Genomic DNA, 56,504 nt, shown 5'->3' with positions numbered 1-56,504 from the left:
AGGGGTACAAAAGTAGTGACCCCCCCTAGGAATCAAACTGGCTACCTTTACTGAGCCCTGCTCCTTTCCACTACACTACATTGCTGCCCTACAAACCGACCTATAGATACCACAGTACAGTATGGTATTAGAACTGTAGAAAGCCTCAACTGTAGTTATACTGTAATAATGCTGATATGTGCAGTATTCAGAAGGTTTCCTCTGCATAGAAAAACAAAGGCATCTAGTCACATAGTTCTAATTCTTTCTCTTTAAAAGCAACTACTGTGAACACTTGAAACAGAGGCACACATAGTCTGGGGACTAGCTGGGGCATTAAAACGTCACACAACATAACAGATAAAACAAACCAAAACCTTATGTTTCATATGCCTCGTTAACAGCCTGGTCACTCTTTTACTCTAATTTTTTTTTTGCTTGTTGTGTTGTATTTTGTAAATTGTATTTCTCTGTTTTAACTTCATACATTAACGCTTCATATTAAACAGACTTTTAGGTAAGGAAAAGAGGGACATTAGAACACCTGTCTGATTTGTTGGGATGACATTTTCCAGTCCGCAGAAGTGATGTCTACTGAGAGGATGGTTTTATTGCTGATTTTCTGATTTTTATGCTGTTTCTATCGCAAAATCTATCACAATTAACGCAAAGCCAGTCATACTCCACTAAATAGCCACTGTTATGCACATCACCTCATATAAGCTGCAGACATGTACCTGTTTTACATTACTTGCATGCAACTCATGGTAAAGTTGAACAATAAAACATAGCATGTGAAATGTGGTGTTCATGGTTACCTTGTTTTGCCATATTGTGGGAGACACTCTCTTGGTGCTTTGACTTCTAAACAATTACCATGACCAGGGTCATGTACGAATACAAATCAATGTACAAATAGAATTCAATAAACTACATTTCCAAAGCTGCTGGTTTGTTAAGTGTTTGAAAAATGCATTCTTGCAGACAGCACAATGGATGTAACCCAATCAAGTCATATTCAATCCAAGCAGACACATCAAGGCCTTCACATAACTGGCATTCCACATGGATTTGCGTCAATATTGAATCATAAATATTGCACCCACATATGAGAGCAAGTTTGGATGCTGAAGAGCAATCTGTGTTAACAATCAGACTTGATCTCTCACTGGAAGTTAGAACAGCAGCATCTATAATATTACTATATAAGTTTATAATATATTTCTTATCATATCTGGGGTGAAATTAAGAACTGGCCACTTCAACATCAATTCAAAGATCTACCCGCTACAGTGTAGTGTCTAACGGTCAAAAGTCAGTTTAAGAATTTCAAAAGTGAGCATTCCAGATTTTTAATATTTCCCACAATGCAAGCCAAGAGCGCTGTCCGTGGTCAAGCTTATAACCAAAAGGTTTCTGATTCGATCCCCTGCTAGGGCACTGCTGTTGTACCCTTGGGCAAGGTACTTAACCCACAATTGCCTCAGTAAATATACAGCTGCATAAATGGATTACATGTAAAAATTGTAACATACATAAGTTGCTATGGATAAGAGCATCTGCTAAATGAATGTAATGTAATGTAACACACATGCTTCCGTGCGGCTGTTGATACCAGGCGTATAATGCACAGCCTCTCTCATTTAGACTGAGTAAATCAGTAGGAAGAGGGATGAGGTGAAGTAGAAGGCTGGAGTGTGCTACAGCGAGCCTGGAGGTCCAGCCTGCCTGCCATTGGTGCTGCATTGAGACGGGGCTAGTAAATCTCTGGATCTGACACCAGGCCGTGCTTTTCTATCAGCTGGGTCTTGAATCACACCCGTCCTCCCCACCCCCAGAGCCTGGACAGGAGAGGAACCCTGCTCAGGCATTCCTTCCAATGCAAGAAAAGAAAAACATGGGCAAAATGGGGCCTGCTGTCTCTAATGCGTCTGAATCTGACACATTGATGCGTGATGTAACGCAGTGAGGTCATGGCGGCTAGGTCGTCCAAATGGGTCCTTAAGATTCTGACGGCAGAAACTCCACTCCATGCACCAGAACACGGGGAAGATTCCAGACCTTTTACCCGATAAATATCGAAACTCCACAGCTAAAGGTGGAACAAAAAGGCACATTGTGTGGAAAGAGGCCACCTGTTAACACCAGTCGAGGGCAGGGAAAAAGTCTTGGACTGAATCCAGTCCATTATGTAAGCAAAGCCATTTTTCACTAGGATAATGTCCAAGAGTTAATAGTACCAAAATTGCTCCCTTTCAAAAGTCCTCACACCACACCCCTGTGGTGCCTGGTGTCATCTCAGGAAAGGCTTGCAAATTTGTAGAAGACACAAAGTGTATCAGACAGCACATAGCATACAGGTGAAAAACAGATGAGAAGAAAAAAACAAATGTGACCAATCACAAAGACAAGAAAAATGTGTGTAACTGTGTCCTTCCTGGTCATTATCAGTTAGGACTTGTACGGTCCTTCCCCCTAAATGTTAGCAATCCACACTTCACCAAGTGTTGTTATAAAACTTCACATTCACTGTGTGAGCATTCAAAGCATTCAATGTGTTTTATTGTTAGAAACCACAGGGCGATTTTCACCACTTTCAAATCACGCAAGTCACATCCTCCTCTTCCGGTCAGATTTTTATGTTTGCTATGCTTTCATATTTGTCATTTTACAGATAATCTTAACCAGAGCAACTAAAAAAGAACAAGTGCAAGTTGCATTTAAAGGTTGCATGAGAGATGGTACATACAGGGCACAACCAACCACATCTGAGCATTCTTCAACCTCTTACAGAGTGCTATGGTTACTGGTGCCACACATAAGCGTAATATCGGTGTGATAAGTGAGAAAGTGACTAAGCCTAGTGTCTACACAATAAATAACTTGAAAAATCAGCATCCTTTTTTCCAACTTTGAAAGTGTTTAATAAAGAATTAATAAATGTTTATTAAGCGTTCAGCTGCTCCCTGCTTCTCCATATGTTTTCTGTCTCTTGCTGAGACGCTACCCAGCCGAGGGCCAGATGTTCCTGCTTTTTGCGGTGATTCAGCTGCCTGGCGCAGAGCTACACTGACACAGCCGAATATTAAACCAGCGCGAGAGGCCCTCTTCTCCACAGAGAAATCACCCCCCCCACCCCCCCAACCCCTCCACCCACTAGGACCGCCACCTCTCCCTAAATCTTATTCTCTCTGCATCTGCAATGCAGGAAGAGGCTGCATTCTTCAGCGGGACGTGTCTGAGCATTTCACTTTGTCCTGTCCTCCATCAGACAAAAAGACACAGAGAGAGAGAGAGAGAGAGAGAGAGAGAGAGAGAGAGAGGGAGAGAGAGAGAGAGAGAGAGAGAGAGTGGCCCCTGGGCACCGGTCTCGGATGAAGTGAGTAAAATCCATCCACAGGCGCCGGCAGTCCGATGATGAGAAGCCCTGGTGTCCAGCGGCCACTAAACGGTTAACCATCTCCAGGCCACCTGTCAGCACACACACCCCAAGCACAAAGGCAGGACTCTTAAAAAAAAAAAGAGGTCTTCAAGGAGGGTTTCAAGAAAAATGAGAAAAGAGGAGTGTAGATCCATGGGCTGGCAAACTGCAGCCAATACAAGCTCACGAAAGATAACCCCCCCCTCTCCCTCCACCACCATCACCACAACCACCACCACCACCACCACCAGTCAATGTCAAAGATACAGGCTGGAAGAAATTACACTAACAACAATACAAATCTAATAAGGCTGGCCCTGAACTTGTGGGAGCCACTGCAAGCTCTGCCCTCAGTGAAGCAGCTCCTCTGTGCATCTCGAACCTCCAGCCGGTCTCGGGGGAGGGGGAGCGTCACACCCAGACCCTTCTCTTCTTGTGCGCCTCACCTGACCTCAGGCAACTGGGCTCCAGAAAAACAGGTACCTTTTTTTATCTTCTTTCGAATGGTGGGGGCTCCTTCACCTGCGTTGTATTACGTGTCCCTCTGAGGACAGAATATCAATACAAATGCACATTTTTTTTTATTGCTGCTCGCTTTCTTTTCCGCATTAGTTTAACAGCCGTTCAGGCTCGCCAGCTGTGCGGGCACCGCTGAGGGTGAGCCAACAGCGCACGCCGTCCTGCAGATGTGGGAGCGTTAGCGCCGGCGTGTCCTGACGAGGACGCCATTAAGAGCACATGCGGCGGCTAACGAGCGGCGTGAGATTTTGTTGTGATAAATGAACAGTGGGTGGGGGGGGTTTCACAACCCTCGGCGGCTCTTTCAGTCTCTCTTTAATCGTGCCTCAGCGTGATGCTGATTGCTCCAAGCGTGATGTGAGTCTATTACTCTCACATGTTTGACCTCCTTTGGTTTACTGACTTGTGTTCAAAAGTGTTTGGGAGTGTGTATGTGTGTGCACGTGTGTGTGTGTGTGTATTTTCTGAGAATTATAACCTTGTATTTTGTGTAATAATTCCAACAAAAACACTGACCACCAAATATATGTTGCGGTTGCAACACACAGTTGTTGAGTTTGCATTAGTTTGTATCTAAAGTGTAATTCATAAACATTACCTCCAGAATATTTAATCCATCATATTTTTTCCAAAAATGGAATGTAATGCCTATTTATTATACTTATAGGAAAGAAAAAAGAAAACCTTCATTAGGTATTTGCTTCTCTTTTTGCCTTTTTGCATTTCCTAATGACTTTGTGTTTCTAGTGTTCCAGATGAATTATGTATCTGTAGAGTCACAATACAGAAATTTCCTAATGCTTGCACAGCCGCTCTTAATGTCATGGTAATACTTGGTATTTTCCAAATATTTTTTTCATATTCTTGCATCCAATCATGCACTCATCCAAATGTAAATGTAATTATAAATTCTATGGTGATTGTGATCTACAACTGCATTGCATTTTTATTTCTGCATATTACCTTTGTGGATACATTTATGGATATTGAACACAGTCCGGTCTTTTTGTGTGACAAGCAGCAGATATTTTATGGTATATTTTCCAATGATATCATCTATGCTTATAAAGAATAAGTCAAAAAGGAGAAAGCTGCTGTATCATTGGACAGATGACTTGTCCATCGGGGTGTCTGTCCTTCCAAAACTATCTGTCATATGAAAAACATTCTTAAAATCAGCAATATAGCTGAAAATAAATGTCAATCAAGTGCGGAAGCCACTTTGTTTTAGGAAATAGTATCATTCCTCCAGTGTAACTGGACGAAATTCCTGTCAATCTACTGTTTTCCAGTCAAGCAAAGCTCAGAGCTATAAATGTTGCTAAGCAACAGACATTTTGGAAGTTAACATTTTGTATTTGCATATCAGTTACTTGTTACTTACATTTTAAAGCAATTTTTGTGCTGGTTGTGAAAGAAAAAACAACATTTTTTAGGATTTTTGATCCAGTCCCATGGTTTTCTCTCTTTTGTTTTTTTTTTTTCTTGCTCCAGGCAGAAGTTACTCATAAGTGCAAATCTAGGAACAGTTTTGCTGTTTAGCTTATAATGTGAAAAGCTGGAATTGTGTTTTGGAAGTCTGATCCAAAATCAGCACTTATGGGCAAATCTTGCCTCAAGCCATTTTCTCTGTTTCACTGCATGAGAGGGAGGAGACCTTCCTCAGCTTTCAGCTCACTAGCTAAATGTTTCCACATTGAGCTGGCTTTGCAAAAAAAAGCTAATATAGTCTAAACACATTTTTTATTCTTTATGATGAAGATATTGAAAGCAAAAAGCTACACACATCTTAATCATATTAAGAAACTGTCGGGGTACTGTGAAGAGTAAACAAAAGTAAGTAACAGCAACATTACACTTCTAAACTGAGAAGATTTGTTGAACTTCTTTGCAGTGGTTAATAATATGCTTCAAAGGCAAGCATAATCTACTGCCTTTCAGTGGGTGTAATTTCCACACTAATATGAGGTTTGCACAATTGTCATGAAATTTCAACAGATTGTTGAATAAACCTTGCTTGTAAAAATCGTCTCACAGTCTAGGTACATTCTTGGCAAGAATTTTTTTTTTTGCAAACAAATTCTGTAACAAACCCACTCTAAACAGGAAGTGGTCTACGGGAAGTAGTCTATACTTGTTGCAGCAGTGTTATATCCGCAGTTCCTGCAACAGTGTAGTCTGTATGCAAAGCTTGGTTTTGAATGTGGCCCCTTCATTTTGAGGGTTGTTAGTAATAATCCCCCTAGATTTGGTGGTTTATTTTTATGGGCATTTGAACCTCATAAACCCTCAAAAAAGCAAACAGATATCACTTAACACAAACCAAATGAATTTCTTATAGGTAATCCACCTGCTCTCCGTGAGATTGTCTCAAATGGAAAGAAGAGATATTTCATGTTTGGAATTCTGAGTGGCTTATTTGCATGCTGGGAAATGTAGTTTCAATGCAGAAGTTACATCATCTTATATACCTCTGGGGGTGCGAAACTGTAGCATTTAACTTAAGTCAGACCAAAAGAATTTCTCTCACCTTGTTCTTTGAGGTGACAGATGAGAGGGTAAAAAAGCCTTTTAAGGTAAAAATGTGGAAGGTCTATAAAGGCATAACTCAAAGCTGAAACCTGCATGTTCTTCAAAGGGGATTCAGATGACCACAGGGAACCTTGTGTGGCCTGATCCTGCCTGCACAGGGGAGGAAGAGAGGTTTCATCCCCCAGATGAATTATATCTCTTTGTGACAGGTGCTCCACCTGACTTATGCCAGAACTGTTAATAATAATGTCTGGGTCACAGTCTCTTCATGACTTGCGTTCAACATCATAGAAATGGACAGGAGGAAGGTGCCATAAACGGACTGTCAATTGGCGTGGTTCTTTGTGTTGACCAAGCTTTGATGAGCTCATGAGCATGGGGTTATCAAGAACTAACATGAGGGCTGACATACAGACATGTCTCAATATTCCTGAGATCTGCTTCCCTTCAGCATTGGATAACTCCTAAACTCTCCAAACCCATGCCTGCATCCTGAGCCTAGATTTATCAAGATCATCTTTCAAAAATCAATCTCAGAACATAATTTGTGTGCTGTGTGTAAATGTGAACGCACGGGCTGACCCTGCACACACGTCAGGGACAGATGGAAGACAATCAGGATACTCCACACAAGAGCTAAGCACATAGTCAGCAAGCAGTTGCTCTAAAGTGCTCATATTGGTCCACACACGTTTTCTGCACAGGTGACTTTGGAGCTGAACGTCAGATCCACAGCAATGAATGGATTCCCCGTCTCATTTGTTTAAACTTTCAATCTGATCCAGCTGAGGTGTGAGGAAGGCACGACAGTAAGCTGATCTGTGCTGGAATGCCATGGAGGATTTTCCCAGGATTAGTTATAGGAAGTTTATTCAGTACCTGCCATTGGTCAGTATTTACACTCTGTGAACAGGTGACACTTTTGTGTACATTCTTGCCTTTGCATGCAAGGTCCCCCTACAAAAGGCCAAACAGATTAGGAATTACAGTTCCCTTTTATTTTGAGAAGCCAATTAAACTGGATTATGGGGCATTACAGTGTTTTGTCAGTATCAAGGGGAATGAGAACACACAAATTAAGAAAGAAGCCATCCTCTGTCCAAAAATCCACTTCATATTATATCTATCACAGTCAGACATCTACTAATCTGTTTTGATGTACTGTACTTTTCAGCAGTTTTGTATTTTTTTCTTAATTGACATTTTCCTCCCTTTTTTACTGAAAGCAAATCTTATCCGGGGAGACCACAAATCCAAAATATCTTCCAGAAAAAGTGGGTTTTCATGTAGACCCAGTTGCCTCTCTTTTCCAAAAGGCTAATTAGGTTATGTCCTTGAAAGACCCCTCTGTGTGAGAACTGGTGCGAAAACTGCTTTTCGAAGCTTGACTAAGTGGCCATGGTCCTGGAAAAAAGGCAAACAAAGATCAACACTAAGTACTAATCCTGAGTTTGGGTAGTGGCACTCAGATTTTAACTTTTAGGTTATCAGAGAAGTGGTTGATGTTCCTCAAGACTCATCACAGTCTAATAGGATCTATATACATCTTCTTCCAGTTCAGTTGAATTTTTACTTAAATGGGGGGATTATGTGAATGAAAATTAGAAGGACTCAGAGTGACCATAAAAAAAGAAAAAAAAATAATAAGCCTGGCTTTCGCAAAGAAATTCAGCTTGAACCGATCCAAACCCGAGGATTTGGGACATGAGTATTCATGATCTCATACCAATGTCAAGTTACACCATGGCCACAATTCTGATTACCGTGGAAATAAGATGAAACAAAAAATTATGAATACCACATGGATTGTCAGCGTCAGTCATGGAAAAATGGTGTGAGAGAGAGAAAGAGAGGGGGAGAGAGAGAAAGAGAGAGGGTAGACATCGAAAAAGGAATTGTGGGGACAGAAATAGCCAGGATAACAGTGAGGTGTGGAGTGAGAGGTCAGGGGATAATACAGCCTGTATTAACCTCATTGCAAACAGGCCAATTCCACCGTCTTCTGGCGGTCTTAAGAGGGATGAGCTACGACACTCTGATTATGACCCTTGATCTGTGGTGATTGTGATTGGCTGAGAGGACTTCTGTTGTCCCCAAATTAACCGATCCTGTGTCGGCACCCACTACAAATACAGGGAGAGGCGAACTCGTTTTCTCCTGTCAGGGACGCCCACTTGCAGAGTGCCATGGTGACAGAGGACCAGAGGACATACACAAAGTTCCAAAGGTGGGTCTGCAACCGGTGGGTGTGTGTCTGATGGCTTTGAGAGAGGGTGATGAACGGGACTGACCATCACCTCAGAATCATTCAAAACTCTCATCTACTTGGGATTTATTTCTAATGTGCGGTCAGCTCTTCTTTGTGGTATTCAGTAAAACGTTAAGATGAAGTACATCCTTCATAGAAATGTAGGACTCTCTACAGAAAAATCCTGCATGTTCTCATAGAAAATTGGTATTATTTCATTGGTTTGGCAATTTAACACAGCAATAAAGTGTGTATGCCTGTGGGAAATAGACTGATGTGCTTTCATGTTGAGCAAAGGTTTGGCATACAGATATTTCAGATTTTGGTAGAAATTTCAAGTAAAACATTACAAACATGTACGTAATTTCCATTAAAAGAAAGGTATGTAAACTACATAAAATTAAGCACCCACTCCATATCTGTACATACAGTACAGTATCACTGTTTTCACTGAGTGAAACCAGTGATACTCAGTCTATATAAACATATGAGACATAAGTAAACTGTGTTTGTCAGTGATCTGATCCCTCTGCAGTGAGCCAGTGATGCTTCAGGGATCAGATCTCTCTTTAATGAACTCAATGCCACAAGGGTCCACTTCTGTGAAGTGAGCCAGTTGCTTCAGGAATCTGATCTCTCTGAACTGAGGGTTTCGGGGATCTTATCTTCTAATAAATCAGTATTTCAGGGATCTGAGTACTCTGCAGTGAACCAGATGATTCACAAATCTGATCTCTCTTTAATGAACTGAATGCTTCAGAGATCTGATCTCTGTAGAGTGAACCAGTACTTCAGGAATCTGATCTCTTTTGAACAACCTCAGTACTTCAGGGATCCCATCTTCCTTTAATGACCTCAGTGCTTCAGAGATCTGATCTCTCTACAATAAACCAGTACTTCAGGGATCTGATCTCTGTTTGGTGAACTCAGTGCTTCAGAGATCTAATCTCTCTTTAATTAACTGAGTGTTTTAGAGATTCAGTGATCTCATCTCCCTGTAGTATACCAGATGCTTCAGAATCTCTCTGATTAAATAGATCTGTCTTTAATGAATGTCTCAGAGGTCAGATTTTTCTGTAGTGAACGAAGCATGTCAGAGATCTGAGCTCTCTGCAGTGAACCAGATGCTTCTGTGGTCTGATCTCTCTGTGGTGATCTGGGTGTGTCAGAGGTCGGATCTCTGTTGGGCATGAGCCGGAGGCCCAGCCTGGCTAACAGCTGTCCAGGTCGCTTTTTGATCTCTGTCTGTCCATGGAAAACTCAGACCCAGAGAAAATCAGCTCCAGGTGCAAGAAGGAAGCACATACCATGACTCTAAACCAGGATCAGATGACGGCCCAAAGAAATCCAACGACTGATGACAGGGTCTGGGGTTCTGCCAGTAACATGTAGTACAACACCTCTGACTTTCCACTTATTGTAGGAAAATGCAGCCAAACCAATATTTAATCAAGATCCTCACATTTAAAAAAGACTACATCAAACTTTGTATTTGGGCAGCAGTGTAGCGTAGTGGTGCAGAGCAGGGATCATTACTCAAAGGTTGCTGGTCAAACTACCTGCAGGGGCACAGCTGTTGTACCCTTGGTACTTAACCCATAGGCACTTAACCCATAATTGCTTCAGTAAACATCCAGCTGTATAAATGGAAAAAAAACTGTAACCTATGTAAATAATTCAGGATAAGAGCATCTGCTAAATGACAATAATGTAATGTAATTTAAAGAGGGGAAAGGTCTTGAAGAGCTGTACAAGGTGTGTCTGTATTCTGGCTTCTGAGGTAGATGCATTTTATTCTGTTTGACCTGGTCAGGTGTCAAGTTCAGCTGGCTCAGGTGTACATGGCTATGTTAGGATTTGGCTGAGACAACTGTGCTTAGCCCTGATGCGGGTACATGCACCTAGTAATCAGCTTGTGGAGTCTGAATGAAGCATATTAATGTCAGATCTTGCGTAAGACAATCAAGGTTGACCTCACTGAATACCATGAGATTAAGGTGTTTGTTAGTCTATTATCTTATTTTTCTATAAACCTTTCTATTAACTTGTGTATTTGATTCTTTAGTGAGCTTACACACAGGGTACAAGTCCTGGAGGATTATGGGTAGATCTGTAGTTATTGTTAGTGTGAAACTCTGTGTTTGGTGGCCTTGACTATGTTTGGACTGGAAGTGTCAATGTGATGTCATAAAGCCAGTCCACCAGATTCTATGACTCTTGACTAAGACATTGAACAAGAAGGGAAACTGAATGAGGAGGGGGTCAGAACAGCTCCACTATGCTCCCATCCATCCTTCTCATGGCTGTTTTTGACTCATGTCCTGTGTTCATGCCAGTGTCTTAACAGGTTGAGTGCTAAGTTGGAGGTGTTCCTGCTTTTGCTTTAACAGGATAAGTGCCAAGATGGAGGTATTCCTGGTCCTCTCTGCTCTGCTGCTGGCCAGCTCCGTCAGCTCCCAGGACGTCCCATACGAGAACACCCTGGCTCAGCTCCAGGCGTGCCCCAAGGAGTGCCGCTGCGCCCCCAGCTTCCCCCACGCCGTGTACTGCGACAACAGGGGCCTGAAACGCATCCCCGCAATCCCGCCGTACACCTGGTACCTTTACCTCCAGAACAACTTGATCGATGTGCTCTCCGAGGAGGCCCTGCGGAACGCCACCCAGCTCAGGTGGCTGAACGTCAACCGGAACAAAATCACCAGTGAGGGCGTGGAGGAAGGAGCACTGCGGGCAATGTCCAGCCTCATCCACCTCCACATGGAGGACAACCTGCTGACCGCCGTGCCCACCCCACTCCCTGCCTCCCTAGAGCAGCTCCGGCTAGCCAGGAACAAGATCTCCAAAATCCCCTCAGGGGCCTTCTCTGGGATGGGCCGCCTGGCCCTGCTGGACCTGCAGGGGAACAAGCTAGGCGACGAGGCTGTGAACGAGCAGAGCCTGAAGGGCCTGACCGCGCTGGTCCAGCTCAACCTGGCCAAGAACAGCCTGAAGACCATGCCTGTGGGCCTGCCCGCCACCACCACCCAGCTCTTCCTGGACAGCAACGCCATCGAGAAGATCCCCGAGGGCTACTTCAAGAGCCTGCCCAAGGTGGCCTTCATCCGCCTCAACTACAACAAGCTAGAGAACGGGGGCCTCCCCAAGAACGTCTTCAACCTCACCGGCATCCTGGACCTGCAGCTGTCCCACAACCAGCTGACGGAGGTTCCCAACGTCCCCCCGAGCCTGGAGCACCTCCACCTGGACCACAACAAAATCAAAAGTGAGTGTTAGAGAGAGACAAGTTTGTATGATGGTGTCCTAGCAACATGTCACTCATGTTAGAGAATGCAGGTAAGTGAAACATGCTTCGGAATAATTTCATCTTGTTTTCTGAAGGAAGAACTGCTGAACACATACATACAGCCATCTCACTTGCAAGATGAGCAGATGAGACACATGGCGTGAAGGGAATTATCCAATAGGGACAGCTTCAAAGAATAAAGCTACAAATAAATCTTACTTGGGTTTACCAAGCTTTCAGTCATGGGAGTGTGCAGATGAGGACTTAGTAAATGATGACCTTCTCTGTTTAGGACCTGGTGTAGAATTTCACGCTTGTGTAGGCGAGGGTCGTGTTGTTGACAGGTGTTAATCTCGTTACTGCAGGTGTGAATGCAAGCGACATCTGCCCTGTGCCCATCAGTGAGTTTGACGAACGCCCCAACGAGACCGGGCCCCGACTACGCTACCTTCGCCTCGACGGCAACGAGATCAAGCCTCCCATCTCCAGGGACCTCATGGTCTGCTTCCGGCTCCTCAGAGCAGTTGTGATATAAGGTCCCCATCCTCTTCATCATCACTGCCACACTGCGTCACACGGGGGCAGATCGGACCACGGCCAAATTCTCCTTCTGAATCTTCCAAGCCGAAGATCACAAATGGCACAGATGACACAGTAGACAATGAATGAGACAATGAGGTCATTTGTCATTGTTTTTTTCTTGTGAGTTCCATCTGCATTCAGTGGACTGCAGGACTGTTTATTGACCGGCCATTGTGCCTGCTCATTCAGCTTTATTTCAGAGGTACTTCATGACATTTGAACTTGACTTCACGCAATATTGGGTTTTTAGAAACTGAACTTGTACTCCCTGAAAATAGCCATTGGGCCAAAACGACAAGCAAATGGAAAAGATTCTGTGCATTGTACCAAAGAAAGGGTTTAAAAGTTCAAAAGTTTGAGAGGTACAGCTTACCAAATGAATGCATTCCTTTAACATCTGAGCATTAACTTGATTTTTCCAACTATTTTTCTAACTATTCTTGGCATTCTTCTGCTCTCAATTGTATGACCATGAGTAAAGACACAGGGGACACAGTAAATTTTACTGAAATTTGGGGGTATATTGGATTTAGGTGGATGCACCATTTGCATTGAGCACACAAGCTGAGATTCTTTTCCATTGATGTAATTTTATTCAAAGTTTATTTAAAGTGACCTCTGTATTTTGAAGCTTTCAACTCGGCAGACTGTTCAAGCAACTCTGGGTTACAGTTTCACAAAAGAGATGACTGTCATTTCATGCCTGTTCAGAAAGGTCTAGTAGTTTATATACCAGCTCAGTTGTGAGCTAGAACTGCTTATGTGCAACTGAAGAAGCCCCGTTTACTGATAACTTTGCAACTTTAGTGTTGCCGTTTGTTGTTGTTAGCATGTTATGTGCCTGTAACTGGTGAAGACAACGTGTTCAGAAGTGATCAGAATCTATGAACATTAAGTAGTATTTGCACCCACACTCTTATCTTACAGCAACAAATGTTAACAGAAGATATTGTGTTTGCTAGGATTGTACTTTTTGTTTTCTGATAGTGCTGACAGTAATGTTTTCAGCAGGTCCAGCTGTATTTTGCTGATTGTAAATGTTCAGAATATATGGAATGTTAAAATTTGCTTTTGTAATAAGTCAGACAAAAAAAAAAATAAAAAACCCTCAGTCCTTTGGCTTGACTCCTCTTGGACTCCGTCATTAGACTCTTTGATGTTTGATTCTTCTCAGTGACTCTTGGGGATGACATCATGATGTGAAGCCTACAGGGCCCGCAGTAAATCATGACTTCACTATTTGCCAGTGAAGAAACATGGTGGATATTTTGCTGAAGGTCTCATTGTAGGACACCGACATTGACGAATAATGATATAATTGTCACTGAGATGAACTGCGAGCGAAATAACGTGGTCCCATTAAGTCATGCACAGTTGATAACGGCAATATGATCGTGAGGGGTGCCGACTTCGAGATGTAAGACGTCCAGCTGAGTTTACAATAAAAGCTCCTTCAAGCTCCACTTTGCTTGTCCTTGCATCTAAAGTACCCACTCCTTGGCTCTTCAAAGCTGTAATGAACAGCTGTCAGGTCCCATAAATTCTCAAAGTACTGACAAAAGAAAACACTTAGCTTACAGACTGAGCATTCGGCACACACACACACACTGGCACAACAAAATTTCAAAAGATTGTGCTCAGCACTTCTAGCACTTATTCACTTTCCCCTCACTGTCCACACGGATTCAACCAATCGTTCGGTCACGGACCCGGTTCCATGGCTGCTGGGTAATTTACATTCATTTCTGGCATACACTGTCTCTGAGCTTGTTCTAATTTATGACACAGCAAGCTAGCATCCTGGTGCACTGTTCAGCCGATGTGGCCCACAGGGCTCACACAGATGTGTGTGCACCATGAAGGTCAGTGCAGTAACTGTAACTGGAGTAACTGCTCCACAGCAGGTGGAATGTGGAAATGGAGGTGGAGATGAACAACAGCGGGTTTGCTAGGATACCTTACACTGATTTTGAGAGCAATGTGCAGACACATGCATACACACGAAGCACATTCTCTCCATTTCAAAAGCCACAGCACCTGCACCAGCTGACTGGTGCTCACCTGCACTGACCCATCCATCCGAGTTACAGCACAGTTAGAACTCACCCAACATGACCACCTTCCTTACACGAACTTCTGGCAACTCTCACGGAAGCTGGGACCATGTAAAACCCCATATCACACTCTGTCTGTGTAAACAAAAATCACAGCAGCATAACACCCTCAACTAAACAGGTGTAAAACATATGGATATTCCTTTTTTCTGTTGTTTTCAGATTTTTCACCCCATATGAATCCACCCCATATGAAAAAAATACATTGGGAATATATTTTAGGGAATATATTTTTGTAAATTGTTTCTCTTTTAGTATTTGAAATGTATTTCTGGTTTACATTAATATATTTTAATTATATGTTACATGTTTCTCAAATTACTACAATATATTTCATTTAATTTCTTTATTAGGCTGTATATATAAAACTACCCCTTTCACCTGGTTAATTACAGCCTCCAGGCAGGGAAATGAGTTCATTGTGCATCTAGGTTGAATGTGAACTTTGTTGTCTCCACAGGACTATGTAAGTACAACTTTTTTTGAACTTGTTGCTTAAACTGTGTTACGCTTAACAGTGTGTTGCTTAGCATTAGAGCTAATTGTGTGTTTGTTATTGTTCTGTGTTTGTTAGGCTGTCAATCAGGTGTTTTGCTTTTGCCTTGGTTACGTTCCAGGGTGCATTTCACTGCTAATTGGTCAGTGGTTTCGTTTCCCACCCTTAGTTAATTGCTTAGCTTCTCATTATCTGAGCGGGGTATTTTTTGGGTATGGTTGTGCGGAAGTGGCAGCCTCATTTCCAAAGATTCTGTCATACAAAGGCGAGGGAGTCTATGTATGGGAGCTCATCTAGGGAGTCCACTGGTAATGTATGTTTTACCATTTTACATTACTCATCACACTAACATTAACCCAGGGAGGGCATGTGCTGGCATTGTATTGGAACAGTACACTCCTTTTGGGTATATTGTGTTGCTCTTGCTTGCTGGGCCAGGTGTGCATTTGTGATCTTGGTCTTGTGTGTTTGACACTGGCTCTTGTTTGTGTGTGGAAGATGGTTTCCTTGTTAGTGTAGCCTTTGTGTCGGTTTGCTGGATTCTCTTTGTGCTTGACTTCTGGGGTAACTCTGGATAATAGTGTCTACTTGATGTCAATGTTATAAGTACCTGTCTGGATACGTCACTCTGGTGCATCTGCTAAGTGACAAAATGTAATGTAATGTCATGTAAATACAATATGTGTGTGTGTGTGTGTGTGAGAGAGAGAGAGAGAGAGGGAGAGAGAGAGAGAAAGAGAGAGAGTCATAACAACACTAAATCTAATCTACAGTGCTTATGGCCTTACAAGGAAAGCTTCCTGCTCCAAGATCTATATCTGTATAATCTCTCCCAGTGTCATTTCACCATCTTTCACCTCTCAGTTCCCTCCACCGTTCACTGGGTTCAAAACTGAGCGGAGATGCAAAGAAACAACAGCATCCTTTTTGGTGGCCATTTTGGAAATCGTCAGACAGCTGAAGCGCCTGACGTCTGAAGCACGGGAATATTGAAGGGGTAACGCTGAAGTATTTGAGGGCCGACGGTCCTTCTGCATACTCACTCCGGTCTGCTCCGGAGTCTCACCTCAGTATTTCAGGAGGAGGGGAGATGTGTCTCAGGGCCGAGACTGACTTCCCACCAAACGCCAGCTGAGGCTCCGCATAGAGGCCCCATTGTTCAGGAGGCCCCGGCAGACCTGCACATGAAAGCGGCGCACGCCGGCCGTTCGCCTCAGGAAAAGGAAGACAAATATTTCATACTTAGGGCTGATTAAGCCATGCCCTCCTTAAATAAAGCTGATCCCGTCGGGATTAAAATCGGCATTACCGCAGTGGGGTGTGGTTGGGAAGGGGGGGGGTCTATGTATTGAATTACACCAGCTTTGTGTGTGTGGGAAACGTACAGAATGACCAAAAGCAAGCATTCCCCTGTCAGTACCCACTTACACACACACACACGCACGAGTGGGCACCCGGTCTGGTGGAGAAGACGCACACACAGACGCACACACCACCAACCTACCTCTCAGCCCTATCCCAAGCGACCCCTCGCCATTGGCCAGGCCCCCCATACCCTCAGCGCTGCCACCTTTCTAACCGGGACCATTTGGGAAAGCAGGAGAGAGAGGTAAGCTGTTTGGGATTCCCCCTCATTTTGTGTGCCACAGTTGGAGAAGTTTGGTGGCGGTTAGCTTAGACCCTCAGAGATCTTCATTGCTCTGCAGTAGTTTGCCTTTGTTGTGCACTAGCTTATTACTATGTACCAAACTGTTCATTACTGTTCTCTATATGTCTATATTCTCTATATGGTCATTATTGTTCTTCTTCACATTCTTGTTCTAATTTGAGGATTGTGAGTGCCATTTATTTTATGATCCTAAGCTATTTTATCATGTCATGTTGTTAGATAATGTGTCTGTGTAATTCAGGTCTGTGCAGTTTGCTGCATACCTGATGCTACAGGTGACCTATGGAATCATGGCGGCAATATTTATCCCAGTTCATTGTGTTGCTGTTGTGCAAAGTAATAGTGCAGCTTGATTAAGTAATAATGTTAATAAGCTTGGGCTGTGCTGGTTTTACCTTCCTCTGGATGGGCGACTCTTTTTTTTTTACCAAAACTTTGTGCTGATGTGGACCTTATCTTAGCAGTTGGACACTAGAGTACCCACACCTGCAATGTTACATAAAGAATATGCTTTTTGTTAATGAATAACAAGATTACACATGGTAAGAGATGAATGCTAATACTAGCCAATGTCTTAATTATTAATTTATTAATTTCAAGATTTTTTACCAGTTCAAGAAAACAGATAATATGTCAGAGAAAATATAATCATAGACTCTGAAATGAAATTATGAACATTGGAAAATCTTATATGTATAATGCTTTCCAGCCCCCCCATTCCCCCTCCCCCCTTTTTCTGTAGCAGAAACTGTAAAATCATCAAATCTTCGGAATGTCCAAGTTATGGCCAAACAAAACACAGGGGCCGACTGCATGCCACACACACACACACACACACACACTTCATACACTCAACTGCAGACTGAAATGTCTGACAGCACACTGGTGGACATAATTATCTAAAAAAGAAAGGTTTGGTAATGCTCAGCAGATGTGTCTCTTTGCTGAATCAGTTGCTGATTGTTGTCATTATTTAGCACTCGCAAACCTACATTTTTAACTTCTTCCAAAGACACTTAAGGGGATATCCTGGATTTTTTAGTCTGTCTGTCTGTGGATATCAACATGTACCCTTCTCCCCCTAGAGCGAGGTAGTCGTAACTCACTGTTGCTCCGTCCACAAGACCCAGTGGAATTTCACGTGTGCATGCCGAGACGGGCCAGGGCTCTCTCATAAAGGCCCTCTGTCGGGACCTCTCTTTCTCTCTTTTCTTTTTTCCTCTCACCCCTCAGGGGCAGAGCACTGCATCTGTCTTTCTCTCTCTCCTCTCGGTCCTCTGACTCCTCTCACACCTCCCCACCCCACCCCCACCCGGCTCTCTCTGGCCCTCTTATCAGAGAGGACCCAGGGACTACGGTTACACCGCCAGTCCACCTCTGCACCCTCCCGGAACGCCTCCCAGCCCTCGTTAGGGCCGCACGGAATTTATTTTCCTTTTTACCTCTCTGCCTCGCGGCAGCTGAAAGTCATTAGTTTTGCACTGGCTGGATCCGAGGCAGTCGCAGTCAAGCTTATCGCCTTTCTGAAGCCGCGGGTGTTGCTGCCCATTCTAAATTTGATGGAGCAGAGGTTTGAGACTTTAACGAGGGACCAATGTGTTAAAAACAGGGGACTCTCATCTGAACTCTGAACTTTGAACTCTGACAGCAGGTATTCTGAAGTTTCTGTGTTCCGCAGTGTTTTGGTTGAGATGTGTCTGAGTCCACAAGGCTGAAATACGATTTTCCTTCATCATCCAGTCTGCCAGAATGCTCAAGTTACTTAAATGCGTTGTGTGCGGACAAGCGGTGTGTTTCATGTACAGCGATATCATAAAATGTTAGGCTAATGGCTCAGGGCCTGAGAGGAGAAGAGCGGGTTCCAGATTGTGCAGATCCAGGATGAAAGCATTCCTGCCCAAATATCAGATGAACTCTGACCTATTACGCCAAGGTGGGGGTTAAGAGAACAAACATGGCAACCTACAGGTCAGTACCTAGAGGAGCTCTGAATATAGGCTTTAGTTTGGATGAGTGGAGGACTCCAGGTTTTCTGGGGCCCATGAATAGCTGAAGGTTCAGGGGTCCTTGCCAATGGTGAGGGGTTGGTTGGTGAGGGGTTATACTCTTCTAAGCCAGGTTCCCTTTTGTGTGTGTGTGTGTGTGTGTGTGTGCAAATATGAAAGTAGGTGCTGAAAAAGAAGAGAGGAGAATGCTTGAATTCTCCATACCTTTCCTGCATGCAAAAGGAAAAAAATACTTTAACTTAATACACAGAACTCCACTTCCATAACCATTTCAGTATTGTCTGCACCTTATGGCTGCGGACGTAGTGCTCCAGTAAGAGTCACCTTGGATCTCAGTGGCCTTTGCTTCTGAATCTGATTGGCCAGTACCTCCTTTCCCACCTGTGTCCCTGTGACACACCTGGGGTTTGCACCACAAATAGACAGTGCCTTGCAGCTTCATCTCAGGCTAAACAGCGTTCACATTCCTCTCCAGGACATATCAGATGATCTCTGACATTTCGTGCCTTGGGCTGGGGCCCGAGCAAAACAAAGACAAAATCACAGCAGGGAGGATTGGGGTCAAAGGTCACCTGGCAAGGTATGAATTCCACTGAGAGCTCAGGTGGATAGAAAATAACCTATAAGCAACAGGGAAAAAAGGAACGCCCATGTGCTCTACACCTGTTGAGTCAATTGCTTCGTAAACCGCTGAGTGTGTTTACACGGACAGACAGATTTATGGTTTCATGAGAACACAGCTTTCTTCAGACTGACATCTACACGTGGGAATGTATACTATACACTATAAACCTCTTTAGTGCCACACACCGTCCTGATTGGATGTATCCTACCACCTGGCGCTCACTTGTTTTGATCTCCTACTTGACCGTCACTTACAATAGATATATATGTAGGCCTATCTTCTGTTCATCTTCAACAGTCTAAAACAAATGAAAAAGAAGAAGAAAAATATGTTTAAAAATGGCACCACACAGCACCACCACTGTAACTCTTTGGCTAATGCAAGGACATATTTCTTTTGTTTTGTTTTTTGAATACAAAAAAGGAGAATGACCAATTGCAAATCATTTGCAAGGGGCTTCACCAGTGTTTTAGCTTCCTGTTGCATTGGTAGGCTAACGAAACAAAAGGTTTAAAGGTTGACCTAGCTAGCTAGCTTTGTGGCACACTAAGAAGCTACAGGGGACAAAGTATCATATGTGTTCCCAAATGTCCATTGTTTACTTTTTAATTTCATTTTTGATAAATCGATATTGTCTAGTTTTGAAACTGAAGGTACCGTTAGCATACCATTAGCATCCCTTCCACATTTGTATGTCTCAGTTTATGTCCATGTATAAATATGACTTCAAAGTGTACAGAAACAGTTATAAATGCCATGAATAATGCCACCCTGAACTAAACCCTTTTTCAAACTAATTCTAATTCCATAACAACCATTGTGTCCACAGCAGTTTTCTTGCTCTCTGTAATGCCAAAATGGCATGAGTTAGACCGTATATTGCTGCATGCTCAGAATGTTCTCGTAAAATATTTAAAAGCTTAAAGGGTCCCAGGGCTGCTTGGAATTTTCTCTTTAAACACAGGAAAAAAAAAACGGAATCCCTGAGATCCCCGGTTCTCAAACCCTTAATCGGTGTGAATGCCTCGTCTTCCAAGCCTTAAAACTTTACTGTACCAATGTGAACGTCTCCTCTTCCAAAATGTCACTGTGTCAGTTTCACCTTGATCAGCTCATTATCCAGTGCGTGTGGAAGAGCACATGTACAAGCTAACCACCCTGCTGAGACTCTGAATGCCGCCTGTTTTCACCTCCGGCTCCCCTGCCTCCACCAGCACGGAGGTCCCCTCAGATCGGAGGTTTGACGGCAGAGGCCCCCCTGCTCCTGTCTGCCTCCGGCAGATTAGTGGTTTCGTGTGGGTGGGGTCTCCTTCAGGGCAGAATCAGGGGACGTGTAACTTCATACAGCCAAATACTTGAAGATCAATAAAAGCTGTTCCTGATAAGCCTCCTCAGCTAAGTTTTTAAATACCCTGCCTTACACTTTCCCTGAGGTTGATTATCAGTTATTGTTTCTATGACTTAATTCTACTTCTTGCTTGTTAAATTTGAGCTTAACTGGGATATAATGTTACAAGTTTATGGTGAGATAGCATTTTGATTATTTTTATAAGAACACCACAAAGTTGCCTCAAAGTACACAGATCGTATATCTCTCTCTCTCTCTCCCTCCCTCTCTGTTTCCAACTCTTTTTCCTTCTCTCTCTCTCTTGCTGTCTATCTTCCTCTTTTCCTTCCTTCCTCTCTCCCTTTCTTCCTCTTTTTCAATCTACTTTTCACTCTCTTTTTCTCTCATTCTTTCCCTCTCTTCCTCCTCTCTCTCTCTCTCTCTCTCTCTCTCTCTGTCAGGGCCGATGATGAAGATGCTTGTGCGCGTCATACTGGGACTCTTCGTCCTCGAGTCGGCAATGGGCGTGCCCTCCAGACGCGCCCGGCAGGTGGAGTTTGACACATATGACTCAGAGAACTATGACGTGGACCTGGACAATCTGAACCTGGAGAACCAGGACATCTATGACTACGATGACGGACTGACCATCGACGAGCCTCAGGCGAGTACCCTGGCCTCTCTCACACCTGACCCAATGTAAAGGAGGAACACCATTTCAACCTGAAATACACTGTAATAGTACATTGCACTGACATGTTTCCAAATTTAAGCCCATTCAGACAAACTTTGTAAATGTATTATCAGGATCTGTCTGTCTGCCTGTCTATCTACCCATTTGCCTATTGGTGTCTTGCATGGATTGTTTCAATAACAGAGACATCCCCAATATCCAAAACTGTAATACAGGGGAAACTCTGAGTGGTATTCCACTTTTTGAAGAGGCTTCCCGTTCTATTAAAATCCCTGTGTGTTTACTGTGGAAACATAACCAAGACTAATATTCAGGAGTCTACAAGAATCAGGAGTATGATCTTGGACTAAATCCCCATTTTTAAATGTGTGATCTCGTACCAGATCTGTTACCCACTAGGACTGTCAAAATGAGTATAGGAGAGAAGATAAGCATCAGAGAGGAAGCAGTTCTGAATAATGGTGCAAACGAGGCGGGGCTGACTGCTCTCGGCATTGGTGCCATCACAAGGCTTAGTACAACACTACAGTGACACAACACAGTTGACATAACACGTGTATAACAACGTGACGGGCGCCCTCCCCACTCCTATTACACTTGTATCAAGATGCAACATGAAAGCAAAATGACTCTTACTGCCCGTTTTACGAGAATCAAAGCTCCTGCTGACAGATATATGCCCCTGTTTCAAAGGGCCATCTGCAACCAATCCATAACTGCAGGTTTGACATTTGCAGACATTAACCTCCACAAAGCGAGCCTCCGTTATCTGGTCTTCACCGAAATAAGCACATGCATGTGGCAGGGCCTGAAATAAAACTTGCTAAGCATACCAATTTGTGCCAAACTGTACTTAACTGTGCCAGAGAGCGCACGCTCACGGTGCCCAGTAAGCTGAGGCAGCTCGACTCTTATTATAGCTTTCTCTGAAGCTCAGGACTGTGAAGGAAAGACGGGAAAGGGTGTAAGGGAGGAGGGCAGGAGGTGCCAAGGGTGCCCTTCGGCTCAGAGCAGAGTAGAAATGACGTGGAGCCGTCTGCGATGCAGGCTTTGGAAGGAGAACACTGAGACAGCCTTCCTTTAACGCAGCGCACGGTTCGGGGCCAAAGCCATGCCGGGCTGGTATAATGAGAAACAGCGGCCCAAGCACTTTCAAAGAGAGACGCTCCCAGCCAAAGCCGCTAAGCTGATCCTCATGTGGGGGGGGGGGGTGCGCTTAGGCAGATCCGCGAACCAGCACTCGCCCGACCGACACATGAGATCCGCGCACAGGATCCGTCTTACAGCGACAATCAATCAATCAGTCAGCTGAACTGTGTTTGATGCCGTTCCCTTGCAAATGACTGGCTGCAAGGCACAGGGATACGAAGATGTAAGCGCGTGACGTGTTTCTGTGGGTTTCTTCAAATCACAAAAAGACTAGACTCAAAATTATCCAGTCTAAACTCAAAATTATGCCTGAAATAAAGTCATATATCTCCCACACTGTCAATAAGCTTTTGAAGCCAGATGTGTCATCGGGCTTTTCCGCTACAACTTCCTGCAAGGAAATGGGATAATTCTTTCTTGGTGAAACAGCCAAAATCAGGGAGTCATTCTTGTCTTTCCAGCCATCTTGCTTGATTGTGCATTTCCTAACAGTGTCTGCTTTCCTAAACATTCCTGCAAATGTCTAGTTTTTAAATGGTCAGGTCCAGTGGCCTGGAAAAGCACATTTTCAAAATGAGAACAACCATCTGTGTTCTGGATCAAGTGCTGTCTCCCCCATAGTGGAATTGCATCTCATCTCTGACATCATAGCAATTACCAATGGCTCTCCCAGTAAAGGGGTATTCCCTGGTGATCCCTGCTGTCTTGCCTTTACAAACTCCACCAAAGATGCAGGCGTCCTTTCAGACTACAGACCCATCACTAACCTGACATTTATAGGCAAAGGTCTGGAGGGACCAGTGACTCTTCAGCTGAGATCCAGCTCTCGGAGAGAGCGGACACAAGGAGAAGGCCAGGCTAAAGCATCGAGCCAGCTCTGCGATGAGTTGCCACATGGTGACAGCTGATACCAAACCAGTTTTTTGCCTTCAGACCACCCTGTCAAATAGCGCTCGTGCTTTCATTCATTTCGCATCTGGAGTGATTTGTTTCTTGAGGGTTTGCCTAAATCATCCCTACACAGCCTGCGGGTGTCGTCCAAGACTCAGCCGCTTACCTCTTTCAAGAATTAAATCCAGAGATTCTGTCGCCAAGCCCGACATCAATTACACAATTGCGCATACCTAGTGCCATACTGTGGAATTTAATATCCTTGTATTAACTTCAGAACCGCTCCACTCTCAACCACTCACATACCCATCTGAACTTTCATCCCTCATATCCCTGCCTAAGCCTTTCAGTCTAAAGAAAAATACTTATAACTCATTTCCAAAAGCCTGCAGTAGATCTCACTAACTCTGGATATTTTTAAGTTAAGAAAGGTACTTAAGAGCTACTTTTCTCAGGGGAATATTTTATTTTTACTGTGTAAAATAACTTGAAGCACTAAATAAGTACTTCACTAAATAAGTATCATGTATTGTGTGGCATTGATCTGCAATGGGTAAACACTCAAGTAACACAAGGGTCAGCACAGTGGTGGTGAGAATGGGGCTGGTGTCTTCAAGGCCATCTGCAGGTGTCCAGAGACAAATTACTTTAGAGCTCAATCAAGCAATGCATCTGTGATAAAAACAGATACAGCATGCCGTTGGTGATGCTGTAGAGGAGTGATGTGTTGAAAACTCAAGAAAGCCAGTGCCCATATTAAGACTGGAATGGACTTAAATCACAGAAGAAAAAACATAAAAAAATTGTATGTAAGGGTTTATTCATAAGGATCTGTGAGTTACACTGAAGATATAAAGGTAAATCTAAGAAATTAGCTGCTTTTGTGTTACTGACTGTCTTTTATTTAGTCGCTTTTTGTCTTAAATGTGATGCTCACGAATGAACAGTGAGAAGTGTATTCTGAAAATGGTCATCAAGTTACACTATGCCAATGTGCTTTTGAGCCCTTCATTACCATACATTTTGTAATTAATAGCTGTGTTTCATTTTAGATGACGTACATTTGTACTGCATTATGATGCCTGATAAATTATTACCTATACAAAGTCATTGAACATTGCAATGCTGCCTTGCTTTATTTTCAAAATGCTGAACAGGAACGTGGGACATGATGCAAAAACAGGGGCATGCAAAAAAAAAATCTCCATCCAATTAGCTAGTCTCTGGCACAAGCAAAACACAGTTATTACAAATTAAATCTCTACATAAAATGGGGCTAATGACCTTGAAACTGTATAGGTTACCCTTTCTCATTATTGTGAATCATATTATCCAGATTATTCTGATTGCACGCAAAGCTCCAAAAACCACTGTGCTGTTGCTTCTTTCCTTTTGCCGAATAATGCAAGGTCATCACAACTTTTAATTTGCGGGGAGACAATTTATTACTCTTGGTAGGCGATGTCAGGATGTCCTGGGCTAAACCTGATTTACTACCGTAAAACATTTTCCCTTACTTGTGAACTGTGAACTTCACGGTTTTGTTTGTGACCTGCTGCAGTCATTTCTAAGACTCTGGTGTATTTCTAGGTACACTGAAGGTCCTCCTCATGGGGCACTGCCCCTTATTTTAAGAGTACACAGTGCTAGAAAGTCCCAAATGTATTAATATATCACTTTCAGACAGATTGTTAAGAGGGAACCAAGCATGCATCAGAACTGTCCATACTTAAGTGCTACTTTCAATGCTAAGGCACAAATCTCATCTCCTTGTTTAATCTTTTCCTCACAACAACAGCAGACATGTTCAAAATGAAGCGCACAGCTAACCTTTGACCCCTGAGATGAACTTGCTGATAGGCAGGACCTGGGCGTGTTTCCAAATTCAGGCCTAGGGCCTAGCCATGGGTACTGCTGGAAATATGCACACGCGCATACGCCCACGCTCACACACACATACACACACACACACACACACACACACACACACACACACACACACACACACACATATACATACTCAGTAAGTGCCTCAGTATAGGATACAATGTTGTCGTGGTCACCCGAAGAGATCTTTCCTTCATTTATCCCTGACATACAATAGTTGTTAAAGCAGTTCAATGGATTCTGAAAAATATTCCTTTGATTCACCTGTAAAGCCACTGCATTATTGAGGAAAACTGATCTTCATTCTCTAGAAAGCATTCAGACGTCTCTAAGTGCACATTTGAGAACCCTCACAGCTAGGCACAGTGAAATATGTTTTTTCCACTACCATGAGTGTCTTGGTTCCACAAGGACCACGGCTCTCTGGCAGAAGGGCTCCTCTTTATGAGTGTCAGAGCAAGCGCTGCATCCTATGCTGGGCCCAGTGTGGGCATCCAGTGCCCCTGGGTGGTCAGAGGTGGTACTGCAGGCTGCAGCTGCACATGGGGTGAGGAGCATGGCCGACGAAGGCAGATGCTGTGCTGGCAGCTTGTGAGGGCGTGTCCTTCACTGACGGGTCAGACGTGGAGTTGTTTTCAGTAGGACTCAGTAGCAGGGCTCCATTACTGTGCTATTGAAAAGCTGCAGCTCTGTCAGTTTGCCAGCTCTCTTCAAACATCTTTCACACTCAGCTGAGAAGGGAAGCTACGCTGGTTCAATAGGAATGATGATATGTTGAATCATGTTGTTAAGTGCCTGTCTGGAATCCAGGCCTGTTCACTTTCCAGTGCTCCACGCACAGAGCTGAATACCTCTGCTGTGCTGCACGGTATGAGCTGGCTTTAAAGTGTTTCTTTAATTTCTGAAACATTATCATCTGTTTTTCCTGTTAGGTTAGCTGCTGTGTCAATGCACATTGCAGTTGTTGCTGTATGTGTGAAGGTCACATTACTGTTAGCATTACTTGTTTGCTTAGCAAACACCACTTACATAGTTTACACATTATCCATGTACACAGCCTTACATTTACAGAAGCAATTTAGGTTATTTTGGTCAATACAACAGCTGTGCGTCAACCAGGAATCAAACTGGTAACCTGTAGCTTATGAAACTTGCACCTTACATTACGGCACACAGGCACGTGTTGTTCTACTGCATAGCTGCACCGACAGGGAGTGTTATGGTGACTTGTCATGCTGTGACCATTAAAAAAACTTTCACTACAATATTTCTGATATTTTTTTTTGCCTGGCTTTGTTGCTTCCTGTTTTAATAATATTGTCAAGGGTCATGTTGAACTTAGCTGGAGACCCTGGTCTTTAGTCTTGCATGCTAATTGCATTTCTTTGTGTAGTTCCTGGACTTCAAGAAACATGCACTGATACCTGCATGAGACGTACTTGTGTTGTACTGGTGTCTGTGACTTGGGTAATGGAGAATGATGATGACATGAGTAGATTAAAACTAGCATCAAGATCAGTGGTGATGAGTGCAGTGGAACTCAGAAGGCTAAAAGCCTACAGGCATAGGTGACTTCACCTCGTTGCTTTTTTGTTTGGCCATCTAATCATATCTCTTGGTTTGAACAGCAAGGGCAGAGGGTTCAAACCCGCAGCAAACTTACCTCCATTACAGATGCACAACCCAGAGAGGATGGATTAGTGCTGGAGCTCTCTACTTCCCCCTGGTGGGCCTGTTGTGTAAACACCGTGTCTGTCTCTGACTGCAGATAGAGATCGGCACGTTGGCCCCAATGGTGGACAACTACCAGGCCCCTGCCGCATCCCTGGAGGAAGAGGAGGAGGAGGAGGTTCCTCTGCGGACCTTCGAGCCCATCATCATCCCCAGCACCAACATCACGGGGGGCTCTGGAGTCCTGATGGGCCCCGACACTCAGGGGGGTCAGTGAACACAAAACAGCAGTGAACTATGTCACTGCTCAGCCGTCATAAATCCTAGCCACCTACACCACTGCTCACACACACACTAATCCATTAATATCACTGTAACCTGCTCAATTATCCACCAATCCATCAATATCACTGTGACCTGAAGGGTCCTAAATACCCTTTACCTTTTTACCTGCCCCTCACCTGTGCATTCTCCAAAGTCCCTGCGGGCTCAGACTGATGAGAAAGGTTGGGTGGGGTGGGGGGGGTGTGGGCTTTATGGCCTTTCACAGGTTTGCGAGCTCTGACCCTCCTCCCCCAGGTCTGCCCACCTGCCTGCTCTGTACCTGCCTGGGGGGCTCCGTCTACTGCGACGACGTGAAGCTGGAGAGCGTCCCGCCCCTGCCCAAGGACACCACTCACTTCTACGGCCGCTACAACAAGATCACCAAGATCAACAAGTCTGACTTCGCTAACATGAGTATGTGCAAAGTGGGTGGGGGGTGGGGGAGGTGTCGTTTCAGCTGCTGCCGAGTGGAGTGGGGCCTTCTTGATGAGGAAGTGCTGTCGTTCTCTCACTCTCTGCACCGCAGACAAGCTGAAGAGGATTGACCTGACCAGCAACCAGATCGGGGAGATCGACAGGGACGCCCTCGTCGGCCTGCCCGCCTTGGAAGAGCTGGTCCTGAGGGAGAACAACGTCGTGCAGCTGCCGAAGCTGCCCGCAGCCATGACCCTCATCGACGTCAGCCACAACGGCCTGGGCAGCAGGAGTATCCAGAGGGAGGCCTTCAAGGTGAGAGGGGAGGCCGCGCCGAGGCTGTGGAATGGGAAGTCACAGCTTGTTAAATCTAGGCCAGCGACTTGCCAGACAGACCACTGAGTCCTTTGTGTCCCGTGGATCGTTTTTCCAGAATATGCACAACCTGCTGTACCTCTACCTGACCGATAATAACATCGACCACATTCCCGTGCCACTGCCCCACAGCCTGCGCTCACTCCACCTACAGGTACTGTGCCATCACTGTTGGCTAAACGCTGCCACCTGGTGGCATTGTATGATATTCTCAGTGGTGTCCCGATACTTACACCTGGTGGTAGTGTGATGAATCTCAGTGCCATGGCAATACTACCACCCACTGGTAGTGGACAAACTCTCTGTCCTATTGTTATATTTGGTGGTACTGTACCATACAACAAAAATTGCATTCAATATTGTCATCTGGTGGTAGTGTATATTAATATCACTGCTGTATTAGTACTGCCATTAGGTGGTTGTGTAAAATACTCTCAGTGATACCTCAATACTGCCGCCCACTGGTAGTGTACGTTACTTTCATGGCTACACTGCCACCTGGTGGCTAGTTACAGAGCTCTGCTGTCTCAATCCTGCAATTATAGGTTGCGTACAGCCTTTCTCGCTGCTGTCTATCCTCCTACTGATATTTGTGCAGAATATAACTTGCGGATCAATCCATTATGAATTTTATCCTACTAATCTGATGGCATGGTATAAATTGAATGCCTTTTCAGAAATGACTTCTGTTAGAGGATAGTCACAGCAACATGGAGATGCACTGAAGCAAACCCCTGTGTGTCGGGTTGCATGTACTTACTGTTATTTTGCATTAAGGGTGTTTTCTTATTGGTTTGCCTTTTGTCTTGAAGAACAACAACATCCAGGTGATCCATGAGGACACTTTCTGCAGCTCGAAGGATATTAACTACGTCCGCAATGCCTTGGAGGACATTAGACTGGACGGCAACCCAATCAACCTGAGCAAGACCCCACAGGCCTACATCTGCCTGCCCCGAATGCCCATTGGGAACCTCATTTAAACACACGCTCACACACGCTCACACACACACACACACACACACACACACACACACACACACACACACACACACACACACATTCACAGTCACACATACATGCAGACACAAACCCAGGCATGTACAGAAACCAAGGGCGTAACTTTGGGTTGAACATTGGAGGGGTTGAGGTCTCCATGAATATGATTATTTGGGGGGGCTGTATTGGCCAGCTTTGATTATTGGGGGGGTTACAACCCCCCATCCCCCCCGTAATTTACGCCCATGACAGAAACACACCTACATGTACACTGAAAATAAATGATTGGAAACTAAACCAGTCACCCCTTAATTATGACATGCAGGGAAAAAGAAAAAACTACTAATCAACTAATCTATCAAGTTTTTGTCAAAGATAAAGATTTTGATTGTTGTGCTTCTTCTGTCTACAACTCTCTGGCATAAGTGGTAATGTTGTTCTGGAACTAAGTATGATTTTGTGAAAAGTGGTTTCACAATTAATGAACCTATTTTGAGAAACCTAGAAAACAGTAGGATAAAATGACTCAAGTTAGAGCTCACAGAGTCTCACTGAAAGAAAATGAATGCCTGATGCAATAAAGGAAGCATTTATACAAAACAAATGTTGTACAGGCTGTAATATAAAAACGTGTGCGTCCTGATTTTTTTTTACGTGAACTGCAAAAATGTGCCTATTAATAAGCAAGGTGTAATTTTTAGCATACGCTATGCTTTCATAGACTTTAACGTTGTTGTATGACTCACTGGGTGGAGTGTGGTTTAGGTTAATTATAGCCAATGTGTTCTCTGTATGAATAAATTTTTAATGACCACTCCAAAACAGGAGTGGTTTAATGTCTTCATTGTTAGCTGATTTGTGGACACATTCATAAGTGTATAAAAGCTTTGTAAGTGTAATTAAAAGTCAATCCATAAAAAGGCTGTAACTTCTTTTATGTTTGTGTTATAGCATGAGAGTTCACTTATGAGTCAGCATGTTAAATGTGGTCTGTTATTTTTCACCACATGTGTAAAAAATTAAGACTATGAATTACTGGCAAGAACATTGTTCACAGAAACATACACATCTATACTAAATGGTTGAAACTTGATAAAAAAAAAAAAACATCTCAGTGTTTTTGCTTATTGTTCTCATTTAGATCTCCAGTTTGGTACCTGGATTCTGCTGAGGCGTGCATATGGAAGTAAGGTATCATTGACCCCACTGGGTGCCAGTGAGCTATGTATCAGTCTTTTAACTGCTAGTCAACTATTGGCCTAGATCCCTGCCAATCACACCTATGCTAAGTCTTGCCTCATACCTGCCTAAATAACAGAAAAGGCCATGAGTGCAGGCTGAACCATGCAGCCCAGACTTTGCTACTTTGACTGTGGGCTGTCATTAGTTGGTTATGATCTGGAATCCACACTAGCAGCACTAGTTTTGATCTACCAGAATAGGGCAGGCTTACATCAGCCAAGGTTTTAGACTTACCACTACATTAGCACCTCCTAGCATCTCATTGTTAGGGAAAGACATGCACCTCCTCCAATCACCATTGACTTTCTTGATGGCCACTGTACTCAGTGAAGAGAAAGCCCACAGGAGAGTCTCTCATTACTTCAGTACTTCCTGCATGGGTGTGGAAGGTGTTGCTGTTACATAACATTATATTAGAGATTGCTGGCATTTAGCAGACGCTCTTATCCAGAGGGACTTACATAGGTTACATTTTTTTTTTTTTTTACATTTTACACAGCTGGATATTTACTGAAGCAATTGTGGGTTAAGTACCTTGCCCAAGGGTACAACAGCAGTGCCCCAGAAAGGGAATCAAACTGGAAACCTTTTGGTTACAAGTCCTGTTTCTTACACTCCGCTACACTGCCGTCTTAACCTTAATAACCTTGTTAGTCAACCTTAACATGGGGTAAAGGTATTGATGAGGCACCATATAATTTAATTGTTATGTTTTGTTTAATCCTGATACTATAACCTCTGCACCACAACTACCACAAATAAAACCACCACCTTTAAATATGAAGGTCACTCTCTTGTCTGCCTTGTGTTGCCCAAGGCTTATAACTGAGCAGGTAGTTCCTCCTCTGCCCTGGATTTTTAACCGCTAATGAGGCTTAGAGGGCATCTTGTAGACCTATTCACCGTTCTCTCTCCTTTTCAGCGCTGCTGGGTCTAACTCAATCTGGATTGTTTTTTTTTTACCATAATTGTGCCATTCTGTTCACTTTATTTTTTATGTATCTCACATGATTTGTCCTATCCTGAACCACTGCTGCCCTGTGTGCCTTTCAGCAGTCATGGCAATCCCTGAAATAGCCTCTGTGGCCCTTTCAAGTCTGCAGCAGTGCTCTAACACTGCTCCCCATCCCCCACCCTGACCCCCCACCTCAGTCCAGCCCTCTTTCTCTCCCAAAGCCACCCTTTCACGTCCCAAATCTGCCCCCTCACTCTTTGGCCCTTCTTTTCTCGCTAATTCTTAACACAGCCAATGGTTCTGTGCAGAAGTTGCTTGTCAGTGCTGATGTAGGACTGGTTTTGCTGTTTATCTTATAATGGTTCAGGGTGGAATTGCTCTAGAATCATGTCCTAGATCAACACTTATGGGCAACTTCTCCTTAGAGCTGGCCCACGTGGTGAGTCTGTGTCCTTGCTGCCCTACAATGATGATACATCATGACGATGCATGCAGCAAACAACCCTGCCTCCCCCATGAGTTAGAACAACCAGCAGGAGCAAGCAGCGACATGTCCTCCCCTGCATCCTGGCCAACAAGCAGGAGGAGCACATTTTACACAATATCCAACCTGTTAGTTATAATCCAGATTATTTAATGTGATCCATTCTCATTACAGTAAAATATATATTTGGTGTCATGTGCACATGATTAATGCTACCACATTAGACACAAGTACACAGGAGTCAGCTGCTAATGGGTGATATTTATAGGGACTGACAGGGCCATTTATCACAATGCTGGTGGAACAATAAACAATAGCCTCAGGGCCTTTAAAGATAAATTCTACTCAATTTACAGCTCACTGACTACCACTGGCATATATCGGTCTTTCTCTCTCTCTATCTCTCATCTTTAAGTTACAGGAGTATCTAGAAAACGTATCTTGCTCAAGGGTACAATGCTTGGGAATCAAATCTCCAACATCTTTTCGGGTAAATACCGCTACTTGAGCATATCGGAATTAAGACACCATAGCTAGCTAAAGTTACATTCCCTGTAGTGAGATACAAGCAACTATTTGAACCACTACTAAAGAGCCTGTGCGTCATAGTCTATAATAATCATCTACGCACGGCTGAAGCCACAGTCGTTCGCCTTTTAGTTATTACTTTAGAACATGATTATATTCGGCCTCTGCTACTGATGGCTCGCTACGTTACCTAGGTTGTTACTATATTTATTGTAGTGATTCATTGAAATAAAACATTTTAACGTCGTGGACCCATAAGTTCCTCTTGAAATATGACGAAATACGTGGTAATTACACGAACATTAATGTGGGCTACCATTTTGCTCAAAAAAGCTGACAATGCGTTCCGTTTTCACCGTTTGGTCAGTTTTACATTATAACCTGATGACCATTTATGACCGCGGCCATTAAGTGGTCAATGCGGGAATAGCCTTATTTAGGAATTCACGCTAATGTTCATTGTAGTTGCATATTTTCGTCTGGTTTTGTATACTTTTCTATTTTGCAAGTTAACTTGTATTCTGTTTCCTTTTTTTACCACTGTAGTTGTTTTTTGTTACTTCTTTTTATACGTTTTGTTACCGTTGAACGAATACGGAAATGGAGTTCATCCGGGTTATTGGGGGAAACCAATGAATTTACCCGGTGCGTGAATTAACCGGGATTTGATTGGCTGCTACCTTACCGTTTCGTAACTCGTGACGTGACCGAAAAAGTCACGCCCCTTCTCCGCCTATAGTACGCGCGTGTCACGTTTGCTGTCCACTCTTCCTGTCGCGACTCGACTGGCAAAGAAGGTAGGGACTGACGTCCGCCTGATTGATCAAATTCAGTTTTGTTTTCGCTCCGAAGACGATTTATGAATCGAATTAATTAGCTCTATTTGTAGCTAACGATACGGTGTTATTCCATCTTGGGAACGGACACATCTTTCCGCAAAGTTTCAGTTGTGTGCTGTCTCGCTGCAGCAGCTTGGTCGTTAATTTTGTCGTTTGCTGAAGTGCTAGCTCGCTAGCCACTTATCAGGAACTAGAGACACTACCTACGCAACCGTTTGTTAACGGTAGAATGTGTGTAGACGCAATGGATACTAAAGGAAATTTTGCGGAAGTAAGGCCACACTCATGTCGGAGACTAAAATGCACAAAATGGCGGCCGAGAAAGTGTTTCTACGATGAAGGAGAGAAGCTGTTGAAGAAATGGAGGGCCGACTGTGTGAAAGCCACAGCCAGAAGGTACAGGCCTCATGGTCGCAACCGGAAGGCTTGCGGCAGAAGATCGTACGAGAGGCGCTCTTTGAGCCTGTACGACAAGGCCGGAAACTTTCTTCGGCCTGCGAGGTTCGAGCGCCAAGGCGGAGTTGCTTCCATGGCCCCCGACAATACGACGCAGTATTTGATGCAGATCGCTTATCAGGATCTTGTTAACGATTGCGACATGTCCGCCGCAATCGACTGCTCTGGACACGAACAGCCCGGGCCGATTTATGGCGAGTCATCGCCGAACAGTGTATATACTTCACTGGACTGCGTGTATGAAAAGACCCTTGAATTCCAGAGGAGGGACTTCGAGGAAATGTTTCAGTTCTACAGTGGATCGTTGTAACCGAACGTGGGCATTTGAAATTGCACCTTGAACTGACTGTGTAAAGACTACTGGCACTGAGGTGTGGGAATTATAAGCATTTTTTGTTAGTGGTAGGCACAGTTAAATGTAAAAATTGATTTGATAATGTTGCAGAATTTATCCCTGTATAATCTTACTTGTAATATGTAACTTAAGCACTGTGTGAGTTCATGCCATTGGTGTTCTTTTTGTTCTGTCGACGCAAATCGGACGTTTCCACATTGTCAAAAGAACGAGAACTTGGAGATTCATTGTTGGGTTTTCCCTGTTCCGCAGTGACGCACCCGACGCGGTCTGTCTGTAGAGGGCGCTCTTCCCCCAGGCTCGCAGACCGCAGTGTCACTCAACCGTCGGAGTCTGAGAATTCAGCTCTGCCTTTGCCGTCTCGCGTTGCCGGCTCCAGGTAAACCTGTCACATCGTGATGCAGGTATACTGTGGCATGTGTAAATGGAACACAGTGGTATGGTTTTGTAGATATGTGTCGCAAGTGTTAAATACAGCTCTTTAAATCTAAAACGTTTGAGGGTAATTTATTTCTCTGGTGTCTTAAGTGTAAATTTATTCAATTTCAGATTGTCTTCGCAGAAGGACGTCTAGAGCTGACTTGTTACCAACAGAACATTGACCACAAGCCTCTCTCTTCCCAACACTAGGTTTTTGCACCGCCTGGTCTTCACGTGTGACTACAGCTCTTGTGGCCCTCACATGGGTAATCGGTCTGTTTCCTGCATGCTTAAACAGTTTTTTCCTCCCCGACAGATGTGTTCAGAGACCGGACTCTTGTAACGTGTGTCAGCCTTTTGCAGGTGTTTCCCGGCGATGGTCCTGGGACAGCTGGGGCTGGTGGTGAGGAGCTCTCATCCAAAGGGGGGAAGTAAAACCAGTTTTTCTTGTGTGCGCCTCGTGCCTCAGGGGTAGACGTTTGGATAAAGTAGATCCTTCATTTGGTAGTTTTGGTAAACATTGACATAGTCTTGAGTAAATACACAACTGTATAAAGACTTGTGACACAGTAATTACATCACATTGACATTCATAGCCTCAAGTAAACTCGTCTTCAGGAAGATACATAATCTTGGGTAAGCATATCCATGTAAAGACATACAAAAACATCTTATTATGAAGCTATACATTTTTATGGTGCCCAGTGTTGAATGCTGGGCAGTTGGGTTAATGGTAAGAGGATCCCTGTTGTGAAGGCGTTACAACAGCAGGCTCTGATGGTAGAAGTGAGTTGTAGCCCCTCTGCCACACTGCAGACTTCTCCTTAGGTCCATCTCAGAGGTGAGCATAAGACATGAGTGTCTTCCCTCCCCCCGTGCCTTATGATCAAATAAACCTTTTAAAATGTATCACTTTGTGTTGTCGTTTTTTCCCTTTTCCTGTGCATTATGTTTATGTTGAGCATGGGTCAAATTCATCAGGTCACACACAGACTGTTTCCATGGGAGCAACACTAATTGAATACTTGGGCAGAAAGATTGTGTTAGTGGGTTAACAATTTTTGCACTGTAAGTGTTGTAACAGTAGGGTAATTTAGTATGTGGATTGGATGTCCTGTGGCTAATCTGATCCCAGGAAGCTCCTAGGTGTCAGGTGGTGGAGATGTAATGGAGATGACTGTTGTGTCGCACACAAGTACACCTCTGGGGCGTTGTTCAAGAACCGCCCAAAGTGAAACTAGCTTGCATGTGCTGCTCTTAATTTAAGGCTACAGTTTTCTTTTGTCTGGGTTTCAAACCAGCTTGGGGTGGTAGAACTGTTTGGTAAGTGGTAGTACTGGACTGTAGCACAGTTCCTTCTTTCAGAGATGAAGTGTTTGGTGAGCTACCGAAGAAAGTGAAAGCATCAAGGCATCTGCCACTTAAAGGGTTACTATCAGTGGCCAGTGCTAATGATTGTGCTGCTAACCTGCTTTCCACAATGGTGTAGAGTGTGGGTGGGGGATGGGTGGCAATGTGGAGGGAAAAGTCTAGAAGAAGAGGGTGAGGGGGAGCATCTGCTGTTTACGTGGGGTAAGCTCTTAACTGGATTCTCTGACTCGCAGAGCCGGCTTTAAAGTAGGGTCCTCTCAGTATGGGGGAGCCTCACACCAACTTTTCCATTGCAGAGCGTTTTTGATATTTAGTGTGTGGGAAGCTGCAATACCCGGTTGAATATGGAAGGCTACTGTTTAAGCATTGCCTGAATATTACTGCTTAATGTTGATGCATTAGGGGTGAAGATTTAAAAGTTTGACTTTTCACTTTTTAACCAGCAGAGGGTGCTGCTAGCTCATGCAATGACACAAACAACCCTTGGTCAGGGTCTTTCAGCAGCAGCAGGTGGAAGAAAATGGCTTTAGACCCATTTTAGTCCCAGTGTTTGTGAATCTGAATGCTGAAAATGTCTCTGAGATGTCTTTGCCTACAGTACAGAGAACAGTGAATGAGAAGCTAATTTGTACCTAAGTTAAGAATCGACTAGAGGCTCATTGCTCTTGGATTACCATAATTGTTGATAATAGTGTTAGTGATCATAACTTGACCAGGCTGATGGCACCTAATCAGGGGCCTTAGATGTAACCCAGACTATGTTCCTGCTGGGGTCGGCCAACATGAGTTGCACCCTATGAGACATGTTTCTCAACTCAAAACGCAGGGCAAGTTGAAAGTGACATGATGGGGCATTTTTGACAGCTACAGTGCTGAACACAAACTGCGCCCTACAGTGTGGGGGAACCTCAATAAGGAGGCAGCACCACCCCTGAGAACGCCACGCGGGAACAGGGGATGACAGGAAAACGCGGGGCAGAGGCCTCTGCATTAGAGAGGATAAGGACATCTTTCCACCACGTGTTCCCCCCCACTCAGGCAGTCTGTCAGATCCCATAGAGATGCACTGTGCAGATACAGCCTTTACCCCACTGCTGATGAGAAACGGCTTCCTGTGTTAATATCTGAACATCCTGGTATTTCTATTTCCTGATTCACATCAAACCTAAACAGGAAGTTGTTCTTATTTTTTCCCCCAGAACACATTTTTTTATCAGTGAATGTGAAAAACATGATACCCTTTATTTGTCCTATGTACACATGCGCTTATACTCTGTATTCAGAGATGGGCCTCCTGGAGTCAACACGTCTTTCTAGAGAGAGGTGGGTTAGATAACCTGCAAAGACATGTAGTACACGTAATTCTGTGTCCAACTCACCCTTAGGCCCAGTGACATTTGAGAGCAGGTGTTCTCTCTCTCTCTGTCCCATCCCCCCCCCCATTGTTGCGCTGGCTTTCTCCATCCACTCGACACTAACCCAGCTCACCACTAGGTGGTGCTGCAGCACCACGGCGGCGCCTTTGTTTTCGCTTGCGGGAGCTGCGGCAGGTCAGCGCGAGAAACGGCGGTGCCGGCGAGGTGTTGATTGTCACGGTTCCACATTTAGATCGGCGGCATGCGCATCTGTCCCGGAGGAAGGGTACATTTCGGAGGGTTTAAAACAGGGGTTGGCGGGCCTCCGCGCGCAGATGGGATTACACATGCAGCTCTTCCGCGGAGTGGGACGGAGGATCTGCACCTCTTGATTGTGTCGAAAATCTTGCCCTGTTTGAAAATCTCTCCCCGTTTGTCACATTTGTGTTTTGTTTTCAACTGTCGTTGCAATTACAATACAACTAAGTGCTTTTCCTCTTGATACGATATACAATATATTTTTTTCGGTGAGATTGGAATCTTGTGGATTCATAAACAGGATTTCGCAGCACTGTTGTATTCTGTTTGGCGGTGTTGGGTCACAGGAGTGTGCCGGAATATGTGGCATGCCGTGTCAGGTGCAGATCACATGACCACTTTTGTCCCAGTGGGGTATTTGCAGCTCAGGGGTTTAGGTAATGTTCCTTTTCCTCTCTGGAGAGGGGTACATTAAGGGGAGGGGGCTGGTCTCTGGAGAGGGGCACAGTTAGAGGACAGTGTCAGTGGCAGCTGGTAGCCCTGGAATGGTAAACACTAGGTGAGGTAGGCTAGAGCCATGCACAGGGGTCGGGGTGCATAGTCACGCCCCCAACCCCACCCCTCCATTTGATTGTAGATTCTCCTAAATTATATTCAGCAATGCTCAATGCAAAGTGTGTAGTGTTTCAAATATGCAACTTATGGCACTCATTTTTCGTCCACATGATAAATAACTCGCTAGTAATTGACTGTATGTTTTTTAATTTAGCCCCAAATCATATCTGAATTACCTGTACCAATGCATCAGTGTACCTGTGAGCTACTGCAGTTCCCATTCATACACTTACCTAGTTACTCTGACACACACACACAAATAAAACTGCAGGAAGCTCCCTGTGATTCTCTTTAGATTTTTCATCACAGTGTCCCATGATATCTTTGCTTCCTGGCTGAATAGCATTCAGCGGCCTCTCCCTGACAGGGCTACTACAGAATATACCAGAATATTCCAAGGAAGAAGTCCAGAGAAGATGAATCAAATTTTCCAAACAACCACCTGTTCCCTGGACTTCTCAGCACTGTGTGTTGACTGAGTATTGTATTCGGATTTTTTAAAAAGAGCAAACTCAGGACTACATTAAAAAAACAACAAAAGAAGCCAAATGCCAAACAGCTGGCTTGCTTTTCAATCCCATGAGTCAGTGCGAAACCAGATGCAGTCCGGCCAGCAAAGGCCACATCTGGCCACCTCAGATTTCCATCCGGGTGGGCGAAGATAAGGCAGAGCCCTGATTAGACATGGAGCTCCGGCCCGATAAGCAGCACCACCCTGGGTCACCAAGCCCCCCCCCCCCCCCCCCCCCCCCATCCCTCCCTTAATGTTTCCACGATGAGGGCGAGACCAACAGCCAGCCCTTACATGGGGAGAGAGCATGTCAGCACGTCTACAGTTCCACATCCTGCGCTGTCATCTGGGAAATGCTGAAAAAACACATTTACAGGAATGACAGCCTGTGCTTGTTTGGGGGCGGGGAACTTTTTTGGGGGATAAGTGCCTCAGCCCACTGCAGCCTGAGATGAAGGCCCGACTCAAAGTGGAGAGCGCAAAGTGGAAATTTGCTGCCAGCGAAAAATGAATTGCTCTTGGATTTGATCGCCCCTTAAGTCTGAAATTCTGGAACGAGTGTACTTGAACAGTTACCTTGTTATTTGGCAAATCATTTCTGGAGCACTGGTTTGTTGTTTAGCCTTAGAGGAAGTTTGGCTCCTGAGAAAGAAGGTCTGTTAGAGATGTGTGGTATACATTCAAATGTGATTTCTGTGTGGTGTGCGAAGGAGAGGACATTGTGTACACATGAATACGTGTGTGTGTCTGTGTTTGTGTCTGTGTCTGTGTGTCTGGGGGTAGGGTTTGTGGTGTTTGAAGAAGGAAGGGAGTTTAGTGTGTTTGTGACAATGTGTGTTTTAATGAGGGGGGTTTAGTGGGTGTGTATTTGTGTGTATATATGTGAGAAAGAGGATGGGCTGTGTGATATTTGAAGAAGGAGGATTTGTGTGTGTGTGTGTGTGTCTGTGTGAGGGTGGGGTACATGCCTGTGTGTAGCAGGAGGACCTGGTACATGCGTGTGAATGACAGCTGTGTATGTAGCGTGTGAGGAAGGTGGGCGCAGTTTGCGTGCGTATCTGAGGGTGAGGTGTGGGAATGATGAAGGCATAGCTTTCGCTGATTAGCTTTGCCCCAGCATTTCAACAGAGGAACTTTAAGATCTGTCACATGGACAGCCATCAAAGAAAAGCTGGTCCGAGAGGGCAATGACTGTTTTTGGGGTTGGATGTGAAGTGTCGGAAGTTAAACAGCATAAACAGCTTATCAGAAGGGAATTCTGTAGAATTCTGGTGAGAGAGTGGAATGAGAACTATTTCCTGCTTTATTCAAAATGCTTTTTCGCAGTGTCAGAGAGAGATGGGAATTGCCGCAGAAGTAACGGGCTCTCACTACCGACACAGCCCCAGCTCTGTCTCAGTCTTAGCATGGCTGCTGTGGATATCACGTTAACTGTTCAGAGATTGTTTGTTCTGAGATCCTCACAACAAGGACATGGCCTTTCAGCAAACGCCAGGCGATACACAGTCCAAACAGAGGCGGCTTGAAGGCTCACACACTTCGGCATTGTGATACAGGCACCCAGCTCATATCCAATGTTTGGTCTGGTAAATTATTGCAGTCATTATCTAAGGACTAGGCACATCACCAGACGGTGAGGGGAACTGTGCTTTGGTTCGCCTTTGAACTCCACTGCCCACAAAGCAGGGAATGCTTTGATCGCACTCTTCTGGGCCCAGCATGCCCTGTGATTACATTACAAAATTCCACAACACTCCCTTTATTATTGCTAGTAGTAATCATCTGGTTTGTGTACGGTCTGTTGTACAAGCAAATTTACTTTGATTAATTTTGTTCAGCTAATTGTTTTTTTGTTTTTTTTTTTAGGGCAGGTCCGTTGGAAGGTCACTCAGAGGTCACAGGCTTCTGTCTGTTACTATTTGATCATGTCTGATAAGAGCCTAATCCAGGCCCTCTTGTCCTTTCCCTCCCTTGTAGTGTCAGTGGCATTGAGCTCGGAGAGAGCAGTGCGTGTCGCCTTTCCATTCATATGCAAAGCTTGTTTTTTTATCATTACAAAGTGATTTCGAAGGGGGAGCATTATGTGAAGTCAATGGAAATTGAATGCTTGCTTTGTATTCATGCGACAAACAAGAGTAATATCGCAGATTAATATTCAGCATGTGTTGCGTGTGTGAGCGCCAGCTTGCTCCAGATTTCTCGGCTGTGTACAGGAGTGGTGTGCAAAGCTCTGTAATTGTTCAGTTGTGTGTAGGTTTGTGTTTCAGCATCGTGTGAATTTGTGTGTAGTGTGGTCGTATGTAATGTAGTCATGGAATATGTAATTGTATAGTCCTGCGTAATTCAGTTGGTTGTTTTGTAACTTCCTGTGGGCCTTGCGTGTGCTGTGTAATCAAGTAATCTTGTAATGTAGCTGTTCTCGTAACTGTTAATCATGTGTAATTTAGTTGGGTGTAATGTAGTTGTGTTCAATGTAGTTGTGTGTTACCCAACTATAATTGTTTACAATGTGATTCAGTCAAATGTGTGTCATGTGACTGATTGTTACAAAGGTATGTGTAATGTCATTGAGTAGTTGTGTAATGCTGTTTCTTATCTAATTGTGTAATTACATTACATTACATTGGTAGAGAGGAACATAAATACAGTCAGCTTGTAGAGTAGAAGAAAAATGTGGTCAGGGTGTGGCAGACAGGAAGTGAAAAGTGGTTTGCATATGGCAGAGAATAACTGAAATGTGGTGAATAAGCACCTCTTAAACTAGTTTGTTATTGTTATGTGTTAGTAATCCTGTTCTATTGCATTACTGCTTGTTTGTATTAATAATGCAGGTGATCATTCTTAATGTGAAGCTATAATAAGTTGCTGTTCAGGGTGAAGTGAACACCCTGAAACAAACCAAACCGAGGATAGCGAGGCACCCCACGATGTTGGCACCCCTCATCTGTTTCCAGTGTTTTCTGTGTCTTGATGTCCAAGTGCTCAAAAGCCAGGCCGGATGACTGACTCACTGATCCTCCTGTAGAGTGTCCTTGAATTACACCGAGGCAAGGGCTCTTCAAAGGCACTAATGGAGGCCTGGCAACTTGCACATGGATGTGGCGTTTTGCACAAGCAAAGAGCCCTTGAATCAGTGGTGCAGTGCAGTAGATGTTGCACAGGGTGTTGCGTTGTTCTGTCGCTTCAATTACACCATATAAGTACAAAGCCGTAGCAGGAGGCTATTTGTGCTGATAATAATATAAGGATCTCTTCTTCCTGCCTTGGCCTAAACACAAGTGAGACATACAGACAGCCTATATTTTGCAGCAGTAAAGAGCCCTCGAACCTGGGCTGAGTGGAGTGGTGTATGTGGGTGAGGAGAACAGTCCTTGAGTTGGACACCTGGCAGTTTATGTGGGGTGAGTCATCCATAACGGTGGGGCTCGCCACACCCCCGGGGGTTTGGCGTTGCCAGGCAGGGGCCCCGGAGTGTTCTTGACACAGTTCGAGTGAGCGTTGCTTCTGGGTCGGGCGTCCACCTGTTCCCCACCTCTGACCCGCCCGAGCCCTGCCCACCAGCCTCCTCGGGGACGACCCATTAACCCATTGCTCCTACTCCCTGTGTCTGGGGTGGAGGGGAGCTTTAGGCTCCCCAGTCTCAGCTGATGCCTGCTCGTTATTACTCCCTTCGGGGGTAATAACGAGCATTAATGCTAACGACCCCGTTTCCTCCTTCCTGCTGTGATGGAGACCGTCTGCTTCAGCAGGCTTTGAGGGGTTTTACAGTTCTTGCTTTTTTTCTTGTCAGTCATTCCCCATATTAAATCACATACCTTAAAACAGAACAGAAGTCATGGCACACAACACCCTAAACCTGTGCCAAAGACAGAATCACAGTGTCACCCTTATGATCTGGATAAGTAGTTCACTGATAGGGAGAGTCACACCCTAATTCAGTAACACATGAGTGCAATATTACCATATGTTTGACTGTAACATGATGCATTTAGTTTTTAATGATGCTATTCTATTACACTGACAACTTATACGTAATAAATGAGTGGTGACTGTACAGAGCACGCTTGGTCTTCCCCCAAAGCAAAACACACACAGAGGAAACATACTCCTGTTCCATTAGACTTGCTGCTAAAGGGTATCGTCCATTAAATGTGTTATACGGTAATTGGGTACATGCCCGTGTGTGTGTACCTGCTACAAACCTGTTGCTAAGAGACAAGCTGAGGGCGCACAAGAAAACACAAGAGAACAGTAAAAAAGAAAGAGATGACATCGCCGCCAATGTTTTTCCATCTGCAGATTTTCACAACACGTCAAATTAGCTGAGGAAAAAAGACAGAAGTGCAATGTAATTTTTGCCCGCAACTCAGGGATTAAATTTCATTCACTGTGTGAATTAAAGAAAACTTAATATAATCCAAACCAATTCAGCTCTGCTTTTCAGTGTGAGGGCAGGACCTCCGCTAGTAACTTACCTTCTTCTCATCTGCTGACAACACTCTGAAAAAAAAATATTAACTTTAAAACAAATAGTGTGAAATTTCTCCAAAGGATGTTCCAACACTAATTCCCCTGACGAACCGGGTTAATTATTTTCATTCATTTTCAAACGTGCCCAGAGGAGATTGACGTTCATTAGTATATATTGGTGAGAGTCACTAAGGATTTGCACTTTAATGAAAATGTTTGGTTAAACGTTTCCATCATTAGATCAGCTTTCATGGGGCCCTATGATGTTTATCATGTGTGACTGGAATGACAACGCGTCCATTTGCTGACTCGTAGCAGGGTGGCCGAGCGTGCAATTAGGGGACACAGGAGCTGTCAGTCTGCAGATGTCCTCGAGGGACAGTCTTTAAGTTCTTAGTGCTGTGGCGCACAAAGAGCCTCTTTGGAACATTGCAGAAACATTTAAAACCCGGTTTGGGTGGTTAAATGTCGAACATCTGAGCTCACATTACCATATCTGGGGCAAGCAGTGTAGCATAGTGGTAAGAGGAGGAGGGTTCATAAATAGAAGGTTGCTGGTTCGATTCCCCACTGGGGCACTGGCTTTGTACCCTTGGGAAAGGTACTTAACCCACAATTCCCTGAATAAATATCCAGCTGTATAAATGGATAACATGGCAAAACTGTAACCTATGTAAATCACCCTGGATAAGAGTGTCTGCCAAGTGACAATAATGTAGCACAATGTAATGCAAACCAAAACAGGCACAACTGAACCACAGACACAGTGTAGTGTTAGGCAGGGGCTCTGGTGACTTTAAAGGGAAACAGAACCATGCCATTGCTCTGACTAAAAGCTTGCGTTTATTCAATGTTATTGGCATGATTGGGTTCTTAGGCATTCATCAGTCAGTCCGAATATCGACGCGAGTAAAGATGACCTTTACGAGACTTTCAGCCCCCGTGATCGGCCATGGGTGCAAATGTGTGCACACGCCGCTCTCAGGGGGACTCCAGCAATGACGCGGGGCTCGGTAAACAGGCTGATGTTGGGACATGACCTGGCACACACAGCATATTTATTTTCTAATTCAAACAAAATCTGGACTCTTGTAAATATTTCCAGCGAGCTATACGCGGTGGCTGATATTTGTTCTGGGAGGCTGGAATGCAGAAGAAGGATATCACCTCTTTGGAAGCTGTGCTCAGCGACCTTATTTTCTGGAACGTCTTCGCTTTTGCTGTGCCTTATTTATTAAAGAAGCTTTTGTTGGGTGCTCGCTCCATCCAGCTGAACCAGGCATATTAATGGCCAGAATGCTTATCTTTCATTTCTTACATTTCAAATCACTGAAATATGATCTGAACAAGAATAAAAAACATCTAAATCACATCACATTTATATTTCTAACCCTACTTGAGAGGTGCTCCTTTAAACTGTATAATCTCTGTTCTAGCATGGCAGACATTTTAACATTTTTTACAATGTACGCATTCCTCTGTGTTGTTAAAATATTTAAAATATTTACTAAATTAATTGTGTGGACAATAAGCCTGGTGAAGTGGATCTAAGACGACTAATATCCTCATGATGTAGTGTGATGTCATTGTTCCAGCAGACCCTAATCTGTGAAAAAGATACAATGGAAGCTGGCAGGAGGGTGCAGACATTGTGTGTGTGTGAGAGAGAGAGAGCGTACAGCATTATTTAAACAGAGGCAATATAAATGTTTGAATTCACTCAAGAGCCTAATCTGAGGCTGCGTTTTACAAAGGAACTCATTAAACCGGCTGATGCAGCTGATCTAAATATACCCTTCATTGCCATTGGTGCAGGAGAAGCTGAGCAAACAGCTCACAGTAGAGTGAATATTCCTCTTCGGGCATAGTGACAGTTACTATGGGTTTTCAATACACAGTTTTTTTTTTTGTCTAGTGATAGTTACAGTGGGTATTTAGTATGCATGCAGTGGTACAGTAATACTTAAAATGGACATTTACTGTACCAATAGTCTTACAGTGATGATTATGTTGGGTATTTAATGTATTGGTAGAGGTTTAGTGATGGTTACAGTGAGTACATACTGAGCAATGCAAAAGGCAAAGGGAGCCCGTCTGTTTTAGTTTGTGTTACATATTAGTAAGCATATTTTGTTCTGTTTATTTCTCAAAGATCAAAGGACCACCAGGGAGTCAGTGGAAAATTTTAGGAAACACTGGATATGGTTGGCTTGGAATAGTGCTTGTCCAGTTTGTATGAGGTAATGTCACCGAAATTGTTTAGTGTAGCTTGGCTTCATTTTAATATCAATCATTTTAAGGCAAGTGTTTTTGCAAGTGTTTCTACTAACCAATAAGCGCTTAGCATATGTGAATAACTTGGTGTTATATGCTGAGAACATTTTTTACAGAGGTTTTTATACAGGTTGTGGTAAAGTGATAGCCACTGTGGTTATGTAACATTTTGAGACATTTTGTTATGCGACATTTTGTTGACCTCCTAAAGGCATGAGGCAGGTTTTCCGTTTTGAGTACACTTCTGGGAGGTAACACATACTCATACAATTGCACAAACATACAAATACCTTTCCATAAGGTCTAACACGCAAAAGCTCAGCAATCAGAGTAATGCGAAAATACAAGGGAGAGCTGGAGGCAAGACTGTGACTAAGCCATCATTCCAACTGTCACCAGTGCAGAGAGTTTATTTTGCTGACCCTAATGCTTCCTCATGTGTCTTCTACAAATGTGAGCGATGATTTAGCCCAATCCTGAGGGGAGTGGGGGCTCGTCCAGGATCCACACACACATTTAGTGGGCTGTCAGACAGTTTACGATATTGCCATTTAGTAGATGCTCTTATCCAGAGCAACTTATATAGGTTACAATTTTTATATGTTACCCATTTATACAGCTGGATATTTACTAACACAACTCTAGGTTAAGTACCCTACCCAACAGCAGTGCCATATTGGGAAATTGAACCAGTAACCTGCTGCCTCATGCTACAGCTCCTGGAAACTGTTCCTACAGTCGGACGCATCTTAGAAACAGCCACCCTACATGCCAAGGGGTGTCGCAACAACAAGGCTTCAGCTCAACATCTACTGGGATGAATCAGTCAGAATGTGTTTCAGCAAGCTAGCTTTGAGTCAACATTAATTATTTGCTTTGCAGAGGATATTAGCCAGAGTAACTTGTGATGCTAATGTAATATGGTTTTATGCCACACACAGTCTGTTTGCATGGAGATTTTTGAAATGTCTTGCTCAAGGGTCCAACATTAATGACCTACACCGGATTCAATCCCACCACTGTTTTGTCAGTATTTCCACCACTGCTCCACACTAGCGCTGACTGTTGAAGTAACTACACAGTAGCACATGTAGTCACTGAAGATTAGCCACATCATTCTTATATCCTGAATCCAGCCCTTCAGCCACTATTCCACATTGATGCCTTTATCTTAAAGCTGTATGAGACTTTAGGCTAAATGCCTGCCCAATAGGAGCAGAGTTGGAATAAGTAAAAAGGAACAGCTGCCTGGCAGTAATTTTAAAATTGCCCTAAAACCAGCTGGAGAGATAAACTATTGCTAACATCTAAATGAGTCTAAAAAAAGCCTCTAGCACAACCTGGAAGTGTTTCTACAGGAATTTACAGTGGTGAGAATGCAGTATGAATAGAGTTAACTTTACTGGCAGTGTTGAGAATGGAGTGATCATTCCCCAGAATTCATTATGGTTGGTTATAAAGTCCCTGACAGTGGTGAGAAATCCTACACAGGAATTCCTACTACCGTAAAAATTGCACATTTGCTACATGCTGGAGATTAGTACTGCTGGCTCAGTGGGTGAGTGGTTCCTTTGACTCTGGAAGGGTATGTGTTTAATGTCCAGTAATTATCACATCAGAGACTTTTAAAATGGCATGTAATGGTCCTCTTCCTGTCAAACAGTGGGGCGGCAAACTCAAGTCCTGGACCTGGATGTTAATTTTTGTGCCAGTTAAATTTCCCTGGCATAGCTGATTCAGTAATTCATGTGCATTAGCACTATGTTTTTTGTTTCCAAAATAAAACTGTGGTAAAAAGAAAAAAAAGGAAATAAGAGGTTGGGCTGTAGTAAAACAGGCCATCAGGATTTTAGCTTGATACCCCTAAGCTACCATGTGACCTCATCTGGAGAGAGAGATGGTGGTGGTGGTAGTGGTGGTGGGGGGTGATGGGAAGGCAGACACAGTACTAGAGAACAAGAGCAATTCTATTGCGATGTAGCTGTGTCACTTCAGCTACTTACAAAGGGAAATGTATTCACCAGTGAGAGGAAGAAGAAAGCCATTCTGTAAGTGTGCTAAATTTGTGGAGGTTGCATGTAGTTGTAGTGCATGGGCAACATGTGCAACTATTTTCATGCCTTTTGTTGGTCATTTTCACAGCAGTGTACCGTGTGAGGATGAGACAGGTGACCGTAGAATGGTATGAGGCCTGTGTACGACCAGTCATACAAGAGGACGGCACGTGAAGTAAAACAGTGCTGAAGGACTTGTGAAAAAGCAAAAGATTTATGCTACAATGTTTAGATGAGAAATTTCTTTGCCGGGTTTTTCCTTTTTGCTTTATTTAAAAACATCCAGCCAATTGCTGCTGGTCCTGGGGGAGGGTTGGGGGACAGGGGGTTCAGAGAGTTTTTGTTAGTCGCTCTGTTTTGCATGTGTTTATGTGTGAACTGAGAGTAAACCTGCCACATCACTGATCACCAGGCTGCATACACACTGTGTGTTAAGGTGATGATGCTGAGTCACTGGCCGGGAGCCTCATTTCTGTCGTTGGGGCGCAGTTGTGATGGATTTGACATTCTGTGAAACATTTCATGCTGGGCTGTACTTAAAAAATGAGTAACAGATGGGGGAAAAAGTCAGCTGTCTTTCCTGTGTTTGCACGAACACTACTTAAATGGCTTCTGTTATACTGAAAAAGAATCCTATGGCACACTAGCTGACATCCTTATTACTGTGATGGTTATTAGCTGTAGCAGTAGTACTACTACTACTTCTATTTTACTCGTTGTTCTGTCATTTATTATTAAGGAGCCTCATTGCATAAAGTTGGAGGGCTTGGCAGAGTACAACTTCTTCCGTTAGGATTCTCAGTTGATCACACTGCATGACTCAAATCTTGTTATAAAATTAGCCTCGTTAACCTGGCAGCAATTACAGCTGTGGATGCGGTGTGGATCTTCACTCCGCTGGCACGGGAGGGACCAGACCGCTGGGGCCTCTGAGTAAACCAACCTTCAAGCAAACAAAGAGAAGCACGCGGGCAACGCCTCGGAGGAAGCCGAGCCACTCTCACGGAGCGGAGCCCTGGCTTGCCCTCAAGGCCTGTGCCTCTGAAAACCCCTCTGGTTTGAAAATGACACCTCGCGTCCCAGTGGGCTGACACTGTGTGTCTCCCCCCGACAGTCGCCTCATGCCTCAGACCGACAAACTGGCCGGGCGTTGCCCGCGAAGCATCACTCCACTCCAGTTGTTGTGCCCGCCGCCGGTGTTTGTCTTGGGCGCTTTAAGTGGAGCTTGTTTCCATCCTGTGACATCCCAGAGCCCTGGGAACCGTTTCTATGGCGATGGAACAACAAGGGAAACGGGGTGAGGATGAATTTTAAAAGAACGAGCACAGGCTGTGTGCTTTGCGGAGCTTTTGAACTGCCTTACGTAATGGCGCTGAACTAGCAGTGATCTGGGTTATGTAATCCCAGGCCGCTCTGCGATGATTAAAACCTTCAGGAGTAGTCACATGTTTTTCTCTCTGTTTAATTTTTGAGGACACAAGGGAACAGCACCTGCAACCAGGAGCATAGGTTTCATCTGCACATTGGAAGCTGCGTTAGAGTGTCCTCCTGTCCCCCCTGTCCCCGACACTGTGTTTATAACCAGAAAGGTTGAATGTGTTCTGGGACCTTGCTGCTGTGTCTTTGATCAAGGATGCCTAACTCATATGGCCACAGGAGAACATCCAGCTGTCTGAATTTGCGTACAGTCTGAAATGTAGTTTTGGATGTTTGCTGTCTGACTAACAGGAGAGCAGGCAAATTCGGGGTGGGGGAGGGTAGGCTCGTGTATGGGTCACAGAGGGATTAGACCATCTGACCTCTGTCCCGTCTGTAGGATGTGTGCAGAGGAAGGACAAGGCCCTGCTCCGATCTGTACCAGAGGGTCATGGGTTTTGAACCCATTGGAAAGAGGCGTGTTTTTGCCAGTTTCTCAGGCTGGAGAGTATTAATACTCAATGGCAAGCGATTACCACAAATAAATGTCAGTGGCTATTTGTGTGTGCTATATGAATACTGCAGGTGGTCTCCTGTGAGCTTCATGGATATTGTCAGTGCTGCAAGCATGTATGAATACAAACACAGCATTGTGATAGTAACCTGTCACAGTGATAGTAACCTGTCACTGTCACAGTGCTGTGTTTGCATATATACTAGTTAATATACTTGTCCTCTGCAGGGAGACATTATTCCAGGGGTCATTGGAGTTTTGATGCAGTTCCCCTCTGTATCCTTTATCAGCATGTAATTCATCTTTGAGAGTGGTTGGAGAGTGGTTTCAAAACAATGGCTCACTGATGGGCATGTTCGACAGGAAGCAGGACGTTGTACTGGAGGGCTTGGGGACACTCAGCGATTGCAGAAGAAAATTATAAAATTTTTCAGTGATTAGAGGAAAAGTTAGTTCACGTGTTTTAAAAAGCAATTTGGGATGGCAAGCACACAAATGTAAAGTTAGACAATATACGTTCACCGATCGACCAATCGACCGGTGAGCTCTGGCATCCACCATACACAGGTTTTAGAGACATTGCAGACAGTAGTATCCCTGCGGGTCTCTGTCGAAACCGGCCTGTGAGTTCTGCAAGGGCTGAGAGAGACACAGGGTGATCGATAGCGAGTTCCAAGGACGTTCATGTTGCCATACTGGAAGACAGACCCCGCTCCTGTGGTTGTAGATTATCTCCCATTACATGTCATCCGTGTGGTGGGCAATTTGCACCAGCCGAAAGACGCAGGCCGCACTGAGAAGCCCATGCAAAAAGATCAATTTCTTTTTATAGCTGAGACGAGGAGAGAGAAAAAAGAAATCGATGGTCGTGTTTTCTGCAAACACGAGGGCTAATGTTCCGGTTTTACCCGCAGTGCGTTACTCTGTTTTTTTATTATTAGGTCTTTGTGAGTTCAAGGGCAATTTCACAAGATGGTGAGAAAACTAAAACTCTAAACTAAAAAAAAAAAGCATCACAGCCGGGAAGGATAGACTTTCCCCTGCTCGTTTTTAAACACAGAAAGACACAATCATCTCTACTTAAAGTGGAATGTATCGATCCTGCTCGGCTAGCCACCTGAGAGCAAATCATGTTCGTGAAAGGGACGATTCAGGCCGGATTTTTTTTTTGCCACACCTGTGAAAGCAACACGTGCTAATGTTTGTGCATCAGTGTGGTGCATCAGAATCGCGTTCACTGTAACTAATCATATTTCATTCTCTTTGATTGCTTTTCTCACCAAAAAGATGAGCAGAACGGACTCATGAGTTTCGCTGTAGAAATCAGTAGTGACAGTGCTGCCACTGTCAGCCTGAGACTGATTTCTGAGCAGACTGTAGATGTCACAAAAATGCTTCATCAGCTACAGAGTTTGTTAAGAAAGAATAAATTATTGGGATTTTCTTTCCTATTTCACACCCAAGACTTCCCTGCAGGAACACATCCTCAAAAAGTATTATTTATAATATCATCCATTTATTTACTCTTTTGTATAATGATTTCTTCCAGTTGATAACACTGATAGGAGTTTGTTGAGTGTAACATGAGAAGAGAACCAACGCTTTCAGTGTTACCATGTCAATGAAAAAGTATGTGAAATCTGTTTTTGTTGGTGAAAATGGCCCAGACACCTCATCAAATACACCTTTCTGCACTCTCTGATACCATTAGTTTATTCTAAATCTTTGTGCTAATAAGATGTGCACATTGACAAAAGACTTCCAGGAACCAAAAATGTACAGATATCCTTATGAAAAAATATGGGTTTTTGCCCTTCAAAAAATCTAATAAATTTGTGACCAAATTTGTAATTAAAAAAAGAAAACATTTACGGTCACATTTTCTTCCACCTGTCAAAAAAGCCAGGTGTTTCTTTTTTCATTGTTGTTACACTGGTAGTCATGTTGCGGTGCATAAAGACTACCTAGAATGCACTGCAAAAACCATCTGTGTGCACAAAGGCACATCAAAGCTGTACTGCTTTTAGAAAGATGAGGTCAGGTGGTACAGGCACACATCCCGAATGCAAACCCGGTCCTGCCACTCCCCTTTTCAGGATATCATCGCTCGCTTTATCTCACACCATTGTCTTATTTCACACAACTGATCACAGGGAAGCTCTGAATCTCAGCCAGCATCTGCAAGAAAAAAAATCCACTGCTTTTGGGGAGTGTTAATTCCAGAGGGCTTTTATCAAAGTGACAATTCTTCACGGATGTGAAGTTCAGCTGAAATCATTCGCCATGGATCTGAGCCAAAAAGGGTTTAGTACTGTGGAAAAAGAAAAACTCCAATTTGTGTAAACATTCCTTGCCAGCTATGTTTAGAGAAGGTGCAGAATTTACCCTTAAACATAAATTGGTCTCGAGCCTCCCTTTTTGTGATTAACGAGCTCATCGGTTTTAGTAATGACCGCCCATTATTTAGCTAATTATGTCTAATGCTCTAGTGTTACCTTTGAGCTTGTCACATAAAGCAATTTAAACTATAACAGAGAGAGTGGAGAATGGATTTTAACCTGCAAACTGTTGTGCTTTTCGTTACAGCGCAAATGATTTTGGGTGAAGTGCACATCACAGAACTACCATACTAAATGCATTCAAATAAAACAGCATTGGCTGATAATGGCCTTGTTTAAACTGATGTCCTTGTTTATCATGCAGAGCAAGGACACATAGTTTGAGGGTAATTATCAAACACAAATAAGTTATTTATTTGCATTCATTCATTGTAACATTCATTGTTACAGATTGCTACACCACTTCCAACAGTCACAGTCATTACTCAGTAATGGCTTTTTATCATTTCTGAGTAATATTAATGTAATGTTTTTTTTTTCTGCAGCTCTTTCATCAGTTTTTTTTTTAATGTTCAATGAACTTCTTTGTTATTTTCGCATAGTAAAAATGCTCATTACAGGTAATGACTTCACTGGCAGGAGTGCATAGCTCAGAAATGATATGAATAATGTTCAGCTGAGATTGGAAGTCATGTATCGACCACACAATTCTGGAAATGGGAGTGTGTTTGTGTGTTTGTGTGTGTGTCTGTGTGTCTGTGTGTACGTATGTACGTATGTGTGTGTGTGTGTGTGCATGTGTGTGTGTGTGTGTGTGTGTGTGTGTGTGTGTGTGTGTGTGTGTGTGTGTGTGTGTGTGTGATATATCTCAGTGCTGTTTTTCACAGTTTTTTACTGTCAGTTTTCCTTCATCATTTTTCCCTCAAAATTCTATGAGATTGTGAAACTGGAGCAACATGGACTCTCAGTGTTTACAGAAATTAAGAGGGGAGTGGAAAGGGGTTGGACAGCAGTCTGAGGAAATATAATCACAGTTGAAGAGAAGGTGTAAATCTGCTCCGCATGTAATGCATGCGGACACATTGGGGCCAGCAGAGGTCAGTTACTCTGCTCTTTCTGCTTTTTTTCTTTTGGCTTTTTAACCTGAGGCGGTTCTCATTGCTGCTCTGCCCCCCTGTCTCCTGCTTCCAGCTACAGCCTCAGACATGAACATAGAAAGGAGCTTAAAATACTGGGCTTTCTCCTTCCTCAGCATATCCGAGAGGCGTGTCTGAATCAGAACTCTGCTGGGGAACTGTGTCAGGATGTCCAGGAGAGTCAAATCGTGTCAAATTTTATTTCACCCTTGATCCAATGCTGTGGGACCTTTTCTTTCCAAAATATATGTTCAGATGACCGTGTATACTCAGCTAGTTTGCCTTGGCAGAATTTAAAGCTTATAAATGAGTTCTCTGCAGTCAGCACTTACAGTAACATCTTTAGGGCATCTTTAGACCTCTTTTTGGATGTTGTTGGCCCCTGACCATCGACACCCCGTGGCTGAAGCTCTGAACACTTGACTTTTGAAGGTTGGGGTGGGGGGCAGGTTTTGGAGGTTGTGATTCAGGTGCTATCATATTATCCTCACCTATGATGACAACACTGTACAGATATGTCAAAACCCTGGTGGCTGGATAAACCCCTGCTGCTGTGCGTGCTGCAGTTTGTCAGAGATCTGTCTTCTTCTTCTCCTCCTCATCCTCTTTTAATCAATGAGTTTCAAGTCCAGCTATGGTGTGTGTATGTCTAATCATCACAGATGAGGTGAGAGATGAGTCAAGTTCATGGAAGCCCTTCAGTGAGTCACAGAGAGTTGTTTTACCCAAGAAAATTTCCATCCAGGGACCAATAAGGAGCTAAGCGGGCCAGTGGCACTCAGATATTGGATTTTAAATACTTCTGCATTTATTCCACAAGCAGGTCCATGGAAAATCTCATTAGGCACAAATCACATCTGCCCGAGTTGCATAAGACTTTTTTTTTGTGCTGGTGTACCCTTCTTTTCATTAGCAGTTAACATAAGCACATGTTTATCCTAATAACCAAATATACCTGCAAATGCATATCTATACATGTATAGTTTCCGAATATTGCACAACATACTACTGAGAGGTCTCATTTTTGGACATTGATGTGTACATGAATGTGCATTTATGCATTGAAGCATCATTACCACCTGCCCCTTGCAGACTTCCAAAGTGCAAAGAAGAGTACTTAAAACCTAGGTTTCTGAGAACTGTTGTTTTGCTTTAGCCCTTAATTCATCCATCCAAGTTTTCTGAGGTCCACCTTTTTGTTTCACTATTGAATATTCTGGTACAGAGAGTGTCATTAATTACCCCCTTATATTGACGTAGCTGCTAAAATGTGTGAATAAGTGTATTAGCCCATGAGTAAGTGTAACTGTATTGCTGTCACTGTTGTATCAGTTATGACCGGGCCTCAGTCACTTACCTTTGTTTGTTTTCCGAGGTGTCAGATTTTAATTGGTTGATTAATGACATCAGCCAGGCAATCCATCCCATGCTGTTGGGAGTGAGGCTCGGTGCTGGCAGCTGCTTTAAAGCAAATTAACTTCTCTTCTCTTTTGGAGTGGGTGTGACAGACGAGGGAGGGAAAAGGCGGATAGAGAGGGTGGGGGTTGGGGTTGGAGTTTGACCAATCATCATTTTCTCAGCTCGAGCTGAGTTTTGTCCGTCTTCTGTCCTTCATTCTTAAACACACAAATGAAAGGGTTGCCATGGGAGACCAAAACTAACCAGCTCCACAGAGCTTTGATTCTTTGATTTGACTGCAAGCAACCACTGGGCAAATAATTCAGATGATGGTAGGGGGTGGGGGGTTGGGGGGGGTGAGATGAGCCTCAATTTCTCTTCCTAAGAAGGACAGGAACATTACTAAACGCATGTGCAAGATCCGTGGATCAGCTGTGCCAGTCATAAACGCTAATCACAGACGTGTGTTTTCTTGGTGTGGGCCACGACTCCCATTGAGGTCAGGAGCTAGGTAATTTTTCTGTGTGTAATTGCTCAAATTGGATTATTTCCTCTTGGTTTATTTGTGTAGTTGAGGGAAATAAATTCAGCTCACAGAGAAGACAGCAACGTGCACAACACCACAACCCTTCTATTGATTGCTTACTCACTGCCAGTGATGCGTTTGCTCCTGTTTTTATTTTCGCTGGTAAGCAACAGGCTGTTGGCTACATAGGCAGTTACCTTTTATGTGAGCGTGCTCCCCATATGAATAGGTCCATATCAATAGCTGGATATGAGTGGCACTGTGAGTGGGCTGTCAATAGGTATTCAGTCATTTGAAAAGGAATCCATATGTCATTGGGAGCTTTTTCAGGCCAAAATTAGCACCGTCTATTCTTCACAGTGCACAGCTAAGATAGAGGATGCCTGACATCACTGCCCCTTCAAGCAGATTGTCCTGTTATTACGTCTGCAAGGGCTTAGAAAATTCACAAAGAGCGAAGACGTATAAAAGATGTCTCCGCCAGGCCAGGAAGGGAACGCTTCAAAAAAATGCACATGAAATTTGTAACCCCTCCAAAGCTATGTCCTCAGTTTTTTTTTTTTTTGTGACGTCAAAGAAGCCAGCAGTATCAAGGTGGCAGCAGACTCAAAGCTTCACATCATGTTCCCTTGAGCAGCTGTGACGGAAAAGCCACACAGTGTGACATTGGCATTACCCGTGCTGATTCCGTGCATCACTCTGCCCCCGTGTGTGCAGGCGACAGCGATTGGCCGGGCAGCGCCGTGGGGGGAGGAATTCAAAAGCACTAAGGTCAAACAGGGGCTCTTCCTCTCTCCGCACACGGCTTTAAACCCAACGCGAGGCCCCGATGGAAGCTGTATCTTCACACAAACGTGTTTGAGGAATCGAGGTTATGGATTGATGGGAGGGGGGGGATTTCTGCTGTTCCATTTTTAGAAATCCCCCACCGAGGACATTCTTCATTTCCATTATCGTGCTGTCCATCTGCGGTCCACCTGCCCAACGTAGGCAAAATTAAAACACAAGGTGTCAGTGGTCTGTAGTTTTCAGACACATGCTCCGTGTCTTACATATGCTTGCTAGCAGATGTGGGACATTCTTGAAATGTTAGACAGCGGTTGTGAGAATATGTTTCATCAGCATACTGTGCTGCAAGGTGCAAAGTGGGTGACAACATGCTCTTACCGCACTGCGCTGTAAAACATATAACCATATGTAACCTTAATAGATTGGAAATTAAAATTTAGTGGAAATTTGAAACAAGCTAGGTTTGTTGGTAAAATGCAAAAACATATTCAGTAATGTTTCAGGTAATAGTTGCTCTGACAGTGACTTCCTTCCTCTGAATCAGTTAAACTGTTCCTATACTAATATACCATGTACATCTTGGAGACCTGGAGGTGGGAATTGCTCGGTGCTGCATGGCCATACCGACAGATCTGCTGTAATGCAGAGACGGGCCCTTCCTGCCAACAGCAGGCTGATGGTGCTGACACTCCGCGCTCTGTATGATAATGGGAGCGGGGGTTTTATGCAGAAGCGCCGCCGCTCCTGACAAACAAATAATGCATTTTCCACAGATCAGATTCGAGTGGGTATTTTATTTTCCCCTCGCTCTCATTCAGATTCGGAAAGTCTGTGTAATTGCTTCTGGAGGCCGAGGCACTGATTTAATTTCATTTCATGACTCATCTCAATATTCTCAAGGTCAGGTATGACAAAGGCAACTAAAATAGATGACTGCGTGCGGGGTGCGGATTTAATATTTTTCAATTTTATGCACATCTGAAACGCCATTGAA

At 43.9% G+C, this 56,504-nt stretch overlaps 2 protein-coding genes and 1 long non-coding RNA gene across 3 annotated transcripts; all 3 read left to right on the top strand.

Moving 5' to 3' along the window:
- The first annotated feature begins 11,090 nt into the window (after nucleotides 1-11,090).
- kera (keratocan) lies at nucleotides 11,091-12,517 on the top strand. Its single transcript, XM_036517460.1, has 2 exons — nucleotides 11,091-11,961; nucleotides 12,348-12,517. Exons 1-2 carry the CDS (start codon nucleotides 11,103-11,105, stop codon nucleotides 12,515-12,517), a joined length of 1,029 nt encoding a protein of 342 aa, XP_036373353.1. The 5' UTR covers nucleotides 11,091-11,102.
- Nucleotides 12,518-21,270: 8,753 nt separating this feature from the next.
- LOC118770641 (epiphycan-like) lies at nucleotides 21,271-29,189 on the top strand. Its single transcript, XM_036518403.1, has 6 exons — nucleotides 21,271-21,465; nucleotides 27,191-27,362; nucleotides 27,673-27,831; nucleotides 27,944-28,146; nucleotides 28,265-28,360; nucleotides 29,019-29,189. The coding sequence occupies exons 1-6, from the start codon at nucleotides 21,271-21,273 to the stop codon at nucleotides 29,187-29,189; spliced, it is 996 nt and encodes a 331-aa protein (XP_036374296.1).
- Nucleotides 29,190-33,173: 3,984 nt separating this feature from the next.
- Nucleotides 33,174-35,358, top strand: LOC118770396. Its single transcript, XR_005004557.1, has 3 exons — nucleotides 33,174-34,080; nucleotides 34,317-34,443; nucleotides 34,695-35,358. It is a non-coding gene; the product is annotated as an uncharacterized LOC118770396 (long non-coding RNA).
- Nucleotides 35,359-56,504: the final 21,146 nt, after the last annotated feature.

Source organism: Megalops cyprinoides, chromosome 23 (genome assembly GCF_013368585.1).
Source record: "Megalops cyprinoides isolate fMegCyp1 chromosome 23, fMegCyp1.pri, whole genome shotgun sequence".
Lineage (NCBI taxonomy): Eukaryota > Metazoa > Chordata > Actinopteri > Elopiformes > Megalopidae > Megalops > Megalops cyprinoides.
The sequence above is the reverse complement of the archived record's forward strand: the minus strand, read 5'-3'. Positions and strand labels throughout refer to the sequence as shown.

Bases quoted from the DNA above. Each gene is read 5' to 3' on its own strand.
- kera (XM_036517460.1), top strand. From the start codon at position 11,103: ATGGAGGTATTCCTGGTCCTCTCTGCTCTGCTGCTGGCCAGCTCCGTC. The intron at 11,962-12,347 runs GTGAGTGTTAGA...TCGTTACTGCAG, and splicing joins GGACCACAACAAAATCAAAA to GTGTGAATGCAAGCGACATC.
- LOC118770641 (XM_036518403.1), top strand. From the start codon at position 21,271: ATGAAGATGCTTGTGCGCGTCATACTGGGACTCTTCGTCCTCGAGTCG. The intron at 27,363-27,672 runs GTCAGTGAACAC...CTCCTCCCCCAG, and splicing joins GGGCCCCGACACTCAGGGGG to GTCTGCCCACCTGCCTGCTC. The intron at 28,147-28,264 runs GTGAGAGGGGAG...TCGTTTTTCCAG, and splicing joins TCCAGAGGGAGGCCTTCAAG to AATATGCACAACCTGCTGTA.